General features: G+C 32.1%; 1 protein-coding gene across 1 annotated transcript; it reads right to left on the minus strand.

The window, feature by feature from the left end:
- Positions 1-12,300: 12,300 nt before the first annotated feature.
- Positions 12,301-28,466, minus strand: LOC129222066 (leucine-rich repeat and immunoglobulin-like domain-containing nogo receptor-interacting protein 3). Its single transcript, XM_054856532.1, has 4 exons — positions 28,276-28,466; positions 24,713-24,861; positions 20,681-20,749; positions 12,301-12,326 (listed from the first exon to the last, which is right to left on the minus strand). The coding sequence occupies exons 1-4, from the start codon at positions 28,464-28,466 to the stop codon at positions 12,301-12,303; spliced, it is 435 nt and encodes a 144-aa protein (XP_054712507.1).
- Positions 28,467-72,089: the final 43,623 nt, after the last annotated feature.

Consider the following 72,089-nt stretch of genomic DNA (forward strand, 5'->3'; position numbering starts at 1 on the left):
ACGTAGCCAGGATTCCCGTTTGTCTGGGACAGGCATAGGCACAACCAGATGTGTAGGGGATTTTAGTTCCCCCCCCCCCCCGACCCCCGTTGTATGGACCACGGAAATTGCTTGAAATTATAGTTCTCCTCTCCTTCTAAAATAACATTTTCTGCTACTTTTTGTCAGATAAGGGCAAAAAAAGCGGTTTTGTGGCTCTTCCTCGGAAAATTTTCGAAATTGAAGTCGTAAAATTGCCATTTTAAATTATATTTGGTAAAAGAGCATGGGAGTCGAAGGCTCTCTTCTGGGGGGGGGGGGCAGTTGCCCCTCCCCTGCCCCACTCTTGCTACGCCCATGACCGCTGCTATTTATTTTTTTTAATAGCGACTAATATTACTCTCTCGCAAAAACTAACCATAATGTATTAACCGTACTCAAACCGCTTTTCTATGTAGCATTTGTGATAAATATGATAAATATCAATATAATTTATTGAAAAGTGCATTCTTACATACACTGCTCATAAAACTAAAAGATATTATAAGTTTAATGTTAAAATATGGTACGATTTTTGGATGATAAGAGCTTTAATAGTTAGCCGGTCTCACCATTAAACCACACGATCAGGGTAATTCGAAAGATATCAAAATTGGTAGATTTGAAAGAGTATCGTAAATCATGCTTGTGGCGCAAAAATTATGTGCCCTCGCGATCCCGTTATCGAAATATGAGGTCTCAAAGTTTGTCAAAATTTTAAGTTAAGCCGCCAAATTTAGCGAATTTTGTTCAAAAATGGTAAATACGGCGCGAATTCAAAATCTGCATCTGACAAGACATTTCATTGCCATATTCAGTAAATTACCACCCATTAGCCAGGGCTAAAGCAGAAATACATGAAATACACAGCCAGCTCAGTCATTTCCAGCCGAGGACTGCAGTTTCGTGCTTATTAGCACTCATCTGCCCGGCATAGGAAAGTGACTGACCTGGAGATGGAAAACCCCTTAAGGAAGCCAAGAGTGCCAAACAAACTGGTAGCTAATATAGAATTAGCAGAGACCAGACGAGTGACCAGAAGCAATGGTTCGGTTCAACTCGAAGATTGAAGGCAAGACATGGTATATTCAATAAATTACAGCCCATTAATTTACATTATTGTAATTTACTAAATATACTATGCCTTGCCTTCAATCTTCGAGCAGAACCGAACCATTACTTCTGGTCACTCGTCTGGTCTCTGAAAATTCTATATTAGCTACCAGTTTGTTTGGCACTCTTGACTTCCTTAAGAGGTTTTCCATCTCCAGCTCAGTCACTTTCCTATGCCGGGCTGATGAGTGCTAATAAGCACGAAACTACAATCCTCGGCTGGAAATGACTGAGCTGGCGGTGTATTTCATGTATCTCATTGCCAATGTTTGATCTTCACCAAAACGCGTGAAAGATGTTTTAAGTTGATTCTTTACTTATGGGTGAGTCCCGCGGGGGGGGGGGGGAGTCGTGGCACAGACTCGCCATTAAAGTTTTTAGAGGATTGTTTTCAGGGTTTTTTTTTCTCTCGTCTGGGGAGGGGCTTTTGTCTTGTGGTGTCTCTAAAACATTAGTGTGGGAGGGGAGGACTATCGCTCTGGGAGGATAGTCCTCCCCTTAAGGAGGGGATTTTAAGCCCCCTCTGCTTTACTTGTGTGCGTCAAAGTTAAAAATCACGATCAAGCTTATGAAGCGGAAAGTTTTTCCAGAGGATCAACTTTAAATCAAGATTAAACTTAAGTTTTATCTCACTATTAATTATCAAAAAAGCCCGCTACAGTCGAGGGGGGGGGGTTAAGGGGCTAAGGTTGACTTTCCTGGTTTTTAATAAAAATGAATTTACATGTACTTGTAAAAGTAGTATAGTAGGGAAGGAGGACGCATTCAGGGGAACTCTGTCATCGGATTTTATTATTTTTTTTTTTAAAACAATGTTATTATAATGTAAATTGATTTCAAACCACCTTTTTTTTCTGGCGAGTCCCCTTTACCCCAAGGTGAGTTCCCAGATGCATTATTTCCAACTCTAGCTGTGTGTTTGTGGGTGTGTATTCTGTTGCTTTTCTGCATGATAAGCATTTTGTATAATTCTGTCGTTGGAAAGTATCAGCATTTTTTTTTGCCATAGTCTGTACTTTAGCCAGTAGTGCCCACTTAGGGACGGGTATAGGGGGACGTGGCGCAGACTGCGCCATTGAAATTATTAGGGGGGGTGTTTTGAGGGGTATTTTTCTCATTTTATGGGGAGCTCTTGCTTTTGGGGCATCTTCGTGACATTTAGGTGGGAGGCCTTAGAAGGAGGTGAGCATTTGATTGCTTATTTATTTTTCGATGAAAATTAAGCACGAAAAGGACGTCATATTCAAACGTTTCCATTTTTGGAATTCAAAACGAATTACTTCAAATGTCTCAAAAATTCATTGCTGCAGATACTGCACTTTAAAATCCCACATCAGAATTAAACACTGCCGTTTCCCTTTAAAATTTTGAAGGTACGAACAGATATAAAGTATATTTTTACATTTTAGTGTAATTTAAGTAAATTTTACTTCAGTACTTTAAGTGTTAATTGCAACATTATTGATGTAATATATTTCAAGTATTTTTTAATATAGTTCCTATAAGTATTAATAATGAATATTTCTTTTAGATTCTGTGCAAAATTAATATGTATACTTGAGGCAATATAAATTAAAAGAAAGAACTTCTAATTGAGAAATTTTAATTAGCAGATAATGTTAAATACAAATAAGAGACATAATAATATAAAAATGAAAGAAACTTGTCAAAAGGGAAAAAAATATGCTAGTAACCCTGACAAATATGATACTGAACAAAATAATGATTAAAATTGGCACTAGAAACATTTCATGAATTTAAGTCATGTGCAGATATTGCAACCGTGAAAACTCCCCCAAAATGCGAAATTTCAAAGGGCTTTAAAATGGATTCGAACGAATTTTCAATAACCCTAACTTATACCAAGCATATAGTATCATGTCCGAGTATTGTGGTTGTATTAATCTGGAAATGAATAAGTGATAGTAATTTGATTGAAACACAACTTGTAAAAGTCATTCCAGTATTTAAAAAAAATGAATAAAAAACATGCAATATGTTGTGCATTTACGTTATAACCAGTTTTAGCTGTAGTGGCAGATTTTGTTCGGACTTCAGGGGTTGTTTTAACGAGTGTCGACTATATTAACAGTTTTTAAGAACAAAAATAACTATTTCCCTCCATTCATGATTCCGATATCGATAATTTTGAAGCGCAGGTTATTGACATTTTTTATCTGTTGCTTTCTTTTTTAGATATTTTTTAAACTAAAAATTACACATTTTTCCTCACAGTGGTCAGACAAAAAAATTTTATGTATTAATTATATTAAAAAAAAAGAACTGATACTATAATCCATGACCATTTTATTTCAACATCAAAGACCATTCGTTTTATTATCTGTGTAAGAGCTCAACGTAGTCTGATTTTTGTACTTATTCATATTAATTCTTCAAGATTATTTACTTGCAACATATTTCATTAATAAGAATTTGCACTTAAATAAGTTAAGGTAAATGCACTTAAAATACAGAAAAATTCTGAAGTGTATTATTATCACGAATGAAATGATACAATTTACGTTTAATGTCATTCTAAAGTTGGTCGTTCCTCTGGTGCTCTGGATAAAGCTTACTAATTTTTACTTCATAGGTTTGATGGTGATTCTTTAATTTAACTCACAAGTAAGAGATTACTGCAACACAACTTTCACACGCCTTGCATATGACCTGAAATGGAAATCAGATGCCTTGCATGATGCTGAAGTTATAAAAAGCACGGTGTTTTAAATTTCTTGCCAAGTCTTTAAATTTGGCGACTTTTCTTGAGATTTCCGAAGACTTTAAGACCCCATACCACGAAAACGAGAGGACGAGGGCACACAGTTTGTGGGTCAAAAAATGTCGAAATATGCTCTTTCGAATGCGACCATTTTGAACTATTTTCATGATTACTGAAGTCGTGTGGTTCCCTGGTCAAAATTGATTGATTTGAAAAAAATCGAGTTTCATGGTCAATAACTCTGCGCACGACGAGCCGCTAACTTTGAGAAACAGCTGTAGTTATATTGTATGTGGTGTAGTTTTAGGTTCAGGATAGAAATCCATAGCACCTATTCAACGTTTTTAATCACAGGGTCTCAAATTTCATAATTTGAAAAAAAAAAAGACAAAAAAGGGGTCAATAACTTTATGAGAGGTCGATAACGTCATGAGTCAGTGACTTATATCAACAGCTGCAATTAGACTTTACGTGGTATAGTTTTAGAATCCAGTCAGCTGTACATTCAATCCATATATGAGCCATTTTACGAAAAGCGGTAATTCTGTCCCGCACGTGACGCCTTATTAATTTCATTAAACATAATACTTTATAATATTAATGAACAAATTTTTTCTGCTTAACACATTAAACTTATGTCTGATTTCCTGATCAAAAAATTGCGTCATTACCCTTTAAAATTATTACTTTTTAATGAAATATATGAACCGTTACATGCGGAACAAATGGTGAAATTTTTTGTGGAATGACCCACAAAAGGCGAATATTTGGCGTACTTGTAGTTATGTTCTTGCTGCCATAATTTAAAAATATCTATATCTTGTTGCCTAACCTTCTTCTACTCGAGGGCCGCAACTCATATAAAAATGATTCTTGCGAGCCAGAATATATGTAAAATCTTAAAATATTAGAAAAATATTCTAAATATCATTCAAACAATGGGCAAAAAGGGAAGAAAATTTCCACCCATTAATGTTATTTTGTTATGTGATTCGAAATTTAAAAAAATGGGTTTCAGAACGATAAAACAGCTAATTTTTAATTGGTTCAAAAATGAACATGTTTTTTCAAAACAGGTTGTTTAAATAAAAAACTCAACTAAAAATATATTAGAAAAAATTAAAATGCCTCAAATTTTCATGTAATAAATGTACACAATCATTGAATATGAAAATATTTATTTACATAAAAATTAAGGATTACTCTTTACATTTCGTAATTTCAGCGGTCATGCTTCGTAGAGACACATATACCACACTTATTTTAGACTTATACATTTTCAAAATAACCTTATGGACTTACATATTGTTTTTAAGAAAAATCATATCAAGTGAAGGTCTTTGTAAAGGGAAAGTAACTATGCTCTTTTCTGAAAACACGAGATTTCATAATGTTCTTCAGTTTTTAGTCTTTCTAGCTAAGACTAAAAGTGTCAAAATGAGCAAACATTGATTCCGTGTTCTAATAAATCAAACAATCCGTTCAGCTTCAGAAAAAGTCATGTCAAGGAACAAAAAGAAGACTACGAGAACTACGAAGAGTTTCGTAGCTGTTGGAATTCATGTCTTGAAGACGTCGTTGAAAAAAATATTTCCACCATAAGAAGTCCCTAAAGCGAGTAGAATCGTCATTATTCCAGCTGAATCATCGTTGCCACGCTCATCTGTGGTCAAAAGTTGAGGAATAAGGGAACTGATAAGGAACAAAGTAGTTCCTAATACACCCTTAGATAAAGGAAGTAAGATTCGCATTATTCTCACGAAGTCGTCTGTTTCTTCCATTCTGTAAAAATAATGGGGAATATTAGTTCAAAATTCAGTTTACACAGGTCATTCGAAAGGTTTTTAGGTCATTAGAAACTTTGAGTTTTCTGCATAGGATGAAGTTTGTTCGAAGTTTCTACGTGCATTCAAAGAGTTATGAGAATTATTTTTAAAACCCGGGCTTACCTTAAGCAAACCAAACGAAGTGATTAATCTCGAGAATAAAATCAAAAGATGAATAGAATTCATTTTTCGCAACAAAGCATTTTGCTTTGTTGCCATAATTACGACTTTTTGTTTCATCTTTTTTTTTTTTTTTTTTGAGCAATCACGATTGCTTATTGTTCTCATTTGACAGTACATGGCGTTGTGGTTCCTTTTTCAGCTTGGACCAGGGACTTTTGCAGCACCACCGGCCTCCGGCCTTGAGCACTGTCCCCCGGTAGCTGCTTCTCCTGGTCGGTGGCGTCCATATCCTACACACACGCACGCTCACACACACGCATCGTTACGCACATACACACTCCCCCACACAAGCCGTTACACACATACACACACGTCTAAGTGCATACACACAGGTCTACGCTCACACACAAGCCTACACATGCACGCACGTGCGCCTGCACACACATACCCAACTATACTCACGTAAACCCCAGGAGAAAGGGCTGGCTTGGGGGACAGGAGTCATTTCTAGAAACAATAAGTCCAATGAGTAGGGTCCTGTCGTTATTGCGAAAAACATAATTTGAATTCAAAATTTCAGAATTCAAATTAATTTTATTTTTCTTCAATTTGGAAAACACTAAATGTTTTTAGTATATTTATTTCAAAAGTGCAAAATGAAATTGCAATGACTCAACTAAACAAGTTTAAATTATAAATTACTAAATTAGCTGAAAGGAAAAGTTGTGTTTTTTTCCATCGATTATACCATCCGTCCAATGCTACAGTCTTTTTTGCCCATTTTTAAAGCAAGATCTTCTGCTTTTTGCCATATTGACGGACCGTTGATTCGCGCATCCTTTACATGGACATTCATAAACCAGTTTCAAAGCAGATTTAACTAAACCATCTTTTCCAGCACGGTTTCGCTTGTTGTTTGTAAACTTTCATTTAGCTTCACTGTGTTTTCAATCTTCTTACCATTTTTTAGTAACTTGAAAAATAATGGCTGAGAAATTTTTAGCTTTGCTGCAGCATTTCTTTGATTCATCATGGTTGAATAAGCGTTTTGAAATGTCAATTTTTTCCTCGGCAGTTAAATCGTTGTGTTTTTTCTCCATTGCGAAAATGTTCGACCTTTTTAAGTGAAATTTTTGGAGTAACTGGAGAGAGAGAAAAATTCTGCTGCCGCACTGATGAGAAGAGAACTTGTTTTATCGGATGCTACTTCAAATCTCTCTTAGTGGGAAGATATTACCATTAGCAGCGTGCCCAACGACTACATTTTTGCATGGTCAAACAAAATTTATTTTATGGGTTAGTATGTGGTCACGGAAAACGAACTTCTTGTTACTTTTCTAGAAAACGATTGAATTACTATTGAAAAACACAAAATGCCGCAGAGAAAGTTAGTCTGTCAGGGTTTACCTTTGTATTTCTGTTGATTGAGGAGCATAAAAGAGGGGAAAAAATGAATGTTTATCGAAAAGTGATAACAATAAACGAAGACTGATTTCAATATCCAACTTTTTTAACGCATGTTAATATACAAGTATTCCGGGACTTCGTGATTCTGATATAACATTAAGCGAATGATAACATAATGAAAACGTGAATTTAATGATAACATAAGGGGCATTCCAAGGTATTTTTGACATTTATGTAGAGTCCGTAACGTGACCTTTTTTGCCATAACTTTTTAATTTACTGTTTGATTACCATATTATTTTATTTTGATCTTTTCCTACCAACACATTAGCTCAAATTAAAATAATTTGCAAATCAAACGGTAAATTAAAAAGTTATGGCAAAAAAAGCTCACGTTACGGACTCTACATAATGTCAAAAACACCTTGGAATGCCACATAAACCGTGACCACATTAAACAGCGCCTACTGTACAAACATGCTGTTCAAAAATTTCCGACTGCTTTTTCACTTAGGTTTTTTTTTCTCAAATAAAACCATTTCAAACTTTATTCTTTTTAGAAATCATCATTTTGACAGCTCGTAACTTAAAAAAAAAAAAAAAAAAAACGTTAATGTCATAACTCGCACTGAAAGCACTACAAAATATAAGAGAGCTCCAATTTACATTTTTAAATTCCTTTGCTTCAATTTTAATCTATATGGTTTCTTTATCGAGGCACTGGAATCAGTTAAAAGGATCAGTCATGAAGATGAAGGGAATATGCATTACAGTATAGAGTTGGATTTTAATTACGAACCAATCAGATTGAACCTGGGGTTCTCATTTGGCTTTACTAAACATCCCATTATCTCTTCAAAAATGGCTTAAGTTTAAACTTAACTATCATAAAGAACCAATAAGGGAGTAGTTAGTTTTACTTACTTTAGGTGTGTGTTATAATTCGATTAAAACTAACCAAGCATATCTTTGGTTCGTGCTACTAGGCTTGTACATTCTCCCAATGGTAGATTAGTTTTCATCTCGTATGGTGAAAGGTATAGTTCTCATAGAGGTTGGCTATAATAATGCATTCACTTGGTTTCAAGCTGCTGCTTTTTTTTTGTTCAAGCATGGAGTGAATTTTGGCAATAAAGTGAGTGACTTAATTTTTATAACCTAATCAGTTAACCTTTCAATGTAACTATTGATGCTTTCTCAGCTAAAGATAACAAGTCACAGTCAACAGTAATCCACCGTTTATAACTGAACTAGTGGGCTCCACCCCTGCTCGCTTCGCTCTCAAACCACTGTTGGAACGGATTTTTAGTTATGGCAACTGTTTTATCGGGATTTTTCAAATATTGTTGGACCGAAATACTTTTCCCTTTCTTTTTTAAAAAATTAGATTGCAAACTAAATATGATTGAAACGGGAAAATATTTTGTCTGTTGTGCTGTATCTGTTTGAGTAAAAGTTCTTTCTGTTTCTATCATATTTGATTTGCAAACTTTCTTTTTGAAAGAAGAATAAAAAAAACTTTTTCTGATTAATAACAGTTTTAAAATTCGTATAAACCGGTTTCCATGGGAGTCACCATCCTTACTCATTGTAGAACGAGCTTTTTTCGTGAACAGCAGAGGTATTTCACGCTCATTTTTTTTTAACCCCTCCCCCCTTACCTCAAAGAACACCACCAGAAAAAAAAAGATCCTACTCTTATTGGAAAAATCCGTTCTTTCTAAAGGTACTAACAAAAAGAAGATGCAAAGCCACAAACTTGAGCTGCGGCGCTTTGAAAACAGGCTATTTTTTATAGGGAGGATTTTGATGATCAACTTAGATGCCAATATCCCTTACAAAATCAGTATTATTTTGTTTTGTAACTGTAAAAACGAGTATTTTGATAATAGAATTATGCAGTACGAGCTTTTGAATTATTTTTGCTCAGAATTCATCCTAAAATCCAGGAAATTGTTTTCCCACTGCGCTTTGTCGAGATTTTACATGCGTACTACACAAAGCTTAATGAGCTCACTCGCACAAAAATACTAGAACGCATTAACAGTCAGATATGCTTCCGTCTCCCTAAATTTCGGACTTCCAGTGGGATAAAATGTTCAGAAACCTTAGCCTAAACGGTAATTCATTTCACAAAGCTGGTCTGCCATTTCCTATTCCTATTCAGAGTCACAACTGACTACAACTGTATTTATGTCGAGGACTGCATACTAAGTGCCTTGCCTCCATTATTTTATACACCGATAGATGGCAGCACCATCACCGGATTGAACAGTTTATGAGAATTTAGAACTAGTTCAGGAGCTAATAGCTATAAAGTACTAGCACCCCCAGTGGTATCGTTTCACTTGGAGGACATTGAGACCACAAGCATATTTAACGTCGCCCAGTCCCCTTTAATGACGACGGTGGGTCTTCGACCATCGAGGTTCGAACCCAGGACCCTCCGGCCCCGAATCCGACACTCTACCGATCGGGCTACCACGGCTTCATCTGCCATTTTTGGAGCTATTTTTTGAGGTGTGCTAGATCCTCAGGAAGTTAAAAAGAAGTTAAAAATTTGCATAGATTAGTTTTAAATGCATCTTTGCATGTCTATAAAATTTCATCCAAATCGAAGATGGTCGGGTGGAAACCACCAGGTCTCTTGACATGAAATGACTCGATAGTTGATTTCAAATTTTTGGAACCCGAGTGCAGGTTAACTCTTAGCTAGTCAGGTCATATTTTTGCAACGTAAGTGCTGAGGTGGGGTCCATTTCGTCCCCATCACTGTATTTTTTGAGTAGGGGAAACTAGGGAAACTTGACCCAATTTTTGGTTTTTTATTTTTATTTATTTATTTATTTTATTTAATTTTTTATGGAATAGTTAAAACAAAATAAAAAAATATACATAAATTGTTTGTCATTTTTCACATTATTATGGCTAAATATAATAGCATAAGTCTAATACGGTACAAAAAAATATGTTCATTACGACTGCATATGGGTCAAGTGTCCCTAGAATCTAGGGAGACTTGACCCAACACATAAGGATACAGTCGACTCCCGCTACAACGCGATTCGACCTACGCGAAAGTGCTATAACCCGAATTTTCCCGAGCAACGAATTTTAATGCTAACGCGAATTCCTTATCGACAATACGAATGTTTTAGGGAGAAAAGTATCGGCTTCGTTATTGGTTACTAAATATTGATGTTGTGTATGTTCTTACACCCTTTTAGTATCAATGACAGCAAAAGTTCTTACACCAAACTAGTCTACGCATCACATAACCACTCAGTATCTTTCATTGATTTTATTTTTTTCATTCTAATTATTAAAGTTGATGAAATATAATGTCACCTTAGTGCACTCTTTCATCCAAAGTTTGAACATGGGAAGAAAAAGAAAGTTTCTGCCAAAAAAAGAAAAAAAAGGTTAAGATTCTTGGTCTGCTTGAACAACTACAAAACGTCAACGGTAGCACGACAATAAATATGAGTGAATCTTTCATACGTACAAAATACTTGCATACGTATTAATAGTCAAAACAAAAAGATATTAGTAAAAATTCAGAACTTTGTTTCACACACACACAATATTAAATAATGCAGAGTAGTGTAAGCAAAGTAAATATTTATTATGAAAATGGAAGCTGCTCTTGTACCGTGAATTAAAGAGATCAGGAAGAGAGGCTGTTGCATAAATGGAAACGTTGTAAAAGAAAAGGCGAAGCAATCGTATTTAAAAATGTATTTAAAAAGAATAACGATATGATCATGAAGCATTAATCATTTTTCAACCCATGAATATCATTACTGTATCTATTGTACAGTAATATAACAGTGCAGCATTTTATTATTACATAATGTGCATGCCGTGTTGTTTTATTTTATGTCTTTCGCTCCCATTGATCGTTCATTTTGTGCATCTTTTCTTAAAGTATTTTATGTTGAATAAAACGGCTTTTTTTATTGTTTAAAGACAGTAAAAGTTCAGTTCATTATGTAAGAAATTGTAATGTATAGTTTAGTAATGCTTTAAAACAGTTTAAGGGGTGTTTAATAGTACCTAGAAGAATTCGATATGTTTTTTAAAAAAATTGAATACGTACTTTTTTCTACAACGCGAAATTTCGACTTAGGCGAGGATCCTTGGAACGCATCCCTCGCGTAAGTCGGGACTCGACTGTACATGACCCACCTTCATGAATGTAGGAAAATCATTAGATACTGAAATCCAAAACGCAAGTTTGATGGTGGTTTTTCCTTTAATAAGTGACACTTGAAGTGAATGAAGAAGTGTTCCCTCTTTTGGTCAAGTGTTACACTTTTTTTTTTAAATTAATCTTACTCCACATCAGCAGAAAAGCAGATGCCTAATCCAAAACTTTATCAGCTCAGACCTGAACAATATTTCAACTATTTTAATAAGTAACAAACCATTGGGCTTAAAGATTATTAGAATTTTAGATATCTGTTAAATAAAACCAATTATTAGACCAAAATATTTTAGTTAATCAATAAGCAAGAAAAAAAAAATCAGGCCTTCATATTCACAATACTAGAGTTATTACTTAAATAAAATAAAATTATTAGGTCTAAATGAAAATATTTTAGCTATTCATAAGCAAAAATTCATTGAAAAAGCGTCAAATTAAACAAAAACATCAAATTAGTCTTTGGGTCATGTCTCCTAGAAAGCTTTCTTATGTTTATCTTACATTTTTTAGTAACTTTAGATTAAAGTTATATAAAACTATTGCATATCAATATATAGCTAGAAAAGTGACCAAAACATGCAAACTTTCAAAATTCATTTCCCTCAAAACTGGAGGTTAAAATTCGACAAATTCCAAAATCTTCCAAATTTACTTGAAAGGTGCAATATCATTTAACTCTAAATTTCTTGAAAGTCACTCATAATTCTGAAATGGTTTCGCCCTGCAAAATACTGTTGTGGTGTGATTGGTCAACAAATAATATGTCTAAGAACTTCCGTAAATATCATTTTCATGGAAAAAATCTCCATGGGTTAAGTCTCCCTATAGGTCCCTTACTCCACAAAATTTAGCAAATTAAAGCCGGAAATTTCCTATGATATTCATTATGTTAATACAGTTGAAGCAGTACCTGTAAGTAACATGCATATAAAGCCATGTATATGAACACAGCAAACTGAATACAAAAGTTTATCATTCTGAGGTGTAAAACATCCCATTTCACCGCTTAAAGGTTAAACGCATCATTTTTTTCAACTAGCATTTTTATGTAAACAATATCGAATCGCAAGCTATAAACTGAAATTAAGCTGTGACCAACCTACAGCAATTTATTTCCTATAAATCGACGTTGGAACATTACTTGTTAACCCTTCTTCCTCAACCACATCTGTCAACAGTATACCACCTATTGTGCTATTACTTCTCATGAATTAAAAGGTCAAAAAGATACTATGCAAATCACCAACAAACAAAATCTATTCGAACTTTTCGTTTTAATAGAAACGCGCTTTCTTAACAGAACACATACCCGAAAGAAAGAAAACAAACCCAGGCCCCAAGAAAAAAGAAGCAGTTGCAACAATCTGCACGCGTCGGAAGACTTGTCGATGAATTAGCGAATGTCTATGAATTGCATTTGTATTCCGATTGGAAGTTATTTCACCGATGGTTTTAAAAGCGTAAGCAAATTATAAACTTAAATAGTCTTATAAGTGCTAAAAACATCTCCTTTAATCGGACTCAAATAATGAAATTCCTTTATTCAAAGAAGGTAAGTTTAAGTTTTTGTTAAATTTACTTATGTTTCGAATTTTATGTATTAAAAATTTTAATTTAATTGAATTCGTATGTAATTGGCAGGATTTGTTCAAGAATTTTTAGTAATAGATGCAATTGGGAATCTTATCCTTAATCACATTCGATTAGCGTGTGGTTTTAAATCCTAAAGGGAAAAGAAATGGTGATAATGCATTTTGAAAAAAAAAAAAAAACTGCGAAAAGCTAACCTTTCGTTCTCAATTATACTTTTCAATGCCTTTTTAAGTATTTTTCGAAAAAGCAGCAGTTTTATTTGAAGGGTCTAATTGTTTTGTTATGTACTAAATAGGCTTGAGCTGGGTAATAAATGATAAACGCGAATTTTTAAAAGTGAAAACTTTAACTTACTATTTTACAATACTCGAATTAGTGTTTCTTCTATTGCTCCGCAACATGAAAAGAAAATACAATTTAAAAACATCTATCAGCTGATGATAGTTTTTGAAGCATTCTTAATTTTCAGTGTCTCTGCCCTTCCCTAATGTTTACCTTTATCATTACAAGAGACAAGTTCTATGATATGCAATACACTTTTGAAGTTTCTAAGCGTCGTTTGAAGTTTTTGTGCTACTGATCAAAATCTGCCGATTTAAAAAGGGGAAACTTCTTTTTATGTGTGAATTCGTTTATTTTCTGTTCATTTTACATAAATTTAAATTCTGTTTTCAAAACAAACTTTAATGAAAATCAACAAAAAATGCTTCAAGAACATTTAAATCATCGAAGCATATAGAAAACTTATTGAATGGAAAATAATGTATTTTTGCGAATTCACTGTTGAGGGGTAATATAAGACTTATTTATCACATTACTGTCTTTTATTTCCCAGCTGTTAGTTGAACTCGTGAGCTAGCTTAATAAGAGAGATGAAACGCTTAACAGAAGAGTTATCTTCAAACGAACTAATCAAAAATATGCTTATATATATGACTGTATAATGTAAATATAAATGACTTACTGGCAAATATGAGCAAAAATTGTCAAAATCCACCAATAAAACGTTGCAAGTTATTTGCGTGGCTTCGGAGTAAGGTTCAGAAGAGTTTAGTTAATGTTGCCAATCTGTTAATATTTGTGATAGATCAGGAGTTTTGAAAGTGTTGTAACCATCTCCAGCTATGTCAAACAGATATTTGTTTTAATTTTAATTTTAGTGTCTCTTATTGGCCCTTAGTCTTACTATCCAATTCTTCCGTAGAAATTTTGCAAATAATATTTTGAAGTGTACAAATAGCTCAGACTGCAAATTTCCAATCTGTCGTATCTGCAGGTGAAACCCAATTTCTTGTGTATCTTGACGACGAGACGAAGTGGATGAACTGGAAGGGGAAACTGAACATTTCATTTTGTAATAGGTAGGATCAGCAAGAACCCGCAAGTAGTAAAATTTTGACTGGTTGCGTGATTTTTCTGATCATACCAATTGCGAAATGAAGTGGTCCATTTCCGCTTCTAGATCATCCTCCATCTCTCTTTAAGTCAAGCTCTATCATGCGTTTTAATTTCGTCTTAACTGTTTTTTGTGGAACACATCTTTTGCCTCCAAATCAGTGATTCTCGACTGGCGTTACACCTACCCATTGGGGTATAGGAAAAATCTATCACGATTCAAGATTGACTACCAAAAGGAGTGCAAACTAACATAAATTATGCTAGAATTTAGTTGTGACAAAAATCAGAGAGGTATCATAAGATTCTTAACAAAATGCATTGCAGAACTTTGTTGATAACCATCTGGCACTGAAAAAGAACACAAAAAACTAGCAGAAGTACTTTCTGGAGTTTACGACAACTTGTTACGTGAAAGCTGTTTTCGAACTTTAGTTACCTGAAATGCGGGTATAGAAACAAGCTCAATGTTATTTGTTATTTATGCTACAGAAGTAATCAATTTTACATACATCTAGAGGACTGCGTGCAGAATACTTTTGCTTACAGACAAACACAGGGAAAATTTACACCACAGAAGGAAGTACATAACACTCAGTGCACTGGTGAGAATCTAACCCATGGTGGTAATCTAACTCCAGCACTCCAAGCGAAGCTTCTATCAAAGAATTACGGAAGCCCCAGTTTAATGTTAGGATGATTTCGATTCCGAGTCACAACTGACTACAACTGTATTTATGTCGAGGACTGCATACTAAGTGCCTTGCCTCCATTATTTTTTTATGCCGATAGATGGCAGCACCATCGCCGGATCGAACAGTTAATGAGAATTTAGAACTAGACCAGGAGCTTATAGCTACCTAGTGCTAGCACCCCCAGAGGTATCGTTTCACTTGGAGGACATTGAGACCACGAGCATATTTAACGTCGCCCAGTCCCCTTTAATGACGAGGGTGGATCTTCGACCATCGAGGTTCGAACTCAGGACCCTCCGGCCCCGAATCCGACACTCTACCGATCGGGCTACCACGGCCCCGTAAGGGTGATTTGCAAATGGCAGTTCCGAGGAAGAGAGGTGGAAAGAGCTTGCTCCAACAGCTGCCATAGTGCAGTAAAGAACGTTGTGGATTTGTTGATTCCTTCCGATGTCCAGGTGCCCTGGGTGTAATTTCTTTCTTTTTTTGATGTTAATCCATCCGCAACGCAAAAAGATACTATCTGCAGCGTCATGTATTGGAAACCTCTCGAACTAAAATCAGCAACTCAAGGAGGAAAAACGCAGAGAAAGTAAGTCCAAGGCGGGTAGACTTTTGCATTTGCGTCGCCGCTTTAACACTAGTAAGAATCTGAGGGATTTGTAAGAACTTCACATATCGACTAATTAAGAGCAGTAACCACAGTTCCCTAGCGTACCCCTTTCAAAGTAACGCTAGCAAAGTTTTTGCTGTTTTCATTAAAAAATTTGATTTTATAATATTCTGATTTTTAAAAAGTCTTTCATCCAATGTTCTTGCCAATTTCAAGTATTAAGTTTTTGACGTTTTTGAATATTTTTAGTGTGATCACATTTCGTGACTTAGATTTGAGGGATTTCAACATTAACTTTGCAGATGATAAAAATCTACCATTAATTGAATTTTTAAATAAAGAATTTAATTTAACGATGTCCAATGATTGTAATCTTAGCGTTACGAGGTACAAACAACCATGATGCAGTCCTTACAAGATATTTAAATAGATTCGAATCAAAGTGTTGTATTTCCTATTTTAGTTAACATAAACCTATAGTATCAGTTTTGGAATATAATGATAAAAATGATGATGCTCGGAATGTAAAAAAAATGATATTTTTCAAAAAAAAAAAAAACATTGAAGTTTTTAGTCTTAAATCAGTTTTTTTTTTTTTTTTTTTTTTTTTTTTTTTTTTTTTTTTTAAGCTTTAGAAAATTTTGTAATTGATTAATTTATACTCTTAAATATAACTAAACTTTAAACTTGAAATCAATGCTTTCACAAATTTAACAACAATCAAATTTCAAAAACTACATCACCAAAACGATTTCATAGCATCATGCAAAACCAGTTTAATACAGCTGTATATGATTCAAATTAAGCTAAAAATAGATTGCATAGTTGTACACATAAATGTATAAATACATGGCGATTATTGTCCGTGAGCTATTTTTTTGAGCAATCACATTGCTTATTGTTTTCATTTGGCCTTTGAATGGCGTTCCTTTGATTTTATTTCCCCCCCCCCCCCCCCCGCCTCCCTCTGCAGCATCACCGCCGACCGGTCCCTCCCGATAATGCTCCTCCAGCGAACACCGTCTCCAGGTTGCGTCCATATCCTACACACACGCATACACACATGAATGCCTACACTCTGTCACACATACACGCACACGCCTACACACACACACGAACGCCTACACACACAAACACGCGCGTACATACACAAGCACATGCATACACAAAAGTGTACGTACATACACACGCATACACCTACACAAAGACACACACGCCTACGTACACACACACGTTCGTGATTGCGAAAAACATAATTTGAATTTAAAATGCTCAAAGTTCAAATTTTTCTTTCTTTTTTTTTTTTTTTTTTTTTTGTTGAAATGAACCCAAAATTATCTGGCATGCTTCAAAATTCGAATTTCCCAGCATGCTGGTCAATCTCACGACGTGTCGACTAAAGAGACGTAATACAGTTAATTAATTACGTAGAAAGTTTAATATGTGTATTGTTTGTTATATTTTTGCATGGAAAACTGCATAACACAAGCTAAGAATTTATTTCAAAGATATCCGTTACGGTTCTAGTTATTTCTTTCAGTCAGTATCGATCCACTTCAATAACCAGTAGTAACTAAAAATGCGAGACTGAAAATATAAGTAATAAATAGTAGCAATCGGTCATAAAAAATTCCAATGAAATGTAAATTACTTATTTTACAACTAAACATCCTTTGTTTTGAAAAAAAAAAAATTACATATTTCTGAACGTGCTAACTGAACTGAAGAAATTTGAAACTTCTTTGAAATTTTGATCTCTACTGGAACATTACCGCCATGCAATGAGAGTCCGTTAACCATTTTTACTTTCTTCTATATCTAATATATAGAAGAAAGTATTGGATTCGTGCAAATTTTCGAATTTCGAATTTTGACGGATTCGAACGTTTTGAGGTGTGCTGAGTCCATTTCGACCATTTTTGGAAAATGTCTGTCTGTCTGTGTGTATGTGTGTGTGTATGTATGTATGTGTGTGTGTATGTATGTGTGTCACGTCTGTGTGTGACCAGTTTTTTGTGGCCGCTCTACAACAAAAACTACCGCATGAAATCGAACGAAATTTAGTACACATATGTGCCCCTATGTGAACTTGTGCCCATTAGTTTTTGGCGCGAATTCCTCCAAGGGGGGTGGAGCAATGGGACGTTTTTCGAGTTACGCGTGCTTGCTATTCCTCAGGAAGTAACTGGCGGAATCAAACAAAATTTGGTCCATATGTTGGTATTAACAGGAACAGGTGCTGATTCAATTTTGGTGTCAATAACTCAAACGGGGGTTGAGCTATAGAACGTTTTTTGTCGTCAATTGTGACTGCTGTATCTCAAGAAATAATGAACGGAATGAAAGAAAAATTTATCGGCAAGTAGCCCTTAGTGGGTATAAGAACTGATTTTATTTTTGTGTCAACAGCTAAAAAGGGGGTAGCGCAATCGCCCGTTCTTTTTTTCCATTTTGAGTGCCCTATCTCAAGAAGTAATGCTACGTTCTGGTTGAAATTTGGAATATATGTGAATCCATTTGTAAACAGGCTTTGGTTCAATTTTGACGCCGATCGCTCCAAGAGGTGTTGATTTTTTTTTTTTTTTTTTTTGCGAATAAAAATATTTTTATTAATGCAACAATAAGAAAGATAAATCGTAATAGATTGTCGTCTGCGCATTTCTCGTGATTTTAATTGTATGGAAATGATAGTAAATATTATCTCAATGATTTAAAATTTTTAACTGTTGCCATCTTATGTTTGTTAACAAATAAAATATTTGTAATTCATTCAAGCAAGGCTTTTAAAATAACTTTCAATTTTCGCTCTTTGCTTTGCTTTTGCAATAATTCAGACATTGGGATGGTCGTCAAGTTTTTGCATGTGTAATTTTGTTTTTGTTGAGAATATTGCTTCCTCGTCAAGCATGGGGAGGGATCAGAAAAAAAAAAGAAAAATATAGAAGAAAGTTTCGTGATGGCCCCAACATACTAGTTTGTTCTTGTAAATATTTCTGAATTTAATTGAAAGTTACAAAGAACCATTGGTAATTTTTATTGCACTAACTATTAAGTGCGTTGACATATTTGACACTCGCTGCAAGCGGGCGATTTATTTATTTTATTTTTTTTAATTAGTTCTCATGTTCCTTGGTCCCATTAAATGGATTTTTGGTCCCAATAAGCGAATAATATTTGGCTTGTGTAATGGGATTTGTTTTGGTTCTTTAAGATTTGGTTCGAATAAGCGGCTGGTCCGATTAACCAGTAATCCAATCCATTGTATTTGCATCAATAATTGCTTTATAAACGAACTGATCTACACCATACCAAAATGTATATAATTAATGCTCGGATTGCTGATAAACGTAAAAACTAGACTGCAATTGATATTTTAAATTTACAAATTATAAAATTTTACTTTTTGAAACTACAATTAATTTTAAATGAAAATTAAGCCCGCACCACACACGTCCACACACGCGCGCGCGCACGAACACACCAAATTCATTTTGTAGTTTTCAGTTTTCACTTCTGTCGGCAGTCCCCATGACTGCCTCCCTCCCCCCCTTTCTTTTTCCCGAGCAGTGTGAGTGATCTGCTAAGGGTGCAATATCATACCTGCCACAGTTAACACAATGAGTAAGTAATGATTGAACAGGAAAGGAAAAATGATAAAAAAATACTGCAAAATTATAGAGGTGGTTTTTATTTATATACAATATTTACATTTCAATGAAAATAAATTCAATGAACCACATGATAATGATCTTTTTGTGAATATTTCATTGAAGTGTGTCTGAAGAGTTTGCAAGGTTTACTTTATACAGCAAAGTAGTCAAATTGAACCCTTTTCCAAAAATGATGCACACAAATGTTTTCCTTTGAACAATGTCTTTCAAAGATAATTTATGAACAAATGTAATCATATTACATACACATTGTCTGCAAATTTCGCAACTGATGTTATCAAACAACAAAACTTGTTTCGTTCGGGTATTTTTAAAATAGTTTTTACAGGCAAGCTGTCTTTCTAAGTTAACCACCTTATAGATGGTGCCACAGAAATGCTAAATTTAAACAACTGATTTTACGCCATATGAAGCAGCGAGAAACATAGACGGCGAGAAGTGTCACAATTGTGAGTAAAGGACAAAATTAAAGTAGTGTGCAAGTGAGTCAAGTTAACTAACTTAAAAGCCCTCAATCGTAGCTGAGGTAGAGAAATGATGAATCACCACTATCTTGGGGCTAAACGCCGACTTTCATCCTATGTATGAATCCCTAAAATAGCGTATCTCTAAAGTAGCGTATTTTGCTTTTTGGTTGTATTTACTTATTAACTCCCTCTTAATAAATAATTCTGGATTCTTGGAGATTAATTGTAACAGACGTAGGAAGAAATTTGACGTTTATACCTGAGATGGTGGACGATTCCTCATGTCGTTCCTTAATCTACGATCGAGGGCTTTATGATAATTTACTCAAATTTCAAATCATAGGCAGGTAGACTTTCATTTTAAACATACTCCATAGCATATTCTGTTAGGCTAATATTATCATCGTTCGCCCCGAATCAGATAAGTTTCATTTGTATTAGTTATCTCCATTTTTTTTTTCTTTTTGGCACTAACCCACTTGTGCTTCATACATATGTGACTTGACAGTTGATTGCCTGCTCATGAAAAAAATATCTATAATTGCCTTGTTTAAGAAACCATTCAGTCGAAAATTTCAAAAATTGTTTCGAAAAGAAATTGACACAGAGGTCATTTAAAGTCTTTGGGATGGCACAATATGAAAAGATGAACACTTCAACAAATGTAATGCTTGATTCCCTGAAAAAGTTTCTCGTGCTCGACATTATATCACATGAAATTTGAAATAAATCTTAGAACAGTTCAGTAACCAGCTGTCAGCAATGAAAGTCTGTCACTTTCAATTCGGTTAGTTGTTTTCCAAAATCTCTTTTTGGTGAATAGCATTCACCTTTAAATATAGCCGGAACATTTTTCTTTAACAACCACAGCATTTTGCAATTACACTTTAAAGGATTTCCTGGAGAAAAAAAAAAAAGTTTATAATTCATTTATCTGGATACAACACATTCATTTTTAAGTTATTCATTTCAGAAACAACTATGAATGTAAAGTATTTTTCCTTGCATTCCTTATTTGTTTTAACAAAATGAACTAGTTTATTTTATAATATCTTTTAATATGTACCATGTTATGATTATTAAACGAATCTCACACGATATTTCATTTTATTTGCTCCATTCGGAACAGTCCTTTCTCAAAAAAAAAAGGGGGGGGGGATTGGTTGTAAATCCAAGGAGTAAACATTTATCCACAGTCTTTTGAGTTCATCTACAAAGTAGTTTGCTTACTTTTAAGGTCGAACGATACATTTGAAAGCAATAATGATTAAATTAGCTACGTATATAAAATAGAGTTATGTAAAGCTATAGGATCTATACACAAATCAAAATTCTCTAATTGTTAAAATTACACTTTGCTGCATCAAAATTGCCACAGGCTGCTGCTCAAAATTAAAACGGTTCAGCATCATTTAAAAATATTTCTTAAAACCTTTGAATTGATATTATTTATGCTGTTGAACTTCTATTTTCATTCCATTTTTGCATCGTGTTAAAATATGCAAAAAAACTGAAAATAGGAGATTTGTTTAAGAATTCTGTGAGACATATGAGACAGATAAAAGAATACAGATACAGAACGAGTTTCTAGGAATACATTCTAAGAAAAGCTCCCTTTAATTTTGTACAGACTGTCAAGGATTCGACAGCAAAGTAAATAATATGAACGATATGAATTAAATAATAATAAAGTTCGCTGTAAATAAAATATCGCCTGCTTTTGTTGTCTTAGTTTTGACTAAATTGTAACAACATTTTATTATAAAAACGTAGTTTAAATCGATAGATCTACTGAAATCTTCATTCTAAACGTTGCATATTCATCTTTATTTTTCGAAAACTGGAACTTAAGTTCCTCCGAATGCCTATGATTTAATGGCATATTGAATTTCAGACAATAGTATTTTAACGTTTACGTTTTATTTTTTAATGGATCTTCACATTTTGTAGAATAACATACAACCAGAGAGTATTTGAATTATTCTTAATATAACAAAATATTTTTGTTTTATTATAAGAGTTTGGAGCAAGAACGATGCAACTCCAATTTATAACAACTAATTACTCATAGGTAAAGTTAAATTTTATTTAATGTCACTGAAAATATTTTTATAAAGCAAGTTTTAACATAATATAAAATATTGGGACAAAACGTATAAAAATAATTTTTGAAAGTTTTTTTTTTCCTAAGAGTTTTTAAAGTGTGGTGGGGATGTTCCCTTTTCTGAACCGAAGTCCTCAATTACGTCTTTTTCTTGTTTACTTGTTTCATCTCTCTGGATTGGTGAGTGGTATTTGATGCCCACAAGTTACATTGGACACTAATAATACATAAAATACTATTCTAAATGTCACTAAAAGATCAAATGGTTACATATGTCTTTCCCTTCCTTGTCATTTTTTTAAGCATTTGAATTTAATTACACATGCTACGTCGTACGTAGTTTCAACCCATTACCCATTTCAAACTCCAATGTTATCTTCTAGCCTCTGTTTATTTTCGTAATTTGAAATGCACATCAACAATTAATAACTTCCATGGTTCAAACTTGAGAATTGTCATTGCAATGTTATAATTACTTTCTTTATGAATAAACAATTCTAAAATTGGAAAAAGACTGCAACTTCATCCAAGTAGTTTTTTTAAAACAAATATTTCCAACGACATATGCGCTTGGGAATATTTAGCAGCACTCAAAACTTTTTAATTCAGAAATAGTATAAAAATGAAGTGTTCAATAAAGTTGCATTAGTTAGGCAATATGTTCAACTAAGGAAGTAATGCATAATCTTCGGAAAATATTTTCAACTGAACAAATAATGCATAAACAAATAGTTAGATGCAAACAAACTGTGTATTTAAGAAAACGATGAATTCTGTAATGGAATCTATGTAACAAAAAATATTTGAAACAAAATCATTCTTTAGGTACAACAAATATCCACAACATTTCAAAAAAAAAAAAAAATCATCAAGAATCAGTCCTTTTTTTTTTCAGATCACCGAATATTAACAACTCCATGCCTAACGCATTTGCCTTAAAATTACCCATATTCGGCACTAATAAGGAAAACAGCTCCACACAGCAACACCAACGATGGTGTTGCTATGGTAGTTGACCCAAACAGTTCAAATTAAATTGTCAATTGGATAATTTCTAATTTTAAATTTTGAAATTAACCATTTGTAATTTATCAGCATTTAATGTTTAATATTTCCGATAGATGGCAGTATTAACCGTGCATTTTTGAATCTGTTTTGTTTTTGCTCTACGTTAAAAACGAAAAAGCGAATGTTATGGATGCGTTGACATTACGTATTAGCAATTCTAGAGATTTAATACGCCACCTTGTGGTGATTTAACCAACTACCCGTAAAAGGTAAAACATTTCAATTTAAGTGACAAGTTTTCAACGCAGTAAAAAGATAATGTTCTCTTATAAAGTTTTCGATTTGAAGAATATTTTTTTCTCGCATTCATGTTCTTTTTACTCTTACTTTATTAGTATTTTACTTAATGCATTAGTATTAATCAGTACTTAATGTATTAATATTAATCAATAACCGATTCTAATACATTTTATTTTTTAAGAAAATGGAGGGAATGATAGCTACCCTACTATATATATATATTCATATCGATTGAAAATGAATTGAAAGGAAACAATTTTGAAAACTTGGAAAGTACAAACTTTGGTTGTGAAAATAAGCTAAATTAACCAATTTCATAAACGTGTTATTCTATTAAATTGTTTTTTTTTTTTTTTTTTTTTTTGTAAACATGAAAATTTTTTAATTTCGTCTGCTTATAAAATAAGTTTCCTGGTATTACGTTTAATCATCAGTCATAACAATGTTAACATTCCCTTCACTTTTTTAACTATGCTCTTAATTTATTTCATATTGCTCTATAATATAGACAAATTAATTTCAGCCCCCAGGAAATTGAACGCGGAATTTTAGCTTTTACTTCAGCTTCGAAAATCTTTGCTTCTCCAACAATATGTTTTCACACAGGTTATAGTTTATGGTAGGACGTATAAACTTTACGCTAAAGCAGGTAGTCTTAAATTTTTATGCTAGTTTTTGTGAGGCAATTTCAAGTCAGAAAACAAACTTCGGTATGTATTGAAACAAATTTTGTTTTATAACGGCATTTCTTGAGAAAACGTATTATCTAGCACAGCTTTACACAACTTGCTATTTGGAGGCCTCCATGCCCCTCCTCTGCCCCCCTTCCTAGAAAAAAATCTACCTGAGTTTTAAGGACGGTTCCAAAACATGGTTAAACCTAGGCAAAATTTTAAATAGTACAATTTTTACTATTCCTCCATCAATGAAACTTTTACTTCCCTAAATCGTTCGCTACTTCATTGTGAACATTGATTACGGATTCATTAGCAATGCATGATGCAACAGTTTACAATTTTAGGTTTGATTCTGCTTGAACGACTCTGACACAGACAAAAAAAATGTGGTCAAATTTTCTTGAGGAAAAAAAAACCTCAAATATTAATCAAGTACCAAGGTCAAAGAAAAATTGTATTCTTCAAACTATACCTATTTGGACGGTAGAAGGACTAGACTCTACAATAAGGGTTATAGTACTCTTAGTTAAAACTAATAAAAAATACAATTTGAGAAAATCATTTCTCTACTAATCTAGTCAGTTAGTAGCTAAACTAATAGGTTTAATGTACTTCGAAGAATTTTAGAAAAGTATTAAGGTTGGTCATGAAAATCAAACTAACTATAGTTAACTTTCTGTAGTTTAAAAGAAACGAAGCAATATCATATTTGGATGTAATGAAGAAACACTTAAGTATTTCTAAGAAACGATAAATATTGCAATAAATCTTACCTTCCAGCGAAACCAGTGTTAGTTTATTCAAACTATTCTTAAATGAAGCATCATAAATTACAGAGATCAAATTTCCTTGAAATCCTATGGTTTCCAGCTCTGGCATTAGGTCAAATAAATCTGTCGGTAGAGAAGAAATTCTGTTTTTCCTGTAAATAAAAAATAATTATGTTAAAAAAGTTGTGATGAATTAATTCTGTACGACATGATTATGTACATTACGATTTTTTAAATCATCTCCTTACGAAGAAATATAATGAAAAAAAATATTAGTAACATTTGAAAAAGCATAGTAAAACATGTTTCTGGATGCTTAAATCATTTGCCCTCGTATCCCGCTATCGAAATATAAGGTCTTAAAATCTGCCAAAATTTTAAGAGAAGTCGCCAATTTTAGCAAGTTTCTCTGAGTGATGGAAAACATCTTTCCCACGCTTTGCAGACTGAAATCGTCGGTGAGAAATTAGTACCTTCAAGTTCTTGCCAAGTCTTTAAACTTGGCGCTTTTCTTTAAATTTCGGCAGATTTTAAGACCGTGGAGAAGAGATAAAATGGAGAGAGTGAAGACTTTCATTCATGAAGCAAAGATCCCAAATCACGTGATAGATTTTAAAGCAAATCAGTGGAAGAAATTAGGTTTCTTTAGCTTGTTTCACGCAAAACGTGTCAACCATTCGCCGTCATTTAGTCACATGACTTAAAGTCCTTTCTTCAGCTTTTGCTATGGCAATAACTGATTGCCACCTATTTCGTCTCTTTTCAATATTACATAATGCATGTGGTTCCCTGGTCAGCTTTTATTTGCAGGACTTGAGAAGTTCATTTGAAAAATTCATTAAATATTCCCTATTAAATGAGAGAATGAAATAAAATGCAATCGCATAATAGGGTTGTTTCCTTCAGTCAAAAGTGCTACTTTTAGTCACTGAAATTGATAGAATAACAATAAAAATAACATGGAGCCAGAAAATACTTTAATTTTCCCAACAGTTATTTTTTATTTAATTTTTTTTAAACTTCCGATTTTGGAAATAAGGCGTGGTTTTTATGATGTCACAAGTGATGTACTTTGGCGCGCTACTCCATTGCCGCGCTAAATGTTTACGCTTTGCTGTCGACCGCATTGCCAGGTTACGATAATTTGCACTGTGAGCTAATAGCATTTCATCACTTATGATGTCATGTGCAGAAGCGTAAAAAATGGATTTCAATCTGCGCACTAATTAAAATAATTGTTAAAAATATTAAACTTTGTCAAATTATTTTTAAAAGGATCAAATCCTATGCTTTTAAGAATGCTTTTTTTTTTGAAAAAAAAAAAAAAATCGGAATTTTCGAAATGAAAAAAAAAATTTGAAAACGACCCCATTTAGAAAGACAACTAATCAATGCTACAAAGATGTGAATTTGTGATTAAGTCCATTAAACTCGAGAAGTGCTTCCAAAGAAACACTAAACAGAAACAAAAGGTAGAATTACATACATTGCAAAAGATGAAATTGTTGGGGCTTTGCAGATGCGTAAAAACTATTCAAAATTTTTATTCAATAACATGCCATATAGATACTTTACTTTTTCTATAGCAGAAGATCCAGGTTTCTTTCATTTATTTTAACGTTCCATAAGAAATGAAAAACTTAACCCAAACTGAAAATCGATGTGTTTTGTAAAATTCTTTCCTATAACTCAGTTTTATGAAAACTTCCACAAAATTCAATATTTTTTATTCGTGTGCACGAAATCACGCAAATTTATTTTTAAATTTATCCAGAATTGTTCTACCGAATCGCAAATGTGAACGAAACTGAAAATATATTTAGGACATTTGAATACCGTAGCTGCACAAAAGAATTTATATTCAAATTTATTTATTTACGAACGGGAAGGTAACATTTTCCAACCCGGAGAAAGTTGTACTGAAATTTTGAAATAGCGTAGCATATGAGAATTGTAGTCTTTCAGCTAAATATTGTCTGTACTTTTAAATATCCATACCAACCAAAAATATGTGCCTTTAAACTTCCGAAAGTCATGCAGTCTTTTCTGACATGGCTAGTCCCGTTGTACCTATCTGTTGTTTCTAGCTTTCTAAAAGCTAAGTTCAATTAATTTAAGTTCAAATTTGATACCTTTTAAGAACATCTGATTTGTAATTAACAGTGTTTATAAAGCTCTGCCGCCTAACGTGTCAAATGACGTCACAAAAGAGTTGAACCTTGCTGTGCTGCACCTGTGGTCCACGCGCGGCGGCTGGGAAGTAGTGAAAGGCTATTGTAGTCTTAGATATAGTTGATCATAGAAATCCAGTTAATAAAACTATCCAAGCAGAGTTCATTAACTCTTAAGCTATATAAAAAGTGGTATATATATATATATATATATATATATATATATATATATATATATATATATATATATATATATATATATATATATATATATATATATATATACATATATACAAACACAGTCATACGAAAGTAATATATGCATAGTAAATAAACTAAATGCGTACTAAACAAGTTTATACAGCTGCTAAATCAGTGAATATGGAGAACTTAAAAAGTTGTGAATCTTAAATGAATGAACGACTTTTTTTAATTTTAAATTCAGTTGCTGAATGTCCTTATGTGAGAAAGTAATTGCTTTAAAACGATTAGAAGAAAAAACAAAGCATTATTTTTGGACGATGAAAAAAAAATACTCTACATAATTTGAAATGTCAATCGACTGCATTGAAAAGGAGGTAATTGAAACCTCGAAGCACATGTTTGCAGCTTCTTGCAATATTTGTGCATTAATCACATTTTTTATTATGTTCACTTTGTTTCATAAAAAATTTCATAAATTTCTTATTTTACGTTAAATGGAATTGCAACAACCTTCTGATAACCTTGCACACCTTTTTTTTTTCTCGAACTTAGTAACCTGCCTCCGTATTTAATCATTGGCTCCCCCCTTTTATTCCCTTTAAAAATTACTTTTAACTAGAGACAATGGTTTGTTGGTTGCGTTATAACTCAAAACAATGTAAAAGGGTTGATGTTGTCTGGCATCCTGAAACAGTAGCAATAGCTCATTGCAAAAAGGACGAAGGCAACGCATTTTGTGGTTATCGCTTTTGTTGTATAAGTGGCATAAATCCAAAAATATGTGCCTCTAAAGTCACAAGCGGTTTAGCATTTTGAAAAGCAATTTTTGTCCATTAATGCTACATTAAAATGTCTTGGATTATTACAGATTTAAGAAAAAAGCTCTATTTGGCTATCAAAACTTTGTTATAAGTTTTATTTCTCTTCCATTTCTTAGCTCCCAAGAATAAAATGTTAATTTGTAAAATGAAACGTATATTTCACTAACTCCTGGAAAGCTATCAGTAAATCTGAATAAAAGTTTACTATTCGCATTTACATTTGATAAAGTTAACTGAAATTTACTTTTGATTGCCTTGCAAATGTCTGCAAGGTAAATTTTTTAATGTCTCAACATTTTAAATTGATAATAGATGTTAATTTAAAAAATATATGTTTTATAAATACACTTACCCAAAATGGAAATATTTGATTTTTGCAGGGGTGGGAAACATACTTCTTCTCAGTTCCGAAATGTGATTGTGTTGAACAGAAATGTACTCCATATTTAAAAATTTCGCAAATGCACCATCTTCAATTTCTGTGGTATTAGTAGAAGTTAATGAAAAACTCAATAAATTTTCATTCAGGTGATCAACCAGATCTCCATCTAAAACCCTCATGAGTATGTTAGTTAGGGCAAAACGTTGTAACCTTCTGAGCACTGACAGTGGACTCCAGTCCCAAGAATTTTCGATTTTCACATCGTCTAAATGCAACTGCTTTAGCCTTATCATTTCATTGCCTTCGAGAAACGTTGATAAAACTACTGATTTCACGTTTAAGAAATAAAACCCACAAAAGTCTAGTTTCACCAAAGGAAGATAATCAATTGATGAATCCTCCAAAAAGACCTCGTGTATATTCCTCTTCGTAGCACATCGAATAACTTGTAGAAAAGTTCTCATATCGACGTTGTCACAGATAATACTTTCTGGTAGAGTTGGGTGATTTCTGCATGGTTCAATGGTGTCTTCGGTGCAACTTGGCAGTGGGATGAAATATCCATAGCTAAACATTATGTAATTCAAGATAAGAATTCCTGATTGCCATGTTCCTGAAAGTGGATTGCGCAACATATTTCTCGTTGATTATTTTGACTAACAGTTTTTTAATAGAGTAATTGTTGTCTTAAGACTGCTTCTTTTTATTTTTTTATAGCTTGGCAGACACGGAGTAACACGTGAAATATCAAACAGCATGTTTTAACACCACTTTATCTTACACAATCTTGAACTCATCTGCATGATTTCTGACACCTTTTCAAGACACAAGTTTTTCACAATTCTTGCTGATTTCTAAATCTGCAACAATTTTGATGCTGAAAATTATCTTCAAGTAAGCAGTTATCTCACGCTAACTACCAAATGGCTTGATTCCCTTGACGCAGATTCTGATGCTAAAAATCAGCAAATTGCTGATAGCTGTTAAATTTAATACTGCTTAGGAAAAGAATTACGGATATGTGCTCAGTTTCCAACAGCTCAGCCAAAGTTGGATTTTGACGTTTAGATATGATTAGAAGGCAATGGTCAGATAACTATAAAAAAACATTAATTTGCTCAAAGTGAAGTCAAACTACCAAGCTCAGCGAAACTGTTCCTTTATATATGCAGAATGTGACCTTGCCCCTTAGATCTCTTACTCAAAGCACTGTAAATCGTGAAGTAATTGACCTCTTGCTTTCCCCCGCCCATTGAAATTTAATCTAAAAAACATTTCAAGGAGCTATAGAGGTCAATTTAATCACTATCTGATACTGCGTTCTAATACCGAGTTCAAAGGATTGTAGGAACTAACACTATGTCACAAAAGTGTCAGTGTCATTTTCCAGCTGCACGTGAAAAGTATATACAAAAAGCTGAGTAGACTAGTTTTCACGTGTTCATTGTTTCACGTGTAATTGTTATTATTAGTTCTAGTAAGGATTCATTTCCAGTTTCGTTTATCAATCATCTCCATAGCAACTACCTCAGTGCTTTTGGCGATGAAATTTGGCAAGGGAGATAGATATCTTTAAACTTGCGATGTGCTTCATATTTAATCTATATTTCTCAAACTCTAGAATCTAATGCATTGGTAAATCACTTATCAATTTTAGATGTTAATATTCTGATTCAGATGGTTTTTCTGTTTTAAGGAGGTTTAATTCCCAGCATATTGTTAGTTTAAAAATTATTTTTTTAAATAAAAATGTCTTTAAACACAGCGAAGTTCCAAGTACTTAAACAAGTTTTCGGTTTGCACGCAGCAGAGGTGTCTTCGACGAGTAGGTTATGTGGGTTAGGCTTGGAGTAATCGTCAATTACGTAATCGTAATCCGCGTAATCGATACATTTTTGTGTAATCATAATCATGATCATAATCTGGCAATGGGATACTCGTAATCTTGTAATTGTAATTTTAATCAATAGTTTCTTGCATAATCGTAACTGTAATCTAAATTTAATTAATGGTAATTTAGCCTTGCAATCGTGTAATCCTGACAGGTTTAAAGTGAAAACTCTTACGATTCTGCAAATGGAGGAGATGAAGCTTTATATAAAAAAATGTAATCGATTACAATTATGATATTCCGATTACGATTTTCATAACGATTACAGACTCACGGGAAAAAAAATACACACACACACACAAACACACACACACACATATATATACATATATATATATATATATATATATATATATATATATATATATATATATATATATATATATATATATATATATATATATATATATATATATATATATCCTAAAAGTGTTCGTACACCTTGAATTTTCGTAGTAAAACTAAAATAATGCGAAACTGAATTCGAATATGTGGTACACTTTTTTCTCACATCATTCCTATGCCATTCTAAACAAAACCCAGTACTTTTTTCAAATTATTACCTGATTTTATTTTTGAAATTTGTCAAAAAAAAAAAAAAAAAAAAAAAACGAAGAGACAGAGAAATAATACGCAACAAAAGTCATCGCACACTGAAATATTTTCGAATAAATTCATGATTAAAATTACCACATGTCGTTTCTTTTATTATTTTTGCATTGTGTTGACACTGTAAAGTCATTTGGCTTTAATTTTTTGTTTATTTATTCCCTAATATTCTGCTTATTATTTTTAAATGGCTGGTATTCGTTAAAACAACAAACGCCATTCGAAATTATTTTTTCCCTCACATTTGCGGTAAATTGGTCTGAAATGTCTCTAAATTAGTTAATTTATACCATTTTATAGTGAAGTGCTTGATAAAATGCTTTAAAGAAAAGAATCGGATCAAAAACAAGGTAAGAAAAGGTCAACCGGCAAACAAAGCATGATTGGAGTTTTACAGTTAAAAAAATTTGAAAAATACACATTTGAGTTCTGTAAAAGTCTTTTCAGAATTTTATGAACAATTTTACGATCAATTTTTACCTAAAATGTTCTTTGATTAGCTAGATTAAATAGGACCTCTTCCTGCAGAAATTTCCTTGTTCGTGCTAAAAACAGAAAGCTTACACGTTCCGTAGCAAAATCAATGATAAATAAGCTTAAAAACGTTTTGAAATAACGTCATACTTACAGATGAAAAATAAATTTAACATTTTTGATTAAATTGTTCTATAATTGTGAATACAAGAAAAAATGAGGAATAAAATCTTAAGAACGTAGTTGGATCAATTAATCAGGTGGGTTAAGGTTTTCTTGTGTGAAGGTGCATATCAGCATGAGAACTTCTTAGTTTGGATTTTTTTGATGAAATGATTAATCATGATGCTTATTTAAATATTTAAAAAAACAATTTTAAACTATTAGCCCAAATTTGGTTATCGAAACAAATTTGTTTTTTATCAAGATAACGATAAATAAGCACACGGTATTCAACGTTTGCGTCTGGTGCTTTAAAAATTGCTCTTAAGTTTAGAAATATCTCCTAAATCGCCGTATTTAAACTTAATGTAACATATTTACAGAAACGTGGAAGCTAGATTACGAAAATGCAGCATTGAAACGAAAAGCGAACTAGAAACAGTAAGACTCGGAGGGTGGTCAAAAACTTACTCAGAATTTGCCCAAAAAAAAAAAAAAAAAGAAAGAAAAAGCAATGAAATCTATTCTCAAACGATTAAGGGGACACTGGACGTTCAAAAGAACGAAATTTTTGTCTTAAATTTTTTTAATGAAATTTTATAATTAAGCTTGTACCAGTGTTTAAAGTATATGGTTGAAATTTCATGCAAATCCATCAATAATTAAAAAAGTTTGTTTTCAAGGTCCAGTGTCCCCTTAAAAGCTGTTGTTGATACTGCATAACATTCTACTAAATAATAACTTGGTAAAAAGTTAGATTATTTTCAAATCTATAGAGATTTTTTCAAAGTGTATGAAGACTTTTGTGAGATCAAGTTTCAAGAACTTGTTGATTTTCTTAAAAATCAAGTTTTATTGTGTTATTAAAAATTGTCATGCAGTTTTGTTAAAAATAGATCATAGATCTAATTATTAAAAACCTATTCCAAAATATTAATTTTAACCAATGGCTAGGGATGTATTTCATTGAAAATCGTAAGTGTACGGACACTTTTGGGAGCCACTGTATATATATATATATATATATATATATATATATATATATATATATATATGTGTGTGTGTGTGTGTGTGTGTGTGTGTGTGTGTGTGTGTATTTTTCCCCACGCGTCTGTAATCGTAATCAAAATCTTAATCGTAATATCCTTATTGTAATTGATTACATTTTTTATACAATCTAATCGTCCCTGTAATCGTTATTACGTTTTGGCTGAGGATGATAATCGTAATTGTAACTGTAGTCTTCTACTTTTCAGGATCGTAATCATAATCGCAATCGATTATTTTCTCGTAATTGACTCCAAACCTGATGTGGGTTTTAAGTAACTTCCAAGTGATAGGCTTTAAAGATCAGACATTTAACACCATTGCTGGGAACGAAAAGTGTGTTCATTGTCAATAGGGAAGTTGCAACCTATTAAATGTTCATATTTTGGCTATTGGATATTGTTAATTGACCCTCAAAACTAAAAAATTCACCATCGCCGAATTTTAAAACACCGTGGTTGATTTTTAATGATTTTTTAAAAATCCACGCGCAAAAGTGCGCGCGTCTGAAACGTCACGAGCGTATGTCACAGGGCGCGAATGTGCAGCCTTCCGCCGAAGATCCCTTGTTTTCGCTAAGAACATTTTGAGCGCGCTGATATTTTTATTTTTTAGAAATTCAATAATCCTTTTGAACACACTATGGAGAAAGGATTCGTTAAAGCACAATCTAAATAATCTTCCTCGTGTAACATAAATGATTTTATTCAAATATTTCCGAGAGGATGAGAGGTTTAATGTTCCAGAAACGCGAGGAGTTAAATGCGAGGAGATAAGACTTTTACGTTTCGTCTTCGAAGTCGAATGCGTGACCTTCGGCTTCTCCCCTATCGGAAGAGGGCATGACGTCACTTCCTATGCCATTTGACGTCACAAAAGCTTGAACTTTAAAAATTAATTTTTAAAAAAAACTACTTTCGTATCGCAAAATTTTTTTCACCTATGATGTTCATGCATGTTACTCTATGATATAAAAATAAAATTGAAAAATCGAAAACTTCCCTATTAGAAAGAAGTGTGCACTTCCCAAGTACAAGTCGAGATCTTCCTACGTTAAGGAAAAGGTGGACATTTACCTTGATGTTTGTTAAAGGGTCATTTCAATTGAGGGTATGGGATATTTTTCAGTATATTTTGTTTTATAAATACAAATCAAACAAGGCAGAAATTTTATTTTTGATAGTAACAGTAACGAGTTGTCATAAGAATATTAAACTTGTCGTTTTTTTAATTTAAAAAAATTATAAATACACAATAAAATGCATGTGACGGAACGGGACTCGTACTGGTCCCGTTCCATAATGGACATTTTCTATTCTATTTCGTTCAATTATTTTCTTCAAACTGACAAACTTTTGATGTTCTACATAGTTCTTATGACAAATCTTTACTGTTGCTATCAAACATAAAATTTCTAGCTTGTATTGTTTGAATTTATGTAACGAAATCTTGTAACAAAACTGCTCAAAATGTCCTGTTCCGTCACATGGAATGGCCCTAAAGCATCTATGACTTCTGTTTAGAAGTAAAAAACAAATTTTCCATATGCGATGCTCGTATACGAATTTATATTTTCTAGAAAACAAAATTATTAAGTCCTCAAATACTAACTATAGTTGAGGCAAATCTATTTCAGCATTCGGACGCTGCCAGGTTACTTTTACCCAACTATAGTTATTTATCATTTTCTCTAAAAGGGTCGAAATGTCCCAGAACAGCATTACAATGTCACACGCATACACATCACAGCTATACATAAATCGTCACATAAATACGGTTTGGTCCATTTCCTCCATTTCTAGAACGATATGCAAATCTTTAACATTTTTGACACAATAGTCCTCATTCATTTACTATATCTTGCTTAAAGTCTACCATTTAAAGTTTAACAAGTTATGGCGCTACTCGCAAACTTTACCGCTTCTTCAGTTCAGTAAAAATATTTTTCTGACATACGTTGTATGTCATTAAATCTTATATATTTGTGAAAAAATAGTAATTATTCATGTCTTCAACAGGGAAGCGCCCACGTAGGGGGGGGGGGGGGTCATGACTGCGCCATTGAAATTTTTAGGGCAGTATTTGAAGGAGTATTTTTCTCATTTTGGGGGGTTCCCGATTTGGAGGGGTCTTTGCTTTGTTGGGGGGGGGGGCTTGCTCTTAGGGGCATGGGCACCCGTATCTTCAATGTTGCTGGAATGGTAAAATTTGCATCTTATGTAAAATTACGAAGATGGTTTCCGATTCTAAACCTTTAAATTATTTTATTTGAAAATATGCTTTCGGCTTCTCAAATGATCTCGTTGTTGGCGATTCTTTTTACGCTTTCATTGCAACCCTACTTAACTTCGTATTAATATTACTCACTGCTATCACTAAATATCAACGATCTTCATAGTAAACACACTTCCGCGCTCAATTTGACTAAACAAACGGTCAAGACCCTCAATATCTCCTGATGAAATCTGCATCCACAAACATCGAGTACATTTCAATGTATGAGTCGTAGGTTACAAGAGTTATCCAAATATATTAGTATCAACAGCTTCTTGATTTTCGTAGATAACATATTTGATATGCATGCGGGTCAGAAAACATATTTTTATTATGATTTAATTACAAGTGCCAAACTTGATCAGTCACAGTTTACATTAATAAAATGCGATTAAAATTCCGAGGGAAGCTGTTGTAATCACACCATGACCATCTACTTCGTGAAAATTAAGACCATCTTATGATATGATTTTTTTTTTTAATTTGTATGTGTTGATTATGTTAAAATAATGTATACTAACATTTTTTTCTCATATGAAAATGCTAATAATTTCACATAACAAAACACGAAAAAAAAAACCATTCGTTAGATGTGATAAAGCATCTTGCTATATACAGGTTGTTCCGGTTTAACCTGCAAGACCAACATTTTCGTAACCGTTAGTCCTAGCTACATACTTCCAATTGCAAAAATCTTCGAAATCAGATGCAGAGTTAAGATACTGAAAGTATGAAGCAAAGTTAAAATTGAGTCCAAAAATACAAAATTTAACTTTTTATACGGGCCCTAGGTCTCCTAACTTATGCTAAATGAAATAAACTCTATTAAAAATATTACTAACACAAAAAATTGGACATTTGTGAGACCGAAACTCAAGAAGATATTCGAGTTTAAAGTTTTAAGGGACCATACAGAAGAAGAGATTGGAGCTTATCGCCCTTTCAGAAGAACGACAGGTTGTCGAAATAAAAAAACAAAGTATTTACCTTTTTCATTGCTATTCAAAAATAAATGGAAATGTTGTGCCATTACACGCAAAAACACACTACAAAACCTCGAACATTTTGAAGAAACATACTCCATGAACACAAATAATTTTAAAACCCTTGTCCAAACCGCTATATCCCCCCCCCCCCCCAAAGAAAAAGTGTTATTGACGGCTAGTGTAAAGTGGTGTGAGTCACAAAACGCTGCGTTTCATACCTCGGTGAATATTGGTCGTACTGATGTCAAGCTTTTCCAGTTGGAATTATTTTTCAATGGAGATTGAATTTAATAACCATAAGTTGGGGGACGTAGTGCCTGTATAAAAAAGTTAAATTTTGAATTTTTTGACTCATTTTTATTTTTGTTTCAAACTTTTAATATCTCAACACTGCATCTAATTTGAACAATTTTGCAATGAAGTATGCATCTAAGATTAACGGTTGGTGTTGCAGGTTAAACCAGAACATCCTGTATACAGGGTGTCCCGGTTAAGCGTTTCAAAACTCCTATAAGAGGGGCAAGGTGCACCCTGACGACTTGAAATCATACATCTATGAGGGGTTGAAAATTCTTTCCTGAAACGGCGATGTACACAGAAGCACCATAAATAAAAGCGACCGTAAGTGAAAATTACTTTTATTAGTACACGTAAAAACGCGAAAGGTACATGCAGTGGCGGTGATTCGGGGGAAGGACAAGGGGGATCCCCCCCCCCCACACACACACTTTTTATGGTTCATTTATTTGTTTTATTTTCCAATTTGGGGAACAAAAATAGAAATTATTTTAAAAAGCAGAAACGTCAAAATTTTCAGAACATGATTATTTGTTTTACTTTGTATATCTGTTTACAAAACATTATTTAGCACAAGAAGCAACTTTTAGTTTATGAATTCATTGTTTTGATATTAGTAAATCAATTGTTTTACTTAAAAACAAGCCATACTTGTTAAATGAAGTTATTACCAAGTGTTTGTGACATCTCAAAATACTTTGTAAGTCTAATTCATGTCTAAGTATTTCTTCGAAGAAAGTTATTGTGTACAAAATTCATCAAAATCATAATAAAAACGTGAGAATCTTAATAAAAACTTAATGAAAACGATTTGCTATATTTACATCAATTACCACTCATCTGCTCTCAAAACCAGCCTTAGCAAAATTTGTACTTTTCTCTCCCTCTCTCTTTTCCTTTTTTTTTTGTTTCCGCTAAAAGTCCTATGGCTTTTTGTTGTCGTTCTTTTTTCTGCACCCCCCCTCTCAACTTTTTACTCCTAATCGTCGCCTCTGGGTACATGGGTCTAAGTAAGTGTTCGAAGTTTTTTCAACCGATCTACAATGTATACCTGACATCTTCGACGCATGAAACTCCGAGCAGTCTGGAATACTCCAGCCATATTTCAAATTTCACAGGTCGGAAAAGCATTTCCGACCCAGAATTCAGGATGCAGCCCATCCTTTTTACCGTATTACCTCGCATTAACCGGCATGCCGCAAAATTGGGAGGGGGATCACCAAATTTTCAATAACACTTGCCTGGTCCTTTTTGGCATGCCGGAAAGGACCAAGGTTAAGAAAAAATAGTTAATGCTGCAAAAAATATCTGTTCAGCTTAAAAATGAATATAAGTTACATAATTTATTAGTATTCATAAACAGTTTAATTTTGTGAAAATATCTACCAACAATGTCATTTGTTATTTTAACAAGAAAAATATTGTTTTATAACGAATAATTTTATGAAAATTATATTAAAACCAAGCAAACATTTAAGCAGTAAATTACCTCCCCTAAACCAGTGCTAAAGAATTTACCATACCTATTCAATAAATAAAAATTAAAATTACCTCTCCAAAAGGAACTTAAAGTTATTTATTTGAAAAAAGTATGAACAAATCACAGTAACAATGACTGCTTCTGAATTGATTACTTTATTGGCATATAATTAAATCCGTAAATAATGAACCACCATAAATAACAAACACATTATAAGCGATACACATTTTATTTTTTCCGAAAGAAGGTTACTTTCAAGATTTATTTATTTATTTCCTTACAGTGGTTTGCTTTCTGATTGGAACTGAATGGGGACATTTGCTTTTGTTTTGTTGCAAAATAAACCTCGAAGTATCCGGTATGCCGGATAAAGGGGTTCTGTAACATTTTGCTCAGACACCCTATATATATATATATATATATATATATATATATATATATATATATATATATATATATATATATATATATATATATATATATATATATATATATATATATACAAGCATAGCGTGTCTTCGTTTTGCCTGCAATAACTCTATTTTCGTAACAATTAGTCGTATATGTATACTTCCAACTACAAAAATGTTCAAAGTCAGATGCAGAGTTAAGATATTAAAAAAGTTTGAAGCGAAAAAAAAATTCTAACTTTTTATATGGTCCCCAAGTGTCCCACGTTGTATTTAGGGGAAGGATCTCCATTGAAATAAATACCACTACAAAAGATTTGTAACATTTGCTAACATGTGCTACCAAAAGTCAAGGATACATAAGAGTTCAAAATTAGTTAGGGCTGATATGTAGGGGAGACCGGGGTTAGTTATTACACGGGGTAAGTTGTTGCACTCAAATTAAAAATTAACCGCCAGTAGAAACAGACTTTCCTTGCACTACACTGTAAAAAATATCGGTGAAACATCGAACCAAAATCGCATACCTGCCAACATTCAAAGAAAAAAATCCAGTAGATTTTTTCATTGTAGCGCAATATCGCTTTTTTCCATGTTATTGAGGGGAAAATAGGGATTTTTTTATTATCTCTTAAAGTGCAATCATATGCAAGTTCCTTGAGTCATATACACAGAGTTAAATTAATGAAAATATTAAATGGAAGAATAAAAGTTAAAGTAATACTTTTTGAATGAAAAGTTATTTAGGGAAAAAAAAGAATTTCAATTATCTGTAAAAATTTAATCATAGACAAGTTTTTTCAGGTCTTTAACAAGATTTAATTTACTTTTTTCGGCCCAAAGTGCCCGATAATAGCGGTCGTTTTATGTACAGGAAGAAATGTTGTAATTAAGCAACATAGGCTTAGCGATGAGTGCGCGAAGCGAGATCGCAAACGTAAACAAGGACTGATGTTGCCAGATTCCAATGTGCTAAAGTTTGAAATTGAGTAGGAAACTTTCAAACCATGGAGTAAAAGCGCTAAAACGATGTAAAAATTTATTTTAAAGGGGTTTATTTTTTTCATTTTCGAGAAAATCCCTAAATGGAGGGATTTTTTTTAGAGATTAATAAAAACCGGGAGATTTTCAATAAAAATCGGGAGACCGGGAGAAATGTCAAAAATCCGGGAGTCTCCCGGAAAATCCAGTAGAGTTGGCAGGTATGAAATCGGGAGAACATTTGCTGGCTCTTCTGTTTGGGGAAAGAATGAACCATAAAGCGGCGTCGTTTTCTTCCCGCACGAATGGTGAAAGCTGAAACCTAGAATGAGTCTCGCTCGCGCAAAAGACTAGTGCGAGGTTGAACCAAAATATTGATCGGTTGAGCGCGGGTGGATAGCATATGGTAAAACAATGAAATGGTTTTATTTAATGCGAAGGTTTGAGGCGTGATCGAACTGTACTTAGGCCCAATTTTAATAGTAGAAGCAGTGCGTAGTTTAACATACTATTTTTTTGTTTTTAAGTATTTCTAAGTAATCGAAAATAAAATAAAAATCAATGTTATTTAAATCTAAATGACTAAAAAAAAAATTCTGGTTCTATTGCATTCTTTCATGTAATCACCTACGCCGATTTTCGATTTCATTATTAATTTTATTACTATTGAATCCAGTAATAATTATAATGTAAAACAAGAACTTTTTTTTTCTTTTTAGGCATAAAGATATTTTTTCAATAATTATTGAATTATTAAAATGAAATATTAAAATTATACAATTCTTATTATTTTAATATTTCATTTAACTAATACAGAATTTCAGAGATTTTTTATTCATTTATTTTTGTTGTTATTATTCTTTTTTTTTCTTTTGAGGAAAAATATGAACAGATTTAAAAGTAAAAGCTAAATTTGTGCTTTTGCCTTTGTGATGAAAAGTAAAACAAAACATAAATAATACAACGTTAATGTTCAAATTTGCAGGACATTGCACACGTGTTTCGGGGGTTAAAAGGAACCTCTTTTAAATGGGGAAGAATTAATCTCATGATATAAATATTATACATTGTTTCAAATGTGCTTGAACTTTTATTTCGTTTCTGTGTGATGAAAAATGTATTCCAAGTAATTCACGTTTTTTTTTTTTTTTTTCGTTTATGCATCGAATCTTCTTTAACTATTTTTGCACACAAGTAAACATTTCATTTTTTAAATAATGTATGATTGATTCAAAAATTAATGTAGGAGGGGGAGGGGGTGAAAAAGGACATCACCCCCCCCCCCTCTAGGAGAGGCAAGGCAAACTTTTTCGTTGAATTAAAACTTCGAATTGCATAAACTAATTGATAATCAAAATTAATAAAATTGACATTTAAGAGTATTTGTGCAAAAGGAAAAGCAAATTACAATTTTATAAAACTTGAGTAAAAAAAATAATTCAAAGATTGTTAGGAAGTAATCAAGCTGACTTTGTAATCAATAGGTGTTCTTTTAGAAAGAAAAATAAATAAATATATGCAGGTAGTGTTTTAATATAAAGTATGTTTAAAAAACACAACAGATAGTAAGTTTTTGTTTGAATTTGTTTAGCATTTAAATTGTGTATTGTTACTATACATAAAAAAAAATTGGATTTTGAGACCTTTAATAAAAATCATGTTTTTTGCAATCACAAACTGTGATAGGACTCGACACGTTGGGTTTCTTGCTTCTACTAATGGCTTTTATTGCAACCATTTTTTGAATTCAAGACGTCAAATTCCAAATGAATGCCATGGGCTGGATGTTAGATGTTATGTGTGTATACCGATTTTGCGTAAAAAAGATTGTGTCAACTCAAGGTGGTGGTTTGTAAATTCAGTAGACACCACCTAATGTGATAACATTTGGCCGAAAGTGATTTGATATCAATAATTGGCTGATTATAATAAAAGAGAAAAGTTTAATATACATATGCACAACCAAACAAGGCTCAGCTGATAAACAACTGTGTTACACAAATATTAAATGTAATCACATGAAGCGGCGTCCACTGTAATTTGATTCTAAGGCACAGAACGCCACATTATAAGTATAGAAAAATAAAATCAAAAGACAAATCAACTGCTGTCAAGTGAAAACAGTAAGCAATCGTGATTGCTCAACAGAACCCTCCATTTTTTAATCTATACATAGCACAGGGATGATTATACCCCCCAAAAGCAGTTGAGAACCTCTCTAAATGCCACTAACTCTCCCCCCCCCCAAAAAAAGAGAAAAATACCCCTCAAAGCAACCCCTTCCATTATTTTTATGGTTTATCCAGTGGCCACCTCTTTCATGAATCCCCTTTGTTCTACACAGTTTTGATTCTGTAAAGTGGCTGATTCAATAAAGTGGCATTGAAGATTTGATTCAATAACGCATTTGATTGAATTTACTTCGGATTCAATTAACAAGCGTCCACTGTATTTTTAAACATCAAAATTTTTTCTAAGCAACACATTCATTTATTTTGACATAGTGACACATTAATAATAGTCAATTAAAGTAAGAAAAAGTGTTGTTTGCGTGTTACGGATATGTCATATAAGCAGCGGCAGCAGTTGGGAGTACGGAGCATGCCGTCTCCAAAAAATGTTTTTTTGTTGCAAAAATATTGCAAATACTGTGTAACTGGTTTCACACCATCTTTTCTTTTTTGAGTTCCCCAAAATATTTTTTCCAACTACAGCATTGCTTTTTAAATTAACCGAACATACTTGAAAATTATGGAAAAATCAGTAAATGAACACAAAATATAAATTAAATAATATCTTTATTCACAAATGTACATAAAAAGTTTTAAAATATTCAATTTTAAACATGTTTATGTTATTTCTCATAACCAAAAGGAGATACAATATAAAAATTCTATAAATGTAAAAAAAATACTTACATGGGTGATTTTACGAGTATATTAACTTTTGCCTATGGTAAGTTGAAACATTCATCTCATACATTAACCCTTTGGGTTTTAACTCTTATATGAAAACCATGCAATGGTCGAAAAAATATCTAAATGTAGTAACTAATATGTGATCCAAGTCGTCTGAATTAATGAAAGTTTAACCTACAAATTCAGCAAATCAAGCTGCATAAACAAACTACTGTACACAGTAAAATTTTGAACTCAAGACAATGAAATATAAAACTGCATAAGAGAAAAATATAAAAATACGAAATACAGCCAACAAAAATACATTATTGCTTTAAATGGCCTTTCATTTATACAGCATGTACACATAAATGATTGTTCAGATTAAGCAAAGACAGGTTTAATTGGGTTTGGATTAATGAGGGTTTACTGTCCTAAATTGAATGCTTCACAAACTCAGGAAAATATTTTTTTTTTCAAGTAATTAAAATTGAAAAGTTAGACAAAAGACTTTATGTTAAGAATGTTGATTCAAATTTTAATAGTATGTTTTAAAAAAATGGCAACAATTGTGAAGAAATATTTTGAATTTTGATTATTCTCAAGAATTTTTGGTGTTGTACGTTAGCAAAACTTTTTTGAACGTTTTAATAGTAACTAGGTGAACACATTTAAGGGGATCAAATTTTGTAAATAAACACATAATATTTTTAATTTTAAATGAAAAAGTTGCTGATTTAAATTGCGACTTCTGTTTCAAGGAGCAGCAAGGACGGGTCAGAAATTACAATAACTTCATTTTTAACATAATTTTGCTTTGTATCAAGACTTTTTTAATGTAATATTTTTTATAAATAAGATCATTCCCTAACATTTCAGAACATATTTTGCTTATTTTATTTGTCTGTTGTACAGAAGAAGAAATAAATTGGGCACGATGGCACATTTATTATGTTGCTACACATAATCTCGCTTTCAGGAATGTTTCCTTAATTTTATGCTTTCGGCCTCACAAATACTACATTTTATTACACTGGTATTTTTCCCCATTGACTTTCTTTCATTTATGTAGCATATCTTGAGTCAAGAAACTGAAATAAGTAGTAAACTGAAACTTTGTTTCAGACTACATAAAAAATGTTTTTTTGCAGTTGGTATCCAAATTTCTATTTATTAGAAGTTAAAACAAAAAATATGTAAGTGTATACTGAAAATATTTGAAAATAAAAACTAATTAGAAAATTAGAAAACAGTTTAGTGTATTGATGTAATATGAAAGCACTACTCAGTAAAAAAACAATTATGCAAATGCTTGATAGTATTCAAATTTTATGATAAAATGAGAATAGCAAACTTCAATTAAATTGCTAAGAGGGACCAAAAAAAAAAAAAAAAAAGAAAGTTTACTCTTAAAAAAACATTTTTTAACATCCGTTTTGTTCTACATATTCTAAAAATTAAAACTATTTTTATAAGACAAAATATTCTGAACTAAGTAAACAACATTTAAACAGGACATTTAAAATTTAATTAACAATGGGAATTACCAGGGATCTCAATAGAACAAATCAACTGCTAAATGTTTATTTTTATCAAAATTTAACTATAGTTCACATTCAAAATTTACATTTTGATTTACATTCAAAACAAAATTATGAATGGCTGACTTAAGATTAAAAAAATGGGGAGGGGGGGGGAGTTCAAGTGACTAACTAACACCTTAAGATGTATATTAAGATCTATTTTTCTTTTGTACTAATAGCAGTATCTATGGACACATATACAAAATGTGGAATGATTTTAGGAGTACCGATTTGACACATTTAATTAGATTTATGCTATTTTACGTATAATACTTTGTACGTATACATTTCTAACACAGCATCATTATACAGTAAACTTGCTGGAAAATCGATAGAATGCATGTTGTGGACAAGGTACAGAAATGACATTTTACCTGCATTTTATTTTTTAAAACAAATTTTAAAAACAAAATGAGAGTGATAAATATTTTTATTACTCGTTGTGAGTATTTTAAGTAAAATATACCAGTATGTATTGTTTATTGAATGCTTAAGAAAACTGATCTCCAAAAAAAAAAAAAAAAAAAAACGATTCTATTCATTCCTTAGATTAGTGGGCAGATAGGCGATGTTTAATGTCAAAAAAAAAAAAAAAAAAGAATTTCAGTCTTTTTAACCGACTTCAAAAGGAGGCGGTTATCAGTTCATACCGTATGTATGTTTTTTTTTTTTTGTTTGTCCACTCATAGCGTCTCACCTAGAGAACCGATTTCGATGATTCTTTTTTTAATGGATAGAGGATGGCTCAACTTAGGTCCCATTACTTTGTTTGACCATATTTGTTCTTTAGAAAAAAGTTATGGGCAAAAAACAGTAAATTTCTCTATTAAATGATTAAAATGATATTGTAGCGAAGTTCACACTTTTCATCCATGGATAACGGTGGCTCCAGTGGTAGAATTCTCTTCTCCCACACGAGCGACCAGGGTTCAAATCCCGATTAGGACAACGTGAATTTTACTAAAATTTCGTTTCTACTGTTTCCTGTATTTTCTCGAATGTTCTATTAATTTCTGTATCTTTTCAAGTCTGGAAAGTTCCAGCACTTTTTCAAGTTGCATATAAGGAGATGTAACGTTCATTCGTGGTTCTGAATAAAGATATCGAGTTGAGACTAACGAGTATTCGCTTCATTTGGCTTTCACATTGTCTTCGCTATCTTCACCTACGCGACAATATGAAATCCATTGTTATAAAAGTTTGCTGCCATATAACTGTAACATTAATAGTAATTGTAATGATAATTTTGAATAAAGGCTTTTCTAAAGCAATACAGTGATATAGATCCGCACTTCTTACTAGGTAACTTCTTACTTTTACTGAAATATCTACATTTACACTAAAAAGAATGAAATAAAAAAATTTTGAAAAAAAAAATAGAACCGACTTCAAAATTGCTCTAAAAAGTAAAAAATAATTTTATTCTTTAAACACCATCGATAATACTTTTAAACATAATTTTTGAAGTTGGCGCAAAAACAAAAAGTAAAATCCATTGTAACCATGCTTCGTTCATATTTTTATCAAAAAATCATCCTAACTTAGGAACGAAACATTTATATCGTTACTCAAATATGCTGTCATCAATGCGTAATGCATGTGGTAGTGAAGAAACTGGACCTGGTTAAATTTATACTTGTAGTTGAGTTATGGCTGTGAATGATTTTATCGATCGTTTTTGCGCCAACTTCAAAAATTATGTTTAAAAGTATTATCGATGGTGTTTAAAGAATAAAATTATTTTTCACTTTTTAGAGCAATTTTGAAGTCGGTTCTATTTTTTTTTTTCAAAATTTTTTTATTACATTATCTGCTTTGAGTGGACCCTTTGTGTAAATATTGGAAGTCCGAACAGAATAGAAATGGTGGTACCACACTCATCATTCATGGTTTAATAGATATTTTATCTTCATTAAGCCATGAAAATAGTAGCAATGATTTAATAAATAAAGATGAATTTAAAAAAATAAACAAAAAAAAACAAAACAAAGATGAATGTACAATAAATAAACAAATGAATAAAACAATATAAAATAAATAAACATTCAAAAATAGGGTTGATTGGGGAAGTGGGACACTGGGGTAAGTGGTTCATTCCCTAAAACTGAAATATGTATATAGTTTTTATACATTTTTACATTGATCATGTCATGTTTCATCACAGTGATTAGTTTTGAATATAATTGGGTTACGTGGAATTCTTTTTCTAGGTCAGTTGACTTAGTCAAAAAAAAAAAATCTGAAATTTTTTTTTGGCGATTTTAAGCAGAATTTTTCAAAGTGTTTCCCGGTTAGCATATATTTTTTATGATCATTAAACATTCATGTACAGTTTAACTTAGAGTGCATACTGCAATTAGAATTTTTGAATAAAATATTGTTCAAAACTGTTTTAGAGGAGGAGCCCCACTTATCCCGTAAAATTTCACTAGAAGAGGTCCCAACACTATGGGGTAAGTAGTTCCCCCATAACAGTGAGTACAGTAGAGAACCAATTATCCGGGAAGTTTGGGACCATCGTTATCCCGGATATCTGAATTTCCCGGTTTTCTGGATCGCTAAAAAGCGCTAATGATAAAATGAAGAGAAGGGCAAGAAAAAAGTCACAACGTAAATGTGCGATTTTTTTTACTGTAGTGTATAAAAAGAATTTGCTTTTATGAAAGCGTTTTTTTTTCTTTCTTTTAAAATTATTTAAAGATTTTCTGTTTGCAATTACGGTAGTTTTTGATTCTTACTGCTTTTGCATTAAGTTAATATCAATAGAAATTTGATTTGTGAGTTCTTGCAGCCTTATTACAGTCTTGCGTTTAACGATTTCTAAGTTCCACGAACACTATGCGGAAAATTCTGGAATCTGGTTTCCAGCGTTTCCTGCACTTTTGCGACGTCACTTACGCTCTAAACGGCTTTAATTAAAGGCCATTAAATAAAATATTGCATTAGAATAGGACAATATTCATTTCTTTAATTTTCAGTTGGAATTAAACACGAAAATTTCAGACTTACGAGTGTACTTTTTAATTCAAGAAAATATTTCGGAAATTTTGCTCCTCGTAAAGGATGATAACCCTTTGAAGTTCGTTTTCGTAAACATTTTCTCAAGTTATACGTGATTAACATTATATTCATTAAGTTACCGTTCATATTCTTTTAGGTATTTCAAAAAAAAGATCTCAGTTTTCAAAAATTGCCGAAAATGCGTATTTTTAAAAAATGGCGGAAAATTGGGGAAAAAAATTGCCGGTTTTCTGGTTTCCCGGTTTTTTGGTTCCCGGATAAAAGGTTCTGCACTGTATATGAAAATCAAAAGCAACTCTCTGATGTAACATTTGTATTAATGAAATACAAGACAACTATGATGACTTAGTAGGAATTGATAGTTCAGCTACAAAAGCTGGTGATTAGTTATTTGTGAAACTTAACTGATAGAAAACCATCAAGATTTATATGGATTGAATGTTGATAATGGTTCTCCTTAGCCAACTACACATAGGAGCCAACTACACCAAAATTGAACTTAATCAACTGTATTACATTCATCCAACACACCTTTTCTCAAAAGGGGTCCTACTTACCCCTAGCAACCCTAAATGTTATACAGTAAATTCACTAAGTTGTTTCTTATGCATGTTTCACTTTAACTTTGAAATAAAAGGCAAAAAAAGGAGAAACACAGTTGAAAACATATGATGTTTAAAGGAATGTAAGTGTCGGACGTAAAAAATTTTTTACGCTTAGATTTTAGTAAAAAATATTCACTTGTTACAAAATAAAAATATGTTATATCAATGAGATTGAAAATCTTACTTTGTACCCAAAAATACATGTATGTAGCTTTAAAATTATTGGCTCAGCATAATTAACTGCACATTTTGGTGTCGAACCTAAAACACTTAATGTACCCCACAGGAATTCTTTTACAAATCAAAATGAATTATATTTTTGCCACATTTTTGCAACATCACCAGCAACACATTGTACCTTTAAATGGTGATTTATCTCAATTCATAATATTAGTAAGTATTTTTTGGGGAAAACAGAATTTCTTTGAGAGTCACCAAATACGGTTTAAAAATACTTTAACCTCCTGAAACTTATTTATAACTGAAGTGAACAAGTTTTAGACAGGCATTTCAAAATATACAACTTTTTACCTTTAAAGTGACACCTCATTTGTTTAGAAATCTTAATTTTAAAATTTGACCATCTGGTTGACCTTGTCCATAAGCACATCTCCTGCACAGGATGCTATCTTTTTGAGACAGCAGACCACAAAGTCGGGATCCTGTCGAGGGCCACTTTGAGTAAGGTTCTGTGAAAAGCATAAAAGTGTACAACATATTTAGTGCAGCATTTGGACATAAAATGTATCTTAAAATGGAGTAGCTAATTAAATCACTTAACTCAGATAAAGATAATGAAAAAAAAAAATATTAATGCAAAAAAGGGCTAAGTTGGAAAGCAACAGGTATGACTAAGGTGACCATATGTTCCGCTTAAACATGACTCCCATGGTCCAGGACATGTTCAAATGCATCGTTCTCCGAGGTGACAATACGGAAATCTGAATGCTTCAACTGAAGGTCATTCGTACAGCAATTTAAGCCTTTTCAAGGCGATAATTTAATCATGAATAATAATTGAATTTATTTTAAGGTTCTTCGGCCCTCATACACCTGTGCACGCAGGTTGAAATTTTGCTTTGTGGAAAAGGGTATCTATGTGATTTTTTTTTTGAACATAACTATTATTTTAGACATCAAATTGTTTTAACCCATTTCTTTCTTTCCTATTATCGAATTTAAACATAGAGAACTGAAATTTTACTGTATTTAAATTAATGCTCTTTTATTGAATAAAAAAAGGTTAGAATGCACAAAATCAATGGGAGAGACTGGCATAAAATTAGACGGTACATATAGTATGTAGCCAGAATAAAATGCAGTACTACAATAGTACTGTACAGTAGACACAGTAATTATATTCGACGCACTTTTTAGTTGTTCAAGCATATCGACATTTTTTAAATTTCTTTAGTTGTCGGAAACTTCTTATTTTTACTTCAATTTTAAAAATTTAGATAAACAGCCGCTTATGTGGAATTATGTTTCATCAACTTCATATTTAAAATGAAAAAGATGCGGAGTGACGATTTGTAAATTAACAAAGGGAAGTTTCGACTAGTACAATGCGGGATACTTTTGCTTTCAGTGATGGTCAAGGGAAAGTCCATTTACGAAACTGATATTTAGTACCCAATAAAGAAGGTGGTACCTAAGCCTTGCGATTCCCTTCCGAAAACTTTCGTGTTGCGGGATGAGGAATTCGCGTAAGCTCCAAAATTCGTTACTCGAGAAAAGTTCATTATTTATCCATTTCTCGTAAGTCGAATCACATTGGAGCGAGAGTCCACTGCAGTTTAAAATTGCACATTGAAGTAAAATAAGCATTCTTAGTTAAGTTTCATAGTTCGTATATTTATTAATATTTGATTATAAACACTGGTACCATTCGGGATATTTTTCCTATTTCTTTATTTTCTTTTTTACTGATGGAGTGTTGATATATCAGCTAAATAAAAGTGAATTAAATATTGTCAGTTTTTGAGGTCATTCGGTAAAATTGAAAACTGCTCTTACTTCATTTCATCAGCAGCGTAAGAAAGGAGATGGTGTCCAGGTCCGGATCCCTAGCTTGAAGTTCAAAATCAATTAACTAGTTCCTGCAAAATATAAGCTCCTATAAAATTAACTCCTATAATGAAAATTAATGTTTTTCTCTTTTAAAAGATGTTTTTCATCATCTAAATCAATTTTATGTAAATATAGTATGTATGCCTACATAACATTTTTTAATCAAATTATGACTGCATTTATTTACATTTTCTTTGCACTTCTTGAATGAAATATTCACTGTCAGGAAAGGATTAAAAACTTGAAGGTTGAATTCCTTCAACTTTTTCAATCCCATCTTGCAGCGAATATTTGTAAAAATCGTAGAAAATGTTTGGAATGACAAAGTGGCTCAGTATTGGCTCAATAAAGGAATGAAAGAATAAATAATTCTTTGTTATATTCCATGTTCAAATGAGCCACTTTATTAATCTAAGCCACGTTTTGAATTTTTTTGTTCAATCCTCAAACGGTGTATATGTGTATGCTTTTATTTATTTATTTTTTTAAAAGTAGCGAAGTAGCGACTACTTTTCAAAAGTAGTTTGTAGCTGCTACATTTTGAAAAAAGTAGTTGTAGTTGAAGTTAACTACATTTGTAATAAAGTAGTTGTAGTTCTCTCTACGAAAAAAAAGTAGTTTTTCCAACCACTGTTCAAACCATGAGTCTACAAACAGGCACACACTTTCTATAAGCAAAGCTCTAAATATAATACAGCTAAGCCTAAGCGAACATTTAAATGCATTACTAAAGTCAAAATAATGAAGGTTATGCAAATATTTTACAGTCTAAATTATCTGCGTTTGTGATATTTAAAATATGGAAACATAAAGTAATCATAGTAACATCAAGTACATCAAAACATTACAAACCTTTGGATTGCAGCTTTAAATTCTGAGCTGTGCCGCGGAAAGTAAATAAAGATGACGGCCGGGCCGGTGAGTAACTTCACTTCACTTCGTTAGTTGAACTGAAATACGGTGAGATCCGTAATTTCGAGCGGTTGCACCATGATTTCGAGCCATCATCGCTTCTGAAAAATTTTAGTTGAACCTCTTTTTCGCGATATTTGTACAAGTGCACCATAAATTGGTTCAAAATAGTACGGATATTTTTTACAGTGTAGATGACTATAATAATAATAATAATTCTGATCTATTTCATTCTCTGATTTAATTTATTGTTAATATGTATGGTTGAATAAATAATAATATTAACAACGATGATAATAATAAAAAATAGTGTACTATTCAAATGTATATATAGGTCTTCCTCCAACGATGCAGACAGTACAGAAGTGAAGACGGTCCGCAGTCGGAAACCATAGGTCAGAGCCACTTTAACAGATACAGCCGTAAAAAATGTTTTGCAAGCCGAAACTAGGAAACAAAAATCTCTAAAAAGGAAATTGTCCCTAACAGAGAAGAAATCAAAGACACAAAGACAAAAAAAAAAAAAAAGCAAAATGGTGCGATCAAACAGTGCGTCCTTCGGATGAAAATGATGAAGACTGGTTCTGCATAGAGATCACCAAATCGTACTCGGAAACCAAAAAATCAACTAAATGGCTTCAATGTCGTAATTGTGACGAATGGGCACATGACCGATGTGCTAAATTTGATAAATTATATGGTTGTAAAAATTGTAATTCGCGCGCGCGCGGACAGTGATTATGATGATGATAGTTTAATCTGTAAAGCCAAAAAGTTTTTTTTTATTTTTAACGTGGTTAAGAATTTTAAAAATCTGTAAGAGAATAAACCAGAAAATGTGTAAGATTCATTTCATTACCTATATATATATCTCATGTAACAACTAACCCCATATAGCGTAACAACATGCCCCGTGGTAGGGTAAGTTGTTACAATGTACATATATTCAAAAGACTTAAACTATTTTAGAGTAGTGGCTTCTAAGCATTTTTTTAAAAATATGTTATGAACTTTAAACAGTCTAAAGGCATTTTAAAGTTTCATACATGTAAATACTTTAAATAGTTTAGCGTTAAAAAAATATTGAAAAATATTGTAACAACTAACCCCGGTCTCCCCTATTGCGTGTCCTCGTTCAACCTGCAAAACCTCTATTTTTCGCAACCGTTAGTCGCAGATAGCTATAAATTAAAAAAATACGAATAATAATATCACACACACACACAAAAGGGCTTAACCAAAATTAACGCGCTAGACGCCAAAGTATTTGGACTTCGATATAATAAGAGGAGATAATAACTATCGCGCTTTGTTAGCAGTACCACCAATCTGCATGAATTCAGAAAGAGTTTTTTCAACAGCAGGAAATTTGTGCACTAAAGTAGGCTCCAGGCTTAGAGATAATTCAATAACTGCAATATGTCTTACTGTTATTGATTTTCTATTATGACATTTTTTCCTTCATTTATATTTGTTCAATATATCTTTCCTAAACAATACAATTTTTGCACAAAACTCAGAAATAAGTCAACGAAACAATATGTTTTCGATCTTTTTGAGAAATTACTAATGCCAGTATTAATACCGGTATTCCAGTATCACGTTTTAAAAGATACCGAATGTTGGTAATGCGTTTTTGGTCCGGCAATGCAATTCCTAACGCCACGTCAGAGAGTCGACGACGACGAATTCAGTTCATATTCAACTGTTCAAGCTGATAGAATTATACTTCAGCTTCGTGAAAATCAGAACTGCTTTTCAGGATATTCTCTTCCATGGAGTTAACTTACGCCATAATGTGCTTAAAAGTTATCAAAATGTGACACAAAGTTGGCGCATTTGGCGGTATATTACAACCAATACAAAATGAACTCACACATTTTGTAATCAAATCAAGGGAAATCTTTCTTGCAAAAAAATCATAAATAAAATACCTTTAAAAAATTGTGTATTAATTTTAACAAATAAATTTTAATCTGGCTAAGAACTGCTTGTAAAATTTTTTGTTAAATTGTTTTAAACTTCAATAGTTGTTCAAACTAATTATTTTCGAATCTATTTCTAAATTTTACTTTTTATTGTTAAAAGTTAAAATATAGAATAAATGGTATTACTTATTAATTGTACTTTACACAAACATGGAAAAATTAATTTTTGAGGTAGAAAATAGTATGTTTTAATTCAAAATTGACTCGAACTGCTTCTTGACGCCATCTCATCGGATATTGTTGATAACAGTAAATAATATGATGCTCACGTTCACGTTTCTACATTTTGTTTTATAATAAATAAATAAATATGTACCTAGGGTGCGTCTTATTTTTAAGGTGTTATTTTTTCCTGAGGCACCCCCTCATTTTGTTCCATTGGATGAAAAAAAAAATTCTCATATCTGAAAAATAAAAATTGAATAATATTTAGAGGGTGCTACCACTGCTGCAAAATTTGTCAACTCTATCTCTTTTTATTTTTTTTTTTTAAATTTATTTATTTAGTGTGGATAATAAATAGCAATCAGTGAAAAGTTTGTATAGTCACATGGAAGTAACAAAGAGAAAAATTACAATATTGCTGAATGTAACAGACCGAAAGTCTAAACCTGTGATATGAATGACATTACCGAACTTTCGGATGCTTTTTTGACATTATTACATAAAATGACAACCATGGAATGCTTATTATTTTCTTGTATATATAAGAAATAGGTATTTGTGTTATGTTAAACCCAGCCAACCTAATTTCATATTGATTAAAAATATGACAAGATATATTGAGGAGTTGATTTTTACACCATTTTTTTCACAGTGAATGTAATTTTAATCACTGGTAGCATCCCCTAAATTATGTTCAAATTCTATAAAACTTTTATGTGCGTATTTTTTCATCAAAAGGAAGCAATTAAAGGGGTGCCCCATAAAAAATTCAAAACTTTTTTAAAAAGTGCATTATAAGACACACCCTAATTGTACACTATTGTATGATGAATAGGTGAAACTAGGAAGGATTGACCCACAGGGGACTTGACCCATGAAGATTTTTTCTATAAAAAGGATATTTAAGGAAAATTTTATTTATATCATTGGTTGACCATTCACACAACAGCATTTTGAAGGGATAAAGCATTTTAGAATTATCAGTGGTTTTCAAGAAATTCAGCGTTAAATGATACTGCACCTAAAAAGTAAATTTTGGAGATTTTGGAATTTTTTAGATTTTATCCTCCAGTTTTGAGGGAAATGAATTTTAAAAGCTAATTATTTTAGTAACTTTTCTAGCTATCTATTGACATACATTAGTTTTATATAACTTTAATCTAAGTTGTTAAAAATTTAAGGTAAACAAAAGAAAGCTAACTAGGGAGCTTTGACCCCAAGTTAACTAGGGAGTTTTGACCCAAAGACTAATTTGATGTTTTTGTTTAATTTGATGTTTTTTCAATGAATTTTTATTTTTGAATAGATAACATATTGTGATTTAGGCCTAATGGTTTGATTTTAGGGACCTAAGTTGCTAAAAATTTAAGGTAAACAAGAAAAAGCTACTTAGGGAGCTTTTACCCAAGCTAACTAAGGTGACTTGACAAAAGGAACAATTTGATGTTTTTTCAATAAATTTTTCTTTATGAAGAGCTAAAATATTGTGTTTAGACCTTAATGATTTGCTTTCATTTAATCAATAACTTTAATATTGTGAATATGATGGGGAAGTTTTTTTTACTTAAAACATAACTAAAATATTTTGGTCTAATAAATTGTTTTATTTGACAAATAACTAAAATACTAATTATCTTTAAACCGAATGGCATCTTTCTCAATAAAATAACTGAAATATTGTTTAGTTCTTAACCGATAAAGTTTTGAATTAAACTTCTGCTCTTCTGCTGACGTGCAATAAGATAATTTTTAAAAAATCTATAACACTCTACTTTAAGAGTGAACATTTGTTCATTCACTTCAAGTATCACTTATTAAAGGGAAAAAACACCACCAAACTTCCCTTTTTGATTTCAGTATCTATGAGTCATCATAGTTTCATGCGCTTGGGGGGGGGGGCATGTCTTCCTACCTCTAAGGACACTTGACCCATTTGCAGATGTGATGAATATAATTATTTTGTACCATTTCTGCTTAGAATTATGCTATTACTTTCAGCCATAATAATGCATAAAATGGCAAACTATTTATGTATATTTTTTACTTCATTTTCACTACTCTACAAATAAAAGGGAAAATGAAAAACCAAAAATTGGGTCAAGTCTCCCTAGTTTCCCCTATATCGCAAAAACACAGGAAACTGAATTAAATGCAAACTCGATTCCCGACAGGAGAGTACACTTTTACGTCTTCAAAATTCTGCCTCGTCGTTTGGTTTGCTGTTTTTCTTTTTACATTGGATAATCCAATTTACATAAATCTGAAAGAAGCCCAAAGAGTGCTTTTCAATTTTTATTTCTTTCTTAGCACTACACTTAAAATCATTTTCAATGCACATCAGAATGTAAACGTTAATGCCTACAGTGAAATCGATTTTAATATAAATATTAATGAGCCTTAGGGCCAGAAATGTGTTTATTTTGAATTCCCAAACTTTTCAACTTTTCACAAGGGATACAGTTTGGGCTTTTTTTTAAAAAGACAAGATATGTATTTTTATTAAGTTTCAAAAGCTCATTAATCATCTGCATTTATTTCAAAGATATTAAGGATTAAATTTAAATCTGATAAATAGTGTGATTATGCTTGTTAGTTTCTTCAGCTTTGACTTATGAATTAATTGAAAAATTAATATTGCATTACATGTATCATCCAAAATCAAAATAAATGTACTGAAACTGTTTAAGTAGTGAAAATCTTTAAAATACTAATCAACACTATTTTTCTAATGGATTTTGACAAATGTCATGAAATAAAACATGCAAAGGTTGAAAAGTTAACTTTCAAAAAGAAAAAAAAATGCTTAAAGCTTTTGCGCTGGATATTAATGACGTAATGAGGAATGATACTTTAGTGTATATCACCTGACAAGACATAAAATACGGCTATATTAAAATTTTACATATTTTGAACAAAGTTCAATTAACGTAAGACAGCGTTTCTCAACCTTTTTTGATCCGCAGACCGGCAAATGCTTTTGAAAAAGAATCTTGGATCGGGAATGTTTTATTTTCTATTCCCCCCCCCCGCTCCCCTTAGTTCTTTTTTTTTTTTTTTTTAAACTTGCAACTGTAAAAACATGTGTTTTGTTAACGGGCTGGTAAGGTTTTTCTTTTCTTTTAAACAAATAAAAGAAAAACAGAAAAAAAAAGAACAAAATAGTTATAATAAAAAATAAATGCATAAATAAAACTTAACGTAGTGTTAAATGACTGATACAAAAATATTAAAATGTTAAAAATAAGATAAACCAGTTTTGTAATAATTTAACAAAAATAATAAATATTGCTTAAAAATCATAGAAAAGTAAGAAAATAAGAAAAATTTCCGTAAAAGATTCCGTATAGGATATTATTATTGCTATTATGGTATTTTCTTTTTTGAGCAAGGAAAATTGTTTAACATGGGGAAGCAAAAATCTGGGAGAACCGGTCTAATTTTCTACGGACCGGTGCCGGTTCACCGGTTGAGAATCGCTGATGTAAGCATAAAAAGAACATAATTGCACAATAATGTGATAAGAAACTCAACATGAGTAAGGATGAGTATGACTGCCGTAAATGTTTTTCTATTTATTTTGACACTCATACACCTAATCAGGAAGCACACAAAGTTCTACATACAAAATTCTTACTCTATTAACAAAGCTATAATGGCTGGTACTAAAACTGAAAGCTTTTTAAGCTGCCAGTTACACCCAGTGATCATGAATGCCTGTAAAAACTGCTGGAATGCAATGACTCAAAATTCTGGGGATAAATTTTAACTATGGAAGAAACATTTTAATGTATAAAATCATGCAAAAAAGGAACTTGGTTACAAATTAGGATACTTTAAGCATTGCGAAAATCGATTTTAAAGATCCATTTCAATAGTTTTTACTATACTTTTAATACTAAGATTAAGAATCCACGTATGTATTATTTATCTCTGATAAATACCTGTTATTTTCTTCTTTAGAAGGAGACAAATAAATAGAAATAAAAAGAAGTTGAAAACTTTTTTCTGAGGCTGCTATGGTCCTGGGACAAGAGATAGCCTATTTATAATAGCGGAAACTAGGAAGGTTTGACACAATTTTTGGTTTTTTATTTTACATTTATTTTGTAGAATAGTTAAAACGAATAAAAAAATATACAAAAATAGCTTGCCATTTTGCACATTATTGGGTCTAAAAATACTAGCATAATTTTAAGTCGAAATAGTACAAAAAGTTATATTCTTCAAGTCTGCATATGGGTCAAGTGTTCCTAGTGCTAGAGAGATTTGACCCAACACTTCGGGGAGATATGACCCACCTCATGAATGTAAGAAGACTCGTAGATATTTAAATAAAAAACGCAGGTTTGATGGGGTTTTTCGGTTTAATATGTGATACCTGAAGTGAATATACAAAATGCTCACTCTTTAGATGAGGTGTTACAAATCCAGCACTTAAATTTAGCAACTTAGATTAAAGTTAGATAAGACTACTGTATATCAATAGATAGCTAGAAAAGTGACTAAAACATATATACTTTTAATATTCATTTCCTTCAAATCTGGAGTTCAAAATCTAAAAAATTCCAAAATCTTCAACCTTTTCTTTTAAGGTGCAGTACTATTTAACACTGAATTTCTTGAAAACTACTGACAATTCTGAAATGGCATGTCCCTGAAAAATACTGTTGTGTATCTGGTCAACCAATAATATGACTAAAATTTTCCCTAAATATCCTTTTTATGGAAAAAATCCGCATGGGTCAAGTCTCCCTATGGATCAAACCTCCCTAGTTTTCCCTAATTTTCATACTTTTTGAATTCACCACCTTCTCCCCATCTTCTCTAACTTTTTTGCTGTACTACGATCATTTCCAATGCTGTATTTGCATTTCCAATGCTGCAATTGCATTTCCAGTGAGCATGTGTAAAAATACTTAAATAAGTTGTCCGTTTAATTTAGAGACAATTTCTAGAATATTTAACATTCCGAGGATACCAGTTGGTTATTGCGTAATGTGTAAAATTTTCAAACTAAGAAGACTGGTTAAACACGATTTCAAAAGTTTGGTCACAACGAATGATTAAGTTTCCTTCTGACGCTAATTACCTAGCACAGAGATTTGATTTTAAAAACGTTTTTAACCTAGTTTATGCTTAAGTGGCACACCGGCACCATATTTAAAGAAAAACGCAAAAAAAAAAAAAAAAAAAAAAAAAAAAAAAAATCCTGTGAATCGTAGTTTAATTTGCAGTTAAATTTAGTGAATCGTAGTTTTAGCCCTGTGAATCGTAGGTAAATTAATTTAATTAAAACTTGTCCTCAGTATTACACAAAACGGCTGCTTCACAATAATTTTAAGCTCGTGAAAATTCCCAAATCTTCTACGTCCAAGTATGAAATATGGAACACTGGAAGTTTAATGACCCAAGAATGAAAAACCACCAAATATAAGAAACCTTAAACGGTTTTCTGTTAGTCTATTCAAGAAATACTTTCTGATGCTTTAATAGAAAATGTCGGATAAGTTTGACGAATGGGAGCAGGCGGAAGAAAAGTGAAATGTACTGTGACGATGATGTATCGGTATTTTAAATTCAATTATGCGCAAAAAAAAAAGCTTTGTGCTAAGAAAAGGTATGGTGAATGACACAAAACGTGGACGTTGTTGTAAAAATGGTTAGCTTGATCTATAGTAGTAACTCCTTCAAGAAACACCTCTATTTAAAGGAAATTTCGCTCACTATTTTCAAAAACGTCATTTCTCAAAAACTAGTGATTTTGAGTCATAGGGGAAGCTGCTGTACATACGGACAAAATTTACTTTTCAATTTTTTCTGGTGTCTATGAATGGATAATGGATCTGTAAAATTTTCTGGCAGAATCTACAGCTTAATATCTAGTTTGGCAATTTTTGTTACGTGAAAACTTCAAAGCTTTCAGCTGCAAAAAAAAAAAAAATGTTTTAAAAATCCACTTTTCTGTCCGTGGGTAGAACCAGGGCCGCGCCGTCCCTATGTGCAAGGTCGTGCGGCGCACGACGGCGCCAGAGTCAAAAAGGCGCCAAGCTCTACGAATCAAAAATGTTCCAAATGGGAGGGAAAGTTTCCAAACCAAATAATAATATTAATAATAATAATGATAAAATTGAACTTTTCATTATATATATAAAAGTAGCTGTGAAATTATACTGCTCATTAAAACAAGCAATCCTACTTGCTGCCTATCTATAAGGAAAAATTATTGCTTTTTTCCGTCTAAATATGCTATTCAAAAGCGCAATCTTTTACACTGAAAACATATGATGCTAATTAATCCATACATTAGCATTTTTCGTCATATGTAGAGCCATGAATGCTATTTCGGTATTTCTATAATTTCACAAGGTTGAGCATACGAAGCAGCGCAAGAAATTTGCTTTTCCCTATTTTGGTTCTTGCGATGAATATGCTATATTATAATTCGTGGAATATGTCTTTTTGTGATTTTTAACTATTGTTCGTGGTAATTTCACTGCAGCATGTTATCATACATTAAAAACTACGATAACCACATATATATATTATTTACTTGTGCGTAATGTGCATATATTGTAGTTAATAACTTAGATTAAGCTTTTAGTTCCGAAAAGTAACGACTTGACCATAATTACTCAATTCCTCCACCCCATTTTTCTTCAGCTATTTGTGTACTAGTGGTACCGGCATGGCTTTGCCCGTAGTAGAAAATTAAAAGGTCATTTGGTTCGCAGGTATATTTACAAATTTTGAATTCTCGCCAATTTGCTATATTCATTTGCTTGCCCGTGTTACGGTTCCATGTTGTCGTTATGATAATTTCGTAATTTATTCGTCCACATTGTGATAATTTGCTCGGTAAAATGTTCTTAAATTTGGAAGAGAAAATGAACAAAATCGAATTTTCAAAAAACCGCTTCGAGGTGCACCAATTCTACAAACTAATTTTGTATCAAATTTCATGAAAATCGACCGAACGGTCTATGCGCCTCACAGAGATCCAGATTAAATTGAAGAAATAGCTTTGGACAATGTGTTTGTTTTATATATTAAATTCAATGCCTTGTTAACGATTTCGTATTTTAGAATTTTTTTGTTTTACCCGCAAGTTTCAGGCTCAGGTTTTAAGGTGGAATATTCTCTACAATATTATCCTTCAATTTATAAACATAATCAGTAGCCTCCTGTTCCGTGCCTCAACCAGAAGGGGGTAGGGGTCCACAGGCATCCCTCTGGTTGCACCGCCCATGGCCTCCCAACCCAAGGCTTAGTTGAATGTTTTTGAACTAAGATGAATTAAAAATATTTACTATTGAAGGGGGGAGGGGAACGCGTCTTTGGAAAACAAAGTGATTTTAACAAGGAAAAAAATAATGATAGTGCGGTAAAACTGTAATTTCTTTTCATCTAATTGGTCAGCTACTCCCCCTCCGTCCTATTTCTTTTTTTCATTATTGTTTTTATTTTTTCTAGTTCGAAAAAATAACTTAGAATAGCCTCCGAACCACTTCTCCTAATGTCCTAGAATACTGCTTAGGTTTTTAGGACTTGAATTTTGAAAACATTTCCAGGGGGAAGCTCCAGAATTTCCTTCTTGTAAAAAATCTTCTAAGTTGTCTACAATTGCGTTTATGGAAGTTCAATTTCGAAAAATTGAAGAGGAGAAAAGGGGTATTGATTTCTATTTATTTTTGAAAAAAAGAAAAAGAAAGATCGGGTAGAATCCCCGAGTTCCATCCCTCATTCTAACGTCAATAAATATGGCCTATAATCACATTTTAAGGCTTCAACTTTCTTAAGTTCCCGCGGAGTCCCTTGTACCATTTTTTTCCAATAACGCCATCAAAGACCGTCTAAAATTGCGTTTTTCAAACTAAAAGTTTCAAATATTTTCCGGGGAGAACCCCCGGACCCCTCTTATTAAAAGTTTTTTTTTTTTTTTTCAATTCGTGCCCCCTAAAACTATTTTCTAGTTAAGCCACTGCTCCTGTCATGTTTTAACATTCATAAAAGTTTTATTAACTGTTCATCACTTAGAGATTAGATAGATATTCAAAGTGGCTTTACATAACTTAGATATTAAAATATTTTCTTCTTCCAAAACGCATTATTAGCATATCAGAGGAGCTGCTGAAATCGGAATAACTTCGAGATATGAAGTAAAAACGTACACCACATTGCGAAATTAAATATTCACACATTATTTTTTGTATAAATTAAATGCCAAACGTTTTTTTTTTTTATTTTATATTTGTCTATAAAATCTTTCTCCAGGTATTAAATATATTTTCCTCGAACGCCAGAGCATAAAGGCGCTCAAAGGACATTTGCACGATGGCGCCGATCAGACGTGGCGCGGCCCTGGGTAGAACACCCTACTCACCTCGCGGACAGGGGTCTTTGTACCTACGCACATATTAAAAAATAATTAAATAAATAGGTCTCAAACAAAAATATATAAACTCAATGCATTTCCATAAACCATTTCATATGGAAATGATTCAAACATCCATTGTAAATAACACTAAAGAAAGAATCCAACAGAAATCAAATTTTGAAAATTACCCGAAGACCTAAGGTTTTTTATTATCCTTAACCTTTTTTTACCTTATACCTTTTTTTAACTATCCTTAATTTTTAACGCAGTGAACTCTTAAAAAATATTATTCTTAAGAGAGCTTAATATGCTTTAGAGCAAAAAATTAACTAGATACATGACTAGTATGACTCTCGATATACCTATATAATTACCTCAATTTATATGAAAATTGAAACTTTTAACAAAATTTAACAATTACAAAAAACTCAGTTTAGAAACTCAACAAAAACCCAGGAAAGTCGACTTCAAATGAAAACAGCTTGGATTGACGGTCTGTAGATCCTACAGCAGGTGGGGGGGGGGGGGGGAATAACTTCAACACTTTGTCTTCAATCCCTACTTCAAATTCATCATCATTGTTGAAAGTAAATTTCAGACGTTGATCACAAGACATCATTTTGAGGTACTTCAGATTGTAAGAAGACTCAGGTGTGACCTTAGGCTGTGTAAAACTGCCAATAATGAGAAAATTACATTAAATTGGAGTAAAAGGAAGTGATGTGATGCACACATCAGCTCGTTTTTTTAAGTATGTGACTAAAGGTAATATTTTTCTCTATCTGACAGTATTTTTTTTTAGTTGAAATAAAACAGATAGTTTTGGTAAAATATTTTTTTTTTTTCAATAATATGAGAAAGGGATCATGTATCGCCACTTCAAGGGATACACGATCCTTTAATGGGGGATACTTGATCCCACTGAGAAAATACATAGACTTTTCATTAGATCAGCAATTTATTTATGGATTTTATTTTTCTACATCATGTTTCTGAAAATAACACTATTTCTAATTTTCTTTATTAGATTATATTAATGTGAACACAAAATAACATTGTTCCAAACTCTACTAGGACATTTGTAACAAAAATGTACACAACTTCAATGAACCTATGATGCTTTTGATCAGTTACTTATTCTCCAATACAGTTGTGAAATAATATATTTTATAAATTAAACTAACAATTCTTTAAAATAGCGTAATGAAGCTGAAATTACAACAAATAAAAAAATAGGATGACAAGCACAAAAATCTACTTATTTGCTTCTTGTCTTGCAACAATAAAATCAAAAGTTTTACCAATTGAATTAATTTTAAAAAAAGAGGGAAGAAAAATATATCAGTTGATCTATAAAAAAAAATTAAGCCTAGCATATGTGTTCAAACCCTGAAAAGTCAAATGCAAACAATTTTTTTTTTTTTTTGCAGTTCTCAAAGTTCCGCAAACCCAACTGGATGTGTACAGCTTAACACATTTCATAAATTTTTCAGGAAAAATAGATTGATTAAGCATATTACCTTTTCGCTTTAGAAAACTTATATCAAACTCTAGAAATCCAACTTTGCATTTTATCCGCTAATGGGTTTACATAATGGGCAACTCACTTTTTTTGTAAAGCTAACTATAGCGAAATCTTTTTTTTTTTTCATTCAAACAAGGGTTTGACATCTATTTCAACTTGTTGAAGCTCATTTGGCTGATCAGAACATAATTCATCAGTAAAATTAGTTTATGTTTAGAGGTTTGAGGTGTTATGTATGTTACAAGAGCGAACTGATATTTTAATTGTTTAGCATATTTTTTGCTGTGATTGTTTAAATCTATTATTCATACTATGATAAATTTTATTATGTTAACATGGTTTTGAATGTTTACAATTAATGATAACTAAGTATAAGCAACAGTTATATTGTTTTCATTGTTTATATTGTCATAGGGATACTTGATCCGTGGAATCATGTAAACCTCTAAACGAAGGAATCAAGTATCCCTAATATGCTATTTTTGCAAACATATAGTCCAATCATATTATGCAAAAAAAGGGCTAAAATCGCAAAACACGATATAGTTCTGATTTTTTAATATGTTGTTTGGGTCAGTTAGGGTTCTGTAAATCTAAGTTTTCAGTTTTCAAACACCTGTACTCGCTGCGCAATTCGCGAAAAACTGCGAAATTTTCGGACTTTTTTTAGTTTTTCCTTTATAACTCCTAAGCTATCCAACTTTTGATTTTAAATGTAAATACTCATTTCAAAGTACATTAAATTTTGAACAAATTAAGTTCAAGTAGCGTTCCGTACGACCAATAGCTTAGGAGATATCGTACTTCGAAAATTGGCCATTTTTGGCGAAAATAAAAAAATTATGCTTCGATCACATTCCACGCCAAATATGGACATGAACTCCCACTCTAATTGAAAAAAACTGGGCATACTGTTACAGTACATTTAATTGGTTTTCATTTAAGCCAAAGACGAAGTCTGTATATTCAGTAGTTCTTTAACAATTGCAAAACAGACAAATAATCGGAAAATTCGATTTTTGATGAAATGAGACAAAACACTTTTCTAGACAATATGGACGATCCTATGCTAAAAAAAATTGTCAAAGAATAATATAATATGACTCTAATGTCTGTTTATATAAGTTATGTGTGCTGGCAAAACAGAGTGGTTATAAAAAAAATAAATAGGCCAATAGTTGACAGCCCTATGCAAGTAACGCGAACATTCCTTTCCCTACGTACCTATATGATCACGTCAGTTGAGATTTCACTGTCATCGTTGATGACAGTGAAATCTGACAGAGTAATTAATCTTTTATTTCTCGAAAAATCCGCAAAAATGTGAATTTTTGAAAGAGTCCCAATACTTTTGGTCATATATAGTGTACGTTGGTCAAAATAAAAGCAATACTGCAGGACACTACTTCTAGAAATAGCACTGAATAAATTTAACAAGATTGCTGATGACTTTCCACTGAGAGGACATTCGTTTATCCTTTGCGACCGGGATTTTGGGACAATAAAACGAATGTTAAACAGATATGATAGATTATTACCATGTAAAATCTAATCTGTTATAAGTGAAATTCTGAAATTACATCAATGTTCACTGTTAAATCTGTTGAAAACAATGAAATCTGTAACTGCTAAAACAGGTGCCCTCCATTTTTTAAGACGACTTATCTCCCAAACTGAGATTTTAGGATAATACTCTACTGGGCAACAAATGTTTTCAATTAACAACATCCATTATTTTTAATTCGATCGAACATCAAAGGAATTGCTTTAGGTTAGCTACTTTATAGACGGTTTTCAAGAGCATATTGCAAAGGAATGCTTGTCGGTTGCGCTACGTTTATCAATATTGAGTTGAAAGGGGAAATTTTCGTATTGTAGGAATAAATAACAGATATCAAGATGATTATTCAGTGCAATTTTGAACATAATCTGGAACTTGGTACACAAAACTAGACAAGAGAAGGAAAGAAAAAGATTTCCATAGATGATGTATTTGATGAATATGAAGAAAATTTTACGCACATGCAAAACTTTTGCTTTTTTTCTCAATTTGTTAGTTTTTACCTTTTTTTTTAATTTTTTTACATCGGAATTTATTATTTCACAAAAACAAGACGAGAAAAAGAGGAAAATACAAGATGTATTTTCTTAAGATACTGAATTTATACATACGGACTTCACTAATTATTTTTTGTCACTTTGTTATTCAAATTTTTATTATCATAAATCAATTTGATACACATCTGTTTCACTTGATTTACATTTTCATCACCCGAAATTAGCTTTTCAGGATATTATTGCAGAAAGGGCATAAGTCCAAATTAAAAAAAATAATGATAATCAATTTCAGTGACGAAATGAAACGTAATTTAAGGTGAGGTAATGATCCTACTTGTAACTAGATTAGTCATAAAATTTTTTGTTGAATTTAGATAGTTTATGAACAAAATGATCACTTTTTATTGATTCCTGAAAAGTTGCATTAGTGGAAGTTATGCCCTTTCTGAAATAATCAGTTCAAGTATTTTTTAACTGGTCTTTTATGGTCTGAGAAGAATCTGTCAATCATGACGTGCATCGTATCAAAAGGTGCAATCTCTGTTTAACCCGTAAAAGCTGCCCGTATCCACTTGGCAGCGTAACCAATTCAGTTTTCAATAATGTTATAAAAAACTGGAAAAATGATGTAACCTGTCACCAATTACCAACAAGGAACACATCGGAAATGCTACTATTCTATTTGTAACTTATAAGTAGCAGCATTAGCTCACACGAGCTATAAAAATAGATTTTTTTTTTTTTTTTTTAAGCGTTTGTTGCATGTACGAGTACGTTTTGTTTACTTTCGCATGCTTGGGAATGTCTCCGTCTTGTCATGCAATGACGAATGAAAATTTAACAATTGAACAGTTAAGTATTTTTACGATATTCATTAATGTTTTAAGATATTTTTGACCGTAAATATTTTTAGCTAAAGCCTACTATTTCCAAATAGTTTTATGACCGCAGACCAAACTTAAATTATATTAAGATTAGTTTGACATTTTGTTTCATAATTTAAGTAGCTAAAACCCAAAAAGAATTTTTATTATAGTTTTTAAAACATCAGACAGTTAAGGAATAAGTCAACTTATTCGCAAAAAAATATCATTATCAAACTAAATTACAGTTCATCTTCAAAAGATAAAAATCTCTGAAACTGTAAATGTCGCAACAAGTTATTCCTCACACAATGTTTTAAAGCAAAGAAAAGGAAATACTGTCACAACTTTTTCCTGCTCTCTCTTGATGATCATTCATTTACTCGCATTCACTAATTGCGCTTCACTGACATTAGTTAATGCGTTTATAATCCTGTTTATTTACTACAAATGCCTTATGTCCTCACGTTGAGTTGTCGGAAACTGAAGACTGAATTAACTAAAAATAAATGTTGAGGGCTTTCAAGGCATTTTGTCATGACTTTCTGCGCACTCTAATCTCGAAAGCGTCTGGAATGTCATTACTCATTTTTAAACCCCATTAATGAAACGCTTCTCATTAGCTAAGTGTCAAAAATATCTTTGAAGGAAATGTCTCTCAAAGATTGCGTCGTGAATGTAAAATTTCCTCGTGGTAGAAGAGGAATTAAAAATTTTAATCAAGCATTCCTGAAGCTATATTTTAATAACTTAATTTTAGTTATAGTATCTTTAAATTATATAACACTGGTGCACAATCAACATTATTTCACCCGTTGTTTTTGAGCAATCACAAATTGCTTATTGTTTTCACTTGACCGTTGAATATTGTCCGCGTTTTTTGATTTTATTTTTCTATGCTTATAATGAAAGCGCTCATGCGCCTCGGAATCGAGCTAGTCTTAAATTTTCGCTTGTACGTCGAGCTTGCAAAAATTAATCCTTCTTGAAAATAAGTGCTTTTACAGTCACAAAAGCGTCATTATATACACACAAGTATCATTTCGTACTTTCATCGGCCAATTTCAGTTTACTACTGCCGTGAGCAGGTAAACGGCAGTATCAGCAGAAACGAGTCTTCGAGATATTTGAAGTAGCGCGTTTTGAATTCAATATTAATAACAATTGGGAGATATTATAATAAGTCTCCGCACTTTTTTTTTCAGCAGAAACCAAAAAGCGAGCGTGAACAATAAAGCTAAAGTATACAATAAATGCTAAAAATGCAAAAAAAAAAAAATAAAAAAATAAGTAAATAAATAAAAAGAAAAATGAAGAAATTGCCGTTACTGCCCTTTAGCTGCCCACGACAAATTAGAACTTGATAAGAGTTTCATATAAATTCGTGAACTTTTTAAAAATTGAGTTAAATGCACTTAAACCTATTTTTATGCGGTAACCGCAAAAAAAAAAAAAAAAAAAAAAAAAAAAAAAAAAAAAATAAATAAAAAAAATCGCATTAAAAAAAAAAATGTTCGAAAATCCACGAGAAGCTGTAAAAAGTTGTTTTTAGTTCGTGCATAAGCCAGAAATTTACGTGAAATTAACTAAAAATCAACTTTTTAACCTCATTTTGCACATTGCAGTGTTTTTTCTTTTAGGTCTCAGTTATAATTTTTTTACAATAAATGTGCCTATACAGCCTTTTGCTGGAAATGCAATAATATTTCATCGCATTAATTATCCAGTACCCACTCCAAGTAGGTGGTTACATTTTATGTTCCACCCTGCAATTCTCAAGACCATAAGTTATTTATAGGACTTATATATTTGTAAAGTAACTTACATTCACAATAACTATGTTATTTTAAACGAGTTTCTACGTTTGGATCAAGGTTTGAAGTTGGACCGGTGACTCAATTTTTACATTGCTGAGCGCATACACAACATTTTTTACATTAATCCATATCTTGTTTCATACCAAAATCCCCAACCTACCGTTTCCCTAACCAGTTTAATATCCCTTTCAACAGCCGTAGTGTAAAAGAGGAACATCTACTGAATTATGGGTAAAGCTTCAACTGTTATTGCAAAATTAAATATTATTAACTTAGGAAGAACTCGATTGGAAGAAATCGAAGTATTAAAACTGACTTAAAAAGCTAGAAACAGTATATTTGATGGATATTGTCCATGTTATTCTGAAAGGAATAAGTTACATTTATCTCCCTCTCCCAAAAACCAAGACCTTTCAGTCATTACCATTCGTTATCACATGCTAATGGAGTACTGGGGCTGCATATTTTCCAAACTAAACTACTAACGGAATGAAGACACTCGTAAATTATATCTTTAAAAATTACGCTTCTATGTTTCGATGAAATTAAAATTTAAAGAAAAGAACGAACTTCCGTGAACTCTTGTACATTTTTTTGAAGTAACAAAATCTACAAGTCAGGTGTTTGACGATCTTTTAAATGTAGTAGATCCGGTGATTCAAAAAAAAAAAAAAAAAAAAAAATGCTTACTTTGCAATTTTTGAGAAATCGTTGTCGGTCATGGCATTTATATTTGCCAACATCAATGCCAAAACTGAGTCGTAAATTCAACTTCAAGCCTTGATCGAATCGTAGGAACTTGTTTGAAATAATATAATTATTGTGAATGCAAGTTTCTTTACTAATATACAAGTTTTGTAAGTAACTACTCTTCTTGGTTTTTGCAGTGTAGAACACTAAGTGCAACCACCTACTTGTGGTGGGTTCTGGGTTGTTAATGCATGAAAATATACTTAGAATTCCAGCAAAGAACTGTATACTGCACATCTGTTGTAAAAAAAAATTATAGCTGGGATCAAAAAGAAGAAATACTGTAATGTGCGAAATAAGCTAAAAAAGTCAATTTTTGGTTAATTTCACGTAACTTTGCGTCTAATGTGCGAACTAAAAACTGTAAAGGAATGTACATATTTTCAAAGATATGTAAAAGACTAAGTTATGTTAAAAGAAAGCATTTAAATTGTATTAGAACAAAAAAATTTAACATTTAAATTTTTATAAAAATATTTGAAAATTGACCATTTTTTACATTTTCTTCAAACTTAACTCTCAATGCGCGATCTGAAGACATAAATATTTTTTTTTAATTATTTTTCCCATGTTTAGGATGGCAATACACAATTTTTTTTGCTTCCAGAAAATATCTCTTTTTCGGTCCACTCTATTAGAGAGTGGAGGTCACTGAGACCTCCCAAAGATTTAAATTATTCCGAAAATTTTGTTTGACGATTCGGCAAACTTTGAAGTTTCATTCTGCAAATTGAGAATTTCCGCCCTCCCAAAAATTTAAGTTCGGGGTGCCCCTGGTTACGACTTTAAATGTTTCTACTTTTAAGACGGTAAATAAATCCATTTCAGATAGAAAAAAATATTTTGAAAATATTTACAACTATCAGTGCAAGGTTCTTAGAGCTTCAGCAGATCTTGACCCATAGATTTTATTCTCGATTCTTCTGATTCAATTTTAGTCATGAGGTTATCTTAAGGTGGCATAGCAAAGGCTCAAATTTTAGAAAAAGAATTCAGATATGTGTGTTATTCTTAGTTTAGTACGAGTAATCAGAAACAGTAGCTGACTTTAATCTTGCAATCTTACGAGCCATAAATATGGTTTTATTTGGGAAGCAAATTCTTAATTTCGTCAAACGAAACTACATAATTTCCAGTTGTTGTGTAATTTCGCATTACATAATTTTTAGGCAAGTGTTAATCATATTAAGGTATGCTAAAAAAGAATTAAAACGTTATATTTTCAACATATAAAAGAAAACATGAAATAAAAAGCATATAGTACAGACTCAAAAACTTAATGACGTTATTTATTACTAGAAAATTGCTTCTACATTTGAACGAAGCAATTGCCTGTGTGGTGATATTTTGAGAATTGAAATTGTAACCCTAACTCCAGTGGATTAAACCTAAACTCCGGTAGAAACGTTCATTGTTGACCACTTTTTTTTTTTTTTTTCCTAAAACTGGTCTCACCAGTAAAACAGTTCAGTTACCGGATCCAGTTCAGCCTAAAACATTTCCCTGCATGCAAAAATTACCAAAAAATATTATCAAACTATCATACTTTTGCTACGGCGAGATTTTTATTGTTGATTACGTCAGCGTTACTCGATCAGTGTATTTATATATATGTGGCTTAACGTGTTGTTGATAAGTATTCAGGATCAAACTTTCAAGTGCTCTGATTTAAAAAGAAGTGAAACTTTTGCATTGTAATCCATTGACTCTAGAGAATTTTTAACATCACGTAAAAGTAAAACGCTGTATTCACTGGTTACTGGTTGTAATTGCTAGAAAAAAAATGCCGCATTGGAGTAAAACTGCAGCTGCGGCGTTTCGCATCGTAGCAGTCCAGGTGCCTCCATCTGGTGGAAAACTGTGCGCAAAAATGTAGAAATGTAGATGACTATCCACTCATAGAGCCGCCAATGAAATAACAGATGCCTGCTTTAGTGGAATGCTCTAGTTCTTTAGAACAGTGAAGAGTCATGCATTCTCATTCGAAACAAGCAGGCAGCTCCATTGTCTTATACTACAATCATCACTAATTTTTAACCGTTAATTTTCCACTCACTGGCCAATGAATTGAAGGGCTCGGTGCAGAAATGTGACAAGCCACAAGGAGCGACTTTTCGATCAAAATTTTTGTTTCTCATAATTAAAATGGAAATAAACATGACAATGGATTATGTCATTTGGTGAAAAATATATCTGGTTTTAGTATTGCAGAAACTGAAAATTCACATCATGTGGCATATCACATTCTTGCCCCAAGCCCTTCAATTAGAAACGTAAGATCAATATTTTGATGGACCACCTTTTGCACTGATAACTGCTTTGATTCGTTTGGAGTTTATATATATATATATATACATTGGCTATACAGCTTTTTAGATTTTGGAGAAAGGAGAGTGCTGTCGGTAGCGTTTTTCCGCCATATCCCACACATTTTCTATGGGTTTAAAATGCGGGCTATGTGGTGGCTAGGGAAGGTGTTGGAAGTCAGACTGATGCTCAGCGAGCCAATTTTCAACACTTCTGGCACGATGTATGGTAGCATTATCATCCTTGAAGTATCCGTGGCCAATGTATCTACACTGTAAAAACTGAGGTGTAATAATTCTCTGAGTTTGGTGTTAAGCAACTCCAAAAATTGTGTAAATCAATGCTTTATTTCAAGTCAACACCATATCTAGCTTACCCATACACTAAAAGTGGTGTAATTGAAACCGAACACCGATATTGATGAATTCTTACACTAATGTCACATGCGCAAACACCATTTTCGACTCAGTTAACACTAACTTTCGTGTAAGGTTGGAAATCGGCCAGTCGCAACGAAACATTAATAAGGCTCGAGCACGTTGCAACGTCGTCAGCAAATAATCGTCGTGTGCACGGAATAGAAGTTTTCAAAAGGTATGTTAAATTTTATTGGTAATGAAATGTTAATTACCGTAAACCAAGGCTACTTTGCACCATTGTTGGCAAAGTCTTTAGTCCATCCGAAAGATAAACTAATGTATATACTCTATGTATATACTCTTTTATGATTGATCGTTACAACTTCAGCAGTCATTTTCAACATGGCTGCTTTACCACTGGATTTACGGTATATCGATTCATTATTAAATAACATGTTTGTGTGCGCGCGCGCGTGGCACGCTTGCTAGAAAAACGAAAAGGCCTAGTAAGCACTTTTTTTTTTTTTTTTTTTGTAGAATAAAAATTTTGGTAGGAGCGAGAAACTTTATCGATATTGCATCGTGATTTTTGAAATTTTTATATTCTACTTTTTTTATGTGTAATTTGTGTTTATATACACCAGACTTTCAAGACAGATTAAGAAATCTTCTTGATTGAAACCTTAAACTGTTCCATTTCTATGTTGTTGTTTGAAAAGTTAATTTCATTGTTCTAATATACACATAATTTTAGTTTCTTTAAGTATTTTAAAAGTTACTTTTTTTGAACAATTGATAGGCATAAATGTCCATTCCTCGTATTAAAAATAAAAAGTTTAATCCTCATATACAAAATAATTATCTATATTTTTGTTGTTAATAACCAATTGAGAAATTTCAACTTGTTTAATATGTTGACTAAAATTTTTTTAGCGTATCTCAACACCAAAAATGGTGGCAACTACTTTACACCAAGTGTCGTGTAATGAAACACCACAGAAAATTCTTGGTGTTAGCAAACACCAAGACGAATTTCAGGTGTTATCAGACAGCAAGAATTCTTGCTGGAGTTTGATAAGAACAAGAAATATCTGTGGTGTTTTATTACACTATACTTGGTGTAAAGTAGATTCCAACATTTTTGGTGTTGAGATACACTAAAATTTTTTACAGTGTAGGTATCTCATAGCTGCTTGTCTACTAGGGTGCGTCTTATTTTTAAAGGTGTTATTTTTTCCTGAGGCACCCTCTCGTTTTGTTCCATTGGATGAAAAAAAAATTCTCATATCTGAAAAATAAAAATTTGAATCATATTAAGAGGGTGCTACCACTGCTGCAAAATTTGTCAACTCTCTTTTTTAATTTTTTTAAATTTATTTATTTAGTCTGGATAATAAATAGCAATCAGTGAAAAGTTTGTATAGTCACATGGAAGTAACAAAGAGAAAAATTACAATATTGCTGAATGTAACAGACCGAAAGTCTAAACCTGTGATATGAATGACATTACCGAACTTTCGGATGCTTTTTTGACATTATTACATAAAATGACAACCATGGAATGCTTATTATTTTCTTGTATATATAAGAAATAGGTATTTGTGTTATGTTAAACCCAACAAACCTAATTTCATATTGATTAAAAATATGACAAGATATATTGAGGAGTTGATTTTTACACCATTTTTTTCACAATGAATGTAATTTTAATCAGTGGTAGCTTCCCCTAAGTTATGTTCAAATTCTATAAAACTTTTATGTGTGTATTTTTTCATCAAAAGGAAGCAATTAAAGGGGTGCCCCATAAGAAATTCAAAACTTTTTTAAAAAGTGCATTATAAGACACACCCTATGATGATACACCCTACCTTCGATGAACACCAGGGCACCACTTGCA

Source organism: Uloborus diversus, chromosome 1, assembly GCF_026930045.1.
Source record: "Uloborus diversus isolate 005 chromosome 1, Udiv.v.3.1, whole genome shotgun sequence".
In the NCBI taxonomy this organism is placed as follows: Eukaryota; Metazoa; Arthropoda; class Arachnida; order Araneae; family Uloboridae; genus Uloborus; species Uloborus diversus.

Excerpts from the sequence above, each read along its gene's own strand:
- LOC129222066 (XM_054856532.1), bottom strand. The coding sequence starts at position 28,466 with ATGAGGGTTTTAGATGGAGATCTGGTTGATCACCTGAATGAAAATTTA. Across the intron at positions 24,862-28,275 it reads TTTCCCACCCCTGCAAAAAT|GAAAAACAGAATTTCTTCTC; the intron begins CAAATATTTCCA and ends TTTTATTTACAG. Across the intron at positions 12,327-20,680 it reads TGTTCCGGCTATATTTAAAG|GTACTGCTTCAACTGTATTA; the intron begins GTGAATGCTATT and ends TGTTACTTACAG.